A 72089-nucleotide genomic window follows, 5' to 3' on the forward strand; every position below is an offset into this window, starting at 1 on the left:
AAGAGAACTAGTTGAGGGAAAGTATTAAGTGTGTAGGAAATGGGATGGATTGGACCAGGTATTATAAGATAATGGAGGTGAGGCAGATAAGGTGTGGTTGATGGGCTGGGTTGTAGGAAATTATTGTGGGTGGGAACATGTTGCACTTAATTGGATAATGGGAGAGTGGGTGTGGTTATTAGAGTATAAGTTTAGAGATAATGGTGTGGGTGGAAATTAGGGGAAGGGTAGGGGAGCGGAGTGAGCCCACAGGGTGAATGGAGCGGGTAGAGGCAAGAAGAAGGAATAGCCATCAAAAACAATCAGTGAGATAAGGAACTAACTCAGGTAAGGAGACACAGTGGCAAGGCACTGGTTCACTGTATAACTTGTAACAAAAGCCTAAGAATTGTATTGGGGTTATAAACTGAAATTGGGCAGTGTAGATTAAAACTTAATAGGCTTTAGAGATAAGAAATGTTTAAATATTAATGTTTAATAGGGTGGACAGTGGAGAAATCCTGCCACCTTGTGGCCAAATTAAGTAATTACAGGGATAGGCTGGGAAAGTAGGAAGGGGCCTGGGGGGGGGGGTAAAAGAGGGGATTGAAGCTGAGGTAGGCTGCTAGCAAGCGCATACTGAATTAGTTATACAACAGTAAAATAGAGTGAGATAAGTTTCCCAATTAAAAGTACACACACATTGTAGAAGTTCTTTGTGGAGAGACTGAAGGGTTAAACAAAATTCTGCAGGGTCTCTTTAGGTATTTCTTTTAAGGAAAGCCACGGTAGTTTGTACAGCAATGGAGGATGGCTAGGATAGGACAGACCTAGCAGTAGTGAGACGTTGTAGAAGTTCTTTGGGGAGAGGCTGAAGGGTTTAAAAAAACACTGTAGGGTTCCTTTAGGTATTACTTTCAAGGGAAGCCAAGGTAGTTTGTACAGCAATGGAGGATGCCTGGGATAGGACAGATGCAGCAGTAGTAAGCAGCAAACGAAGCTAGCAGCTTGTGGCAGGACAGGAGTAGAAGGGATTTATTAATAATACTAGTTAAAGAGTTTCATAGTTCTGATTGTTCAGAAAATGCAAGTCTATGCATCACTTGTTTTTCTAAGTAAATTAAAGCTGTCTGCCTCTCATCCAGTCACCAGTCATAGGTTCATAGGTGTGTGCTAGACTAAAAGCTAACTAGCCCATAGAAGTGCCCTGGCATTGTGCCACCCGACTTTAGTTCCCAGTTTCCTCTATCAAGTAGACCCACGGCAGTGATCTCTGAGGTGAACTTTCTATTTCCCATCCACTCATCAAGATTTCTCTTGAAGAGGGCCATTGAGGTGCTCTGCTTGACATGTATGGGAAGTCTATTCCAGAGCATGGGCAGTCTATGGGTTATGAACCTGTCCCTCCAGCATGTTCTGTTGATTGTGGTAATGAGGTTGAGGTCTATGGAGCATGTGGTGTGAAGGGATTTGGATTTCTTTAGATGTAGCATTTTTAACAGAGTTCGGTCAGATATGGCTTTGTAAGTCAAGCAGAGATCGCCTCTTAGTAGACGATATGAGACAGAGAATAGCTGGAGTTTTTTGAGTCTGTCTGTATAGGACATGTGTTTAAGGCCTAGGATCCTCTTCATGATGTACTTTTGTGGCCTTTCCAGCTGTTGCATGTGTCTAGTGAGGTACATGCCAAATGGGGCATCATACTCGATGATTAACCTAATGAGAGGAAGTGTAGAGAGAGAAGATGACCTCTTTCTTCCTGGATGCAAAACCCTTGGTAATGAGATGTGCCACATAGAAGGACTTTATGACCACAGTGGCAATGTGGTGGTTGAAGGAGAGGTTGCTGTCAACCTGTGTCCCCAGATCTCTTATAATGCCTTCAGTGTTCAGTGGGCTCCCATTGATGTGGTAATTAGTGGGAACTAAGTTTTTCCTAAAGGGGATGACGACGCATTTTTTGGCATCAAGCTTAAGGCCATGGTTTTGACACCAGTAATTGGTCTCAGTGAGGCATTTCTGTAGGATGTCTACGTCACTTGTGGAGTTAATAATGGCTCCCAGCTTGCAGTTGTCTGCAAACATGGTCAGCTAGAGTCCCTCCGTGTTGGCCTGGATTTCTGAGAAGTAGATGCCAAACAGGAGAGGATCCAGGACCAATCCCTGTCGGACTCCACACATGACTGGTCAGCAGTCTGACTTGGAGTCCACTACTTTCACACTGTGGGTTCTATCTGTGAGCCAGTTTGCAACCCACCTAGTGATATAGGTGTTGGTGCCCAGTTTGGTGAGTTTATCAATAACTCCTGAGCAGGGAATGGTATCAAAGGCCTTGGCCAGATCAAGGTAGACTGTATGCACTGTCTTGCCCTCATCCACAGCTCTGGTGACTGACTCAAAGAAGTCAACCAGGTTGAGCAGGCATGATCTACCTTTCACAAAACTAAATTGCATGGGATCTAGAGTTTGGATATTCGCTATATCCATGTTAATTAGGTCCATGATGATGCGCTCCATAGCCTTACATATCAGACTCATCAGGCTAATGGGACGATAATTCCCAGGGTCTGTAGTCGGTCCCCCTTTATGGAGAGGGATGACTGTATCAGTGTGCCATTCAGTGGGGACAAAGCCTGAGGTGAAGCTGTGATTGAACAGGGCACACAGCTGTGGTGCCAGTTCACTTTGTAGTTCATGTAGAACACATCCAGGGATATTGTTGGGTCCCATGGAAGCTGTATTCTTGGCCTTGAACAATGCAGCTTTAACCTGTGCTGCAGTAATGCTGGGTGCCTGGCATTTCTCCGGTATTGTGAATGGTCCTTTAGGAGGGGAGAAAGGGGTAAAGCTGGCACTGAATCTGTCGGCCAGTATGTTGGCAATATCTGTTGGCTCAGTATAGGAGGTACCATTGTGCAGTTCACTCAGAGCAAACCTGGGTATTGCCGTGAAGATTCTTGATATAACTATAGAAGGCTTTGTGGTTGTTTTTAGTGTCTGCCACAATTCTACCTTCATAGCTGGCTTTAGAGGTTTTGATGAGGGATCTCAGCTTTTTGTTTAGGCTAATAAGGGAGTTTTTCCAGTCTTGGGACTTCACCTTTTTCTGCAACAGTTTCTCCCTTCTGTTGTAGAGTTTGTTAATGGCAGGGGACCACCAGATTGGCTTCCTTTTTTTGGAGGAGAGTGTCTTGGTTCTCTTGGGTATGGCTAGTTCCATGTATTTATGTACGTGTTCGTACAATGCATTGGTGTATGATTTGACAGTCATGCATCTATTTTCCATTGACATGGGTGCCGTGAAGTTAGCCACCTCTGTTTTTAGGAGCCCAAAGTCAGCTTTGGAGAAGTTTTTCATGGTGGTTAACTTTACGAGGGGTGTGGGTGAGATGTGGATTTCCATGGTGATTAGTTTGTGGTCAGATCTAAGCAGGGAGGAATTGACTATTGGTGTAGAGCAATGGTTGTCCATGTTAATAAATACCAAGTCACCTAGTATGAGAGTGTTGTGTTGGACCCTAATAGTTTCCAGGGTGCTTAGTAAAATGGAGTGAGAGTCTTGGGACATGGGACTTGGGACATGGTTGGAGACCTATAGCAGGCTACAACCTGAATCGCCATCTTACCCAATGTTAGTTGTACCTGAAGTATCTCAGATGCATTATGCTGGGCTACTAGTCTGGAGGTGTGCATATCCTTTAGGAATATGGAGACACCACCGCATTTGGAGCTTCGGTCCATGTTCTGGGGCCAAAAGGTTTGAAATGAGTTATAGCTTCGTAGTGCAGGGGTGCTTTCTGTTGCTTTAAACCAGGTCAGTGTTACAGCACAAATGTCGATGTTCTCCATTTTGAGGAGTGCTTCGAGTAAGTGCATCTTGAGATTTAGACTTCTAGCATTGAGCAGCATGATCCTCAGATTGCATTTGTTTATAGCTGTTACAGTGGCAATTTGGTCTTTGGAATATCACCTAAAAAGGCACTATAGGGGTGGCAAGAGGCTTAGCCAGTATCCGGAAACCCAGGGGTGACAGATGCAGCCCATCTGTGGCAAAGCATCGAGGTCTGTCAATCATGTCATCCCAAGCAGACAGATACTGGATTCCCTTAGAATGACACCAGAAACTTCATTGTTGAAATCAGTCATTTTCTGCTTGTACTACGGTATCATTTTGGGCGACCGTAGAGTGCGGCTCAGGGCTGGGGTGAAACCTGCCTGGGCCACATAATCTGAAAGCTCCTCCATGTCTCTTTTCATGTAGTCCAGAGAGGTGCATCTCAGGTCATTCACACCCACATGGACAGTGACAGAGTCATACTTGTACTTGTTGTGGAGTGACCTGAGTGCATGTGTTATGTGTCAGATTCTGGCACCTGACAGACAGCTGTTTGTTACCTTCTTATTATTCAACCTAGTGAGTGGGACATCAGTGTGTCTCACTATCGAGTCACCTATGATTAGTGGATTGTTTTGCAGACTGTATATAATTTTCCTTCATATATTTAACATCCCTTGCAAAATGCTTGATTTTCTGATGAATCAGTGAGGATTACAGTCAGTCAGTAATGCCAGTCATTGAGTTTTATAGTTCTCCTAATGTTTGATTATCTGCTAACTCAGTGACTACAGTTAGTCAATAATATCAGTCATTAGAATTTCATAATTCCACTTGTTCATAAAATGCATATTGATGCAACTCTTGTTGTACTGTTAGCGTTTAAAGTGAATTACAGCAAATTAGGGTTGTCTGCCACTCCCCTATCCTCTATTTTGCTTAACATCTTTCATTTTGCCTCATATTTTGCCTATTCTTGTAAAATGTTTGATTTTATGATCAAACACTGAGGATTTGGCAGTCAATAACATCAGTCATTATGAGTTTCACAGTTCTTATTGTTCAGAAAAGACATATTGTAGCAACAACTTTGTTCTGTTAAACATTTAAAAGAATTACAGATGTTTGACATTAAGCCGAGAGAATGAAGGCTCCATGTTGTTAACAATCTTCTTCCTGCAGTAAATGTACAGGTTTGATTCTTTCTACCTCTGTTTGCCTACTGTGTAACTTTGAGCAAGTGACCTAAGCAGACACTATTCCTGAGAAGCTTCTGAAAAGGGATAGTTTGTCTAATGTGTTTACATGGCAAACAAACAGATGTACAAAAACAATACTTAAAATGTGTTCATTTTATGGTCTTTGTCCTGCTTTTATTTTTGGCTTTGTCCAGAATTCTTGAACAAAGAAGTTAAGAGGTATTTGGAGCTGTTCCTGGTAAAATCTGTGGCCTTCTGGCAAAGGGATATGGATTCAGTCATGAAATACTGATAAACATATGTGTTTAAGATTTCATGTCCTTACGATAATGCTTTCTAACTCAAAACCTATTATACTAGCAGCTTTCTAAGTATACAAGAGCAAAACAAAATCTGTTCTTGATATGGGGACTTTTTCTCCGACTCTTGAGGTAAGAAGTTGGTAGAGAATGGGGGTACAATGGGCTGCACATTTCTGGGACATTAGTTTAATATTTATTCATTTGTTTGATTTCAAGCAAACACTTTGAGATGTATTTAGTAATAGAAGGAGCTATAAGTGATGGTCACTTGTGTATATGCACACACACACACACACACACACACACACACACACACACACACACACACACACACACACACACACACACACACACACACACACATTCTCTCTTAGTTCCTGCATCCTAGAATAGTTGTGGTGTAAAGAAAGGATTTTTCCAGTAAACAGGCGCATCCTCATATGAGCCATGTTCTTTGGGTACGATCCTTTATTTTTCTTGTTTTCCTTGTTTTGTCAACAGCATGCTTATTTTTTTGGTTATGAATAAACAGAACAACATGAAGTCTATGATTTTAATGCTATATTTAATTCTGAATTAGTTTTCAATTCACCTTGATTTTCCCATGCACGTGGATGAGAAATGCACCGTGTTGTGCTACAAGAGTGTTTGTCTAGTGTTTGCCTAGCACTTAATGCAGATGAATAACTCTGAGAGCTGCTAAGTTGCTGCTTACTGTAGTGCAGTATTTGATTCCCTTAGCCTTTGTTCACTGTGTGACTCGGACAAAGATTGTGTTATTGCTTTGTTCGTACAAAGGAAACACGTCCAGTGTGCTGTCTCATACTGTCAGTAAACGCATTACATGTTGCCTTTGGATCCCTGCACCCGTCACATAGCCTGCAATTATTCTTTTTCAGTATCCGCTCTTTGAGTATGAATCACACTACATTTTTGGTAATTTAATGGCTTGCTAGATGGCCTTTCAGTAAATGTGAGATTCAAGGGTAAGATAAATTTTATGGTTGCTTATGCAAAGTCTGATTTGAATGTGAGATTTTTTTCTTTTGCTTAGCAAATGTGTACATGTTTTTGCTGTAAATGTGAAATAAATTAAATTCAATATAAATCTCTGTGACCACTGTAAACATAAAGAATAAGATAGCATACACACTCTGATAGCTTTGAATAGCATTTTAAGGTAATCGGGGAGAGCCAGCCAAGTAATGGCATATTTGTATGGCTGGAATACCCTAGTGCAATGCCTTGAATAGGGCCACTTTTGACCTTGATCTAGGCCTGCATGTAGTATACATGCATCTAGGAATGTTCACCAGTGCATTGGCTCATCTCTACAAGTAAAGTTGAGAGTCCTGATAAAGGCTGCACAGTAAAATGAATACTAATTTATTGCAGTAAATGGGAATAAAATGCATATACAGGACAGTTAGAACAGGGGGTGAGAGCAAGCAGAGGAACAGATACAAGGGCAAAAAAGATAGAACACAGGGATGTGAGTGGGTAAGCAAGGTTATTTTTTGTTGTTGCTTTTTTTTGTGGGACAGATGATAATTTTTCTTTTTTACCAATAAGGGTACTGGAGGAATGTATATCAGGAAAGTGGATATGGGGATGATGGAAGAGGCATATTAACAATCACAGAAGACAGATAAAGGCCATCAGGAGAGGTACTGACACAAACAGCAAGATGCAGAAGTGAGCCACAAACAGACAGACAGAGGGAGGTCAGTTGATGAAAGGGGGGACTGAATTACATACTACATAGGGAAATGAAGCACAAGGAAGAGGAACATTATGAGGAGGAATAGGGTGAGGTGACAGCTACCTACTGCACATACCAGTGCTACACCAGGCCAGTGGTCAGTGTAGTGCAGCTGTGTATGACACTAGCCAGTTTCACACATGGCCAGTGGTCAGTGACCACCATGACTGCCATTATGGCTAAGCCAAGGAACTGGTGAACTGCTAGACTCTCTCAAGCAGTAGTGGGACTCTGACATTCACCAAAGGATGTGCTTCAGGTGGAAAATTCAAATGTCCAGCCATGTGCTTATCAATGTCATTACCATGTCTTTCATCACTTGCTGGTTGATGTATTATGACTCACAAGTAGCATCCCCTAATGGACAGCATACACCTTCCACTGAAGACAGCCTAATGTAGGCCACCAGGGAACCTCTTTGTTACCTTTCCCTGCATAACCTATATCACCCTGAAGAGAGGTTGGCATGAGGATTCCTGTAGACTCCACAGGTGATTTAGAGGCAAATTAACAGTGTGATGGTCATTGCTGCACAACATCCAATGCCATGACAAACAGTGCATAAAATATGGACATAAATGGAGAAAAACAAAAATGGCAAACAATAAAATATATAAATAACTGACAGTGATAAATAGGTAGACAGAAATAAAAAACAATATCATTAAAGTGTTTCATACCATGTGCATAACTGTTCCTGGAGAAGTAAAATGTTAAGTATGCAAAAGCAAATCACACAGTACACCTGTCAGATGAAATGCACTGCACCAAACAACATGGCACAAGGACCAAGATTAGATGTTGCCTAACCAGTCCCCCTGTGTGTGTATGCCATGCAAACAGTGCAGGTATTGCAAAGAGTGACTGCAGGCACCATGATAAGTGGCCAATGAAATCCCTCATGCCATGTATTGTGCCTCAGGGAGCCACAGTCAGGTGACAGATGTGGCCTTCCGGACAGGACAATGCATGGCATCACAGTGGCTATGTCTAGGGGACATAGACAAAGACAACAGGAACTAGTCATAAACATGAGCCACGGGCATCTGATGACTGGTGCACCCGGCCTTTGGATGGACATTGAAAGAATGATACTGGGAAGGCAGATACAACATAGAGAGCGGCACCAAGCATGACTGTGGAACACCCACTGACTGGCCAGTCATCATTTCCATGTGACTGGTGGCACTTCCAACAGTTAGGATGGATGGTACAACAGGTCAGCTTAAAGCTGAATTGCCAAGGTATGTGCAACAGTAGATGTATACTAGCAGTATGCAGTATTTAAAATAAGCAGCAACACAACAAAAGTAGGCAATACATAGACATGCAAAATATATGCAGCTACATCATCACTGGTATATATGTGCCCCAATATCTAGACAGACATTCCATACACCCCTGGCAGATGAAGTAGTTATCCTCAATTTCACAGTTGCTGAAAAGCATAAAAGAAAAGGAAAGATGTCCATGAGTCGTGTGTCCCACATATGACCAATCAGTTATGGGTAAATAATAGCAAGTAACCATCTGTCATGACTACAAGCTGTAAAACTCTAATACACTATCCCTAACCTCCTCTTCCACTGGGGAAGGAGGATGCATTGGTGCTTTCTCAGGTCATTGTGTATGTGTGCCAACCAGTGTGGGTGATGCTTTGACATCACATACTGCCCTGGCATCACAGTGCCATGCCTCCCCTTTCTACTGTGCCCCTCATTTGACTTCCCTAGCAGGTGCTTCAGGTGGTAGATTTGCAGGAAGTAAAGAAAGTTTGTAGGCTTCTTTCCTTAAAATCAGCACCCTCAGAAGCCATAGCCACTTCACAGGTTGAAGTCATGAGGAAAATAGCAGAATCACATCAATGCACATTACAGATATGATGTGGTAGGGCAGTGCAACAGAGCTTAATGTTAGTAACAGTCACCTATGGATGAACATCATGCAAGGATGTTGTCTGAGATTTGAAAGACATGCTGGCTTATACTTATGTACTCTGTACAACCCATATCCATGTCTATAGGTCAAGTATAGTACCCTTAGGGGATGCAGAGCTGCTTAATATATCTGTGGCCCTGCAGTGGATGTTGACTCATTCACTCATGCACATACCTCTCAACTGTCTAAGTTTTTGCAGAATATCCAGATTTTTGGCTCATATTTTTGGTCTGCTCCTCATAAAATTTGTGGTTTTCTGGCAAATCACCAGAAAGATCTGTGGATTGAAGTAATTAAATAATGACATACATGTGAGTTTCAGGCTGCAAATCCTTCAGAAAATGTATGTTAAAACAAACTCTGTTACTCTAGCAACTTTCTAAGTTTATAAGAGCAATATTTAAAATATGTCCCTGTTTTTGGGCCTTTGAACCCCTCTTTTGTCAGGCTTTGTCCAGATTTTTTGCACTAAGAAGTTGAGAGGTATGCTTGTGCACTATGCACTTTTCAGTCTTCTGTGAGTGTTCACAGTCAGGTACACGCTGCATTATACAGCTTTGATCTGGTGTACATTGTATAAAATGTGCAATTCAGGGATATTTACCCCAATTGTTAAGCTGTCATAACTGTTGTTCCATGAGCTCTGTAACTGCATGCTAAAAGCAGCTGTGGCTATTACAGTGCTCATTGCACAATGGACATTTTTCTAAGTGCTAAAATAGGAGTAGTGGATATAGTGGATTTCTGAACAGAGATGAAGGATAAAACTACAGTGGTTTTGGAAAATCTTCTTGGGACACTGGCATGTGAAAGAAACATGATTAACTATATTAGCAGTTTGCTGTTATTGAATGCAGGTTGCTCCTCGTCTACTTGCTTACAGGTGGTCATGGGGGACACAAAAAGGTTTGTGAATGAGCTAGGTAGTTTATTACCACAGTGCTTTAGAGATTACCGAATGGTGCAACTTTGATGGACTCAGAGGATACAGGTCATATACAGGTGTGAGACTGACTGCATAAAACTATAGTTTTGGAAAGGGAGGCTCCATCACCTGAGGACAGCTATGTTAGGTTGGGCCTGAGCTGTGATCAGTGTTAGGCCACCTTGTTCAATCTGTGAGGCTGTACAAGGTGCAGTCTGACCTCTGTTATGCAGCACTAATAAAGTGGACTGTGTTTTGATTCACATTGTCAGTTCATGCTATCATATATGTCATATAGTGAACAAAGACATGTGGGAGTGGAATACAGGTTGACTGATATTGAGTCAATGTGCATATGTGAAGCACATAATGCCCGTGCTTTACTGGGCAAGCCTTTACACAGACTGCTGACAAAGCATATTTCATTACATCCATCTCTATGCTGGCCTACTGGGGCACTATATTACCTGTCATCTGATATTGTGGTATGCTAAGGATGCCCTAATGGTGGCACAGATGCTACTTGGGTGTATGCACAGCACAACAGGTGCTGAGTATATGATAGGTTTGTTCCTTGATTTGTGGGTGTTGGTGCCAGTGCTATACCTTTGCTGGGGCATAAAAATGGATGGAAGCCTCCATGGCTGGCTTCCTTCACACATGAAGCTCCACAACATCTGTCACATACACAGATAGCTGAACACAAACACAGTATTGACAGACATCAAACCCTCTCAGGAAGAACCATCTCCAGCCTAAACAGTACACTCAGCTCCACACAATCCCCTAACTATATACACATCCCCTTCCAGACCCTCAGAAGCCCCCTTTACCCATTGCTGATACCTGTTACTGTGCCCCTCTCCAAATGTGCATTTGATGTATATTGTGCCCTGCCCCCACAGCTGTGTTATATGGTATGTTTGATGCACAATGTGACCATTTCTTGATATATTAGCTTGGTTCTTTCTGGAATGTGATGCACAGTGTGACCATTTATTAGTATATTAGCTCAGATCCTTCTGAGATGTGATGCACAGTGTGACCACTTCTTGGTATATTAGCTTGGCTCCTTCTGAGATGCAATGCACAGTGTGACCATTTCTTGGTATATTAGCTTGGATCTTTCTGAGATGTGATGGATGACAGCAAAACAAGCATGGTCACTGGTTGTGAGGACAGCCTTTAACATATCCTGCTTGGTGTGACAGCTACTATATCTAACATTGCAGACTGGCCTCTTTCTACCTTTTCAAGAAGAAGAGTACAATCTCGCTTGCAATTAAGACTGGTCGCATGTTTTGTTTTGTTATTATGCTAACAGGTTTATCTCTACCACATATACATAAATTGTAGTATTTGTGCAAGGTTCACCAACTCCGTACAGGTGGCCACCTCCTTTCTTTCATTCAGAAATATTGTAACATTAGTTTATACAAAAAGACATGCCCAAGACCAGCACTTATAATGTCAAACAATATTACCAGCTATCCCCACTTAATAAAGAATGTTCAGTTGTGCACAATTCAACAATTTTCATCAGCATTAATTTTGTAGGGATTAATTACACTATTTTCTTATAATATAGGCTGTAGACAAAAACAATACAAACTGTCTATATAATACTTGTGATCATAGTTAATAATAAGGACAAAATTATCCTAAATACTGGGTGATCTGTTTCATTGAAGGACTTACGAGGATTACAAACTGTCTATATAATACTTGTGATCATAGGTAATAATAAGGACAAAATGATCCTAAATACTGGGTGATCTGTTTCCTTGAAGGACTTATGAGGATTACAAACTGTCTATATAATACTTGTGATCATAGGTAATAATAAGGACAAAATTATCCTAAATACTAGGTGATCTGTTTCCTTGAAGGACTTACGAGGATTACTTCACCACAAATTACTCTCTCCATTCCATCACAAACCATGCATACTGTTCACACTTGCTGCTGTCCACTGACCATGTCAGGCAAGTGATGCTTTCATTCTGTATATCCTCATTACTAGTTGTCTAATTTTGATATTACAAGCAGGGCAGCAATTGAGCAATACACTTCTCTTTCTTTCTCAACAATAGCATCTTCTCTTCCTTGATACATTATCAAGCAAACATATTAATTCTAGTTGCATAGGACTGTCTTGACATTTTCATTTCTGAGTTATAGTCTTTCTTTGTTTTTTGTCATTAGAAAAGTCATTCACAGTTTTTCCTAATTTCTCATTAATATATCCAGTTTCTGTGATACCAAACCAAAGAGTAAAAAAATCACACAGACAAACCAGTTAGTAAAAACTACAAAAAAAAAAAAACTAGCCAAGCTAGAGTTTTCACTGTGTGATACCTTAAACCTCCTGTGATAGAGGCCCATGGGATATATGCAAATGCCCTGTTAAAGACATCAAGTGTTTCAGCTATATACCTTGTGAAAGTCCATGACTTTTCAATTTTTTCTTTTTAAGTCTTTGTGGATGCATTCACGCCAATAAATCAAACCCCACTAGCTATAGATATAGATGTCTCAGCCCTTTTATGACCTCATCAGCATAACATAAATGGAGTGTTTGGCTATGATTTAAAAACACAGGGTCTTTATACCCAGCTGATGTCCAAAACAAGTAAGGTGCCTGCAAAATATCTCAACTAACATCCAAACCAGAAAGCAAAAATGTCACACAGATAAACCAATTGGTAAAAACTACAAGAAAAAACTAGCCAAGCTAGAGTTTTCACTGTGTGATACCTTAAACCTCCTATAACAGAGAAGCATGGGAGCTAGATTTTTCTTGTAGTTTTACTAATTGGTTTGTCTGTGTGACCTTTTTACTCTTTGGTTTGGATGTTAGTTGGGATATTTTGCATACACCTTAATTGTTATGGACATCAGCTGGGTGTAAAGACCCTTGTGTTTCTAAAACGTAGCCAAACATTCCATTTATGCTGTGCTGATGAGATCCTAAGAAGGCCGAGACATGCATGTACACAGCTAGTGGGGTTTGGATTTATTGGCCAAAATGCATCCACAAGGACTTAAAAAGAAAATGTGAAAAGTCATGGACGTTTACAAGCCACATAGCTGACTTGATGTCCTTAAGGGTTAATCTGCATATATCCCATGGACCTCTATTACAAGAAGTTTAAAGTATCACACAGTGAAACCTCTAGCTTCTCGAGGTTTTTATTGTAGTTCTATGATATCCAGAAAGTACATTTTTTCTGTTAGACTACATTTCCCTTCACTTATCTCAGCTGCTATCTTTGCTAATTAAGTCCAGAAGGTTTTCCGAATATTATAAGAGCAGAAAACATGCTTTCATTCTCCTCCAATTCCTTTATTGCATTTTCAGCAGTTATCATTCAGCTGTAGAAACATTTCATTTTCTAACCGCAGTATAAAAATATCTGTGTAAATGCTTCCAGATAAACATGTAAAATTTACATCACCCTAACACTTCCTGAGATCAAATCCACCTTATAGCAGATCTCATCCTTTATAAATTCATCCATTATCTGCAACACAAATGAAATAAACTAAATCCACACAAAAAGGACTGAAACCAGGAGCCAGCAGGAATAAATAGATGAATAGGTATACAGTTACTCCAGAATAAAGAGAATTCTTGATGTCAGAGTCCACATGTCTTTATTGCAACAAAGCAAATGCAAGTGCTTTTGTCTCTGTCAGTTCAGAAACTTCATCAAGATACAGAAACAGGAAACACCCCATATATAACCCTGACCCAATTAACACTTTAACAAATCATCACACACTTAATTTCCTTCACCTTCAATCTACAAGACTTTTTTTAAAACTTCCTTAAAACAAAGATATATTATATACAATGAAACCAAGTCTCAATGCAAGTTCAAGATAAATAAGCTATAAAACACGCATATAAATATATATACACACATACATTAAAAACAAAACTTCCCTAAGAATAAATACATACATACTAAAAATGTGTTAAAAAACTTCCATGGTAGAAACATTCATATAAAAGGAAGAAAATTAATACACTTGAAAGGCACTCACCTTTCAAGTGCCTTTAATTTCAAAAAACAAGCCTGGGAAAACATATCATTTAATCCTGGCCAAACAGTTGCATTCATTCTAAGCTACCAGTATGCTTCCAACCTTTCTAACTGCAAAGGCCATGGACTCCCCCTCCCCCGGATCCCTTTTCAGCACATCAATAACAACAAACTTAAAAAGAATGTCCCTCATATTCCATACACTGCCTAGCTAAGGCATTCACTTTATTCTTCAGTCTAATGTCCATGACATGCTCATAGATTCGATTCTTAAGTTTCCTCTCAGTTTTGCCTACATAGAAGCAGGGGCATTGCACACATAAAGCACAATAAACAACCCTCTCTGGCAAGAGCACTTGTCCCTGAAACTGAAGGTCTGTCCATTGATGGTTGCTGATGAACCCTCCATAATAAAACCCACATTGGTTACATATCCCACATTTTTTCATGAGACGATCACTTCTAGGGTTTTCGAGTAGGCTTTTTAAACATCTGCCCTTCCTATAGACCACTACTGGGGCATTACTAATACATTTCCTGACCTTGTCACAAGAGGACAAAATCACCCAATTCTTGTGCAAAATATCAGAAATCAATCTATCTGCACTAAATGTTGTAATAAATGCTGACTTAAAGTTTCTGTCAGCATTAGATTTAGACCTTTCAGTGGGTAATATGAGATGAGTTAGACTTACTTTAGTAAGGCAGGGTCCTATAGTGCCTTGTAGGTGAGACACAGTTCACCTCTGAGCAATCTGTATGATACCGAGTAGAGTGATAGTGATTTAAGCCTGTCCACATAGAACAGGTGTTGGAGGCAATGGATTCTCTTTGTGAGGTATTTCTGTGGCCATTCCAGTTGGTGCAGGTGTTTGGAGAGGTACATACCAAATGGGGCATTATACTGTATTATTGGCCTAATGAGGAAGGAGTGCAGAGAGGTAATAACCTCCTTTTACTGGATGCAATCCCTTTACTTATAAGACAAACCAATCAAAAGGTTTTTCTGACCACTGCCATTACATGATGGTCAAATGTGAAATTGTTGTCAACCTGAGTGCCCAGGTCTCTCACCACTGGTTGTGTGCTTAGGGGGTTGCTGTTGCTGTAATCAGTTGGGGCCGTGTTTTTGCTGAATGGTATGATACATTTTTTTGTGTTTAACTTAAGGCCATGACTTTGACACCAGTTGTTTGTTGTGTGAAACCTTCTTGCAGTATGTTAACATCATTTGGGGAGTCAATGACAGCACTCAGCTTGCTGTCATCTGCAAACTTGGTCAGCCACAGGTGTTTTGCCTTTGCCTGGACCTCTGAGAAGTAGATGCCAAACAGTAGGGTTCCCAGGACAGATCCCTGGGGAACACCACTAGTGACAGGTCTGCTGTTGGAGGTGGTTGCACCTACTTTGACCTTGTGGGGCCTATTGGTGAGCCAGTTGGCCACCCACCTGATGAGATAGGGATTTACACCAAGTTGTGTTTGTTTTCAACAATGCCCAAGTGGGGGATTGTGTCAAAGGCCTTGACCAAGTCAAGGTAATCTGTATGTACTGACTTTCCCTCATCCAGGGCCATGGTGACAGTCTCAAAGAAGTCAACCAGGTTCAACATGCAAGCAAGATCTGCCCTTGACAAATCTGAACTGGGTGAGGTCAAGTGCTTGGAGATTGCCTATGTCCTTGTTTATGAGCTCCATAATAATACATTCCATGGCTTTATAGATCAGACTTGTCAAGCTAATGGGGCAATAGTTTCCAGGATCAGTAGTGGCACCACCTTTGTGCAAGGGGAAGACAATGGTAGTTCTCCAATCTGTTGGGATGATGCCTGTGCTTAGGCTGTGGTTGAATAGGGTGCTCAATTTCAAAGCTAGTTCTTGCTGGAGATGGTGCAGAATGCAGCCTGGGATACTATCAGGTCCCATGGAAGCTGTGTTCCTTCTCTTGGATAGGGCCCTTAACATTTGATCTACAGAGATGGGAGGTGCGTGACAAGTATCAGGGATGTTGAATGGGCCTTTGGGGGATAGGGGGTGAAGTTTGTGCTGAACCTATCTGCTAACAGCTTGCTAAGTCAACAGCATCAGTGTTAGTGGTACTAATTCGAAACAAACCTGGGCTTTGCCATGGAAGTTTCAGACATAACTGAAGAAGGCTTTCTGGTTTTCCTTTGTTTCAGAGGCTAGATTCAATTCATAATTGGCTGTGGAGGTTTTCACTAGTGATCTAATTTGCTTGTTGAGACTGAGGAGGGAGTTTTTCCAATTGGGAATTTCTGCCTTTTTACCCTTGGACAACAGTTTCTTCCTTTTGTTGTAAAGCCTGTTGATAGATGATGTCCACCAGACTGCTTTGTGTTTCTTTGAGGAGCAGGTTTTAGTTCTGTTGGGTATGGCTGAGTCCATGCAGTTGTACAGGTACTTGTATACTGCACTGGTGAACTGTTCAGCATAGTTGTGTGCATCCTCTGAGGGTGGTAGTGGTGTGAAGCTACTAATACCCTCCAATAGGAGTCAGCTTTTGAGAAGTTTTTTAGCTGGGTTATGGCTGTGGAGGAGGTTGGGTAGGATAGAAACTTCAAATGAGACAGAGCTGATCTTACCAAGATATTGTGGGAGTGGTACAGCGGTCATGCATGTTGGTGAGAACCAAGTCCAGAATGTTATTTCCTCTTGTGCGGGATGAGACAATCTGGTCTAGTGTATTACAACTGATGACGTCAAGGAATCATTGGGTGATTGCATTAGTGCAGGAATAGTTCACCTAGTCTATGGTGGGGTAGTTGAAGTCAATAAGGATCAGTGTGTTAGGGGGTACCTTGATGGAGTCAAGTAGGTCCAGGTAGGAGGAGTGGGTGTCCTGAGTCACGGATGGTGGTCTATAGCTGGCTATACTTGGATGGAACTGTCAGTTGCACCTGGAGTAATTCCAGTGTGTCATAGGTTCATAGGTTAGTACTAAGCTAACTGCTCTTGTGAGCCACTTTAAGCCTAGCCAATTATCCCTTGTGAGACTCAAACCCTGCACTTTGTGTTTGCAAGGCAAACACCTTAACCATTAGGCCACCCTCCCAACCCGTACTGAGAAAACAGTCTGGAAGTGTGCCTGTCCTTAATGAAGATAGAGACTCCACTGCGCTTAATCTTCCCAACCTCATTTTGGGGTCAGAATGTGTGGAAAGAGGTATAGCCTGTTAAGGCAGGAGAGCAGCCCTGAAGCAAATTTCCGTGACTGCACAGACATGGGCATCGTCCAGTGAAAGGAGAGCCTCCAGTGAATGCATTTTCAGGTTAAGGCCCCTAGCGTTAAGCAGCATGACCTTCAATTTGCTTTTTGACAGATCTTTTATGTTGCAAGATTTGTCTTTGGAACATACCCTAAAACAAGGCACAATGGGGAGGCAAGAGCCTTGACCAGGATCTTGAATACCAGGGATGACAAGTGGAGGCCATCTGTGGCAAAGCATCAAGGCCTATCAAACATCCCAGGCAGACAGATACTGGATCCCTTTGGAAAGACACCAGAAACTAAGCCAGTCATTGAAGTCAGTTATCTTTTGTTCTTACAATCCATATAAACTTGAATTGCGAAACAACAGAACTGCAAAACTCATTATAAATGTCTCAAGTAAAATCCACCACTATAACATTTCTCAGAAAATGAAATAGTTAAACCTGGAGCACCACCTGACATTTACTCAGGTAGAAATTGTACACAAAATTCTTTACAAACCAAACTAAAGTGCATTTTTAGTCATTTTGGCTGAAATGTGAGCTCCTTCTAGAAATCTGAGATCATAATCTCTAAACCTCTTACAAGTAGCTAAATCTAACAGTCCAGAAGGTGACTCTATATACAGTGTCCATGTTGCAAAGTTAACATCCAACCATGAAACAGGAATGAAATAAAACTATGCTTTGTCCTTGAAAATCTAAAAAATACCTTACCTGTAAATGAGTGTGCCCTTGTACCTGATAATGCCATCCTTTATGATGTTCTCACTCCATAAGCATTCCTGTACTCCTTTCCTGTATTATATATTCATCCCGCTCATCCCATCATCTCTTACTCTTTTCTATCTCCCATTCTCATGTTTCTGCTTTCACTATTAGCTCACCACTATTTTTATACTAATTAAACATTTCTTCCTACACTCTCCTTGATTCTGTTTCTTACATCTATTAATTTGACACCTTATTTTCCTTTCTGTTCCATTTCTGCTATACTTTTCCATTCTTTTATAATTAGTTCATAAAACACTGCTATGCTATTGTTTGGTGGATTATTGAATACAAATTGAACAGGTTGGGAAGGTGGCCTAATGGTTAAGGTGTTTGCTTTACAAACACAAGGTGCAAGGTTTGCGCCTCACAAGGGTTAATTGGCTAGGCTTAAAATAGCTGTCTTTAGTGCGAACCTATGTAATTATAATATGTTATACACCATTAGTTTTGTATTCTTAGATGTAAAGTAGATTGTTGTTAGTAATCTATTGACTCTCTAATGTAATAATGTACTACACCATTAATCTTTTATACTCCATACTGTACTAAATTATATCACAAGGATCTTTTCTCCCCAGGCCTTCAATGAAATTTAGCTTTAACTCAAATAGACTATCCTGATTTATTTTACTTTTGTTTATATTTGTTTACAGGGGTAGGTATTGCTGCAGTGATTAACAAAGCAGTCTGACCATGACCATTCATATTACATGTTGATACTGATAGAGTTCACAAAGGGAGCCATATTAGGAGATGTAACAGCAGTAGCACAACAGCATATTATCAGAGACCTCCACTGGTGCTAGTGCTGGCTATACTGAGCCTCACAGGCATCTGCATCAATGTCAGAGATACAGGCAGTGCCTTATTTACCACCACCTAACTGGCCAGCAAACTGTACATCACCGTAGAGTGGATAGTGATAATATAAGCGACCTTGTCGCTGAATCAAGGGCTATGCATAGTATGTCAATCACCATGGATGCTAAGGCTTGAGTAACTCTTACCATTCTTGTTAACTGGACTTTTCAAAGATCACAGGGGACAATGAAGGTATATCACAGGCTTCTATCTCGTGTATTTAATCAGTTCCTCTACATAATGCTTCAGCATGTAGAAATGTATAGCAGCTTTCCAAGGACAAGAGACGACAGAGTCAGCACCATAAACAGAGTCATAATGCACACTTCCTTAAGGTTCTTGTTTTCATAGATTTCATCTATGCCCAGGTAAAAACCCCACCTGTCCAGAATCACATTGATACATCAGTAGAAAGGGCTACTACTCCCTGAATGTCCAGATGGTATAAACTGCACAGGACATTCTGTAAAATATTTCTGTATGCCTCCAGTACAGTGATTCACACATCTGACACATATCTGAGTTCTCACAGGGTCACTAGGTCAGTAAGTAGAAGCACATAACAGACAGACCCAGTTATAGATACACTAATAATATGCATGTTTGTTGCAGGTCCCATAGGTTCATAGGTGTTTACTAGGCTAACAACCACAAGGCCCTTTTTAAGCCTAGCCATGTATCCCAAATCTCTGACAAGTTCTGATACCCTTGATAAGTGTAAGTAGGGGCTTGGGAGATGAAACATTTACAAGCTAGGGCCTGGGAGATTAACCATTTGCAGGTTGCCTGTGTCCATTAGAGACATAGGTGCCAAGCCAGGGATGAATTTTCTGTTCCTCATTCAATTGTCCAAGTTGCACTTGAATTGGGATAGGGACGAACTCTGCTTTACATGGATGGGGAGCCTGTTCCAGAGATGGGGTAATCTCTGGGACACATACCTGTCTCTCCAGCAGGTCCTATTTATATCACAGACGAGGTTTAAGTCTTTAGAATGGGTAATTCTGGTGCTGTTTGTTTTGCGGATATGCAAGAGGTCCATCCGAGTGGGGTCTGACAATGCCCTGTATATCAGGCATAGAGATCCCCGCAAAAGCCTGTAGGAGACAGAATACAGTGATAGAGCCTTGAGGCAGTCTGTGTAGGACGTTTTACTTAAGGCCTGTATTCTTTTAGTGAGGAACCTCTGTGGACATTCCAGTTGGTGGATATGCCTGGTTAGTGACATACCAAACAAGGCATTTTACTCAGTGATAGGTCTGATGAATGCTGAATACAGTGGAACAATGACTTCCTTAGACTTAGATGCCATACCTTTGTTTATTAGTTGTGCAACATAGAATGATTTGCTCACTACTGCAGACACGTGATGGTCAAAGGCTAGATTACTATCTATGTGTGTCCCTAAGTCCCTGACTACTGGGTCAGCTCTAAAGGGTTTGCTGTCAATGTGATAGTTAACAAGGGAGGATGACTTCCCAAAGGATACTATTATGCATTTCTTGGCATTTAGTTTCAGTCCATGGCTCTGACGCCAGTTGCTTGTCTGTGTCAACTCCTCCTGGAGAACATTTGTGTCAGTGTGGGATTCAATGACAGTTCCTAATGTGCAATCATGTGCAGATTTAGTCAGCCAGAGACCACTGACATTGGCCTTGACTTCAGAGAAGTAAACACCAAGAAGGAGCGGTCCAAGAACTGATCCCTGAGGGACTCCACTTGGCCTCTTTGTAGAGGTGGGCTCCACAATGCTAACTTCCTGGATCCTGTCTTTGAGCCAGTTGGCTATCCACTGGGTGACATATGAGTTGGTACCTAGCTTCCTCAGTTTGTCAACAATGACCAAGTGGGATATTGTGTCAAATGCCTTGGCTAGGTTAAGGTAGGCAGTGTGAACCATTTTGCCCTCATCCATTGCTTTGGTGACCTTCTGAAAGAAGTCCAACAGGTTGAATAGGCATGCTCTGCCTTTGACGAAACCAAACTGGGTTGGGTCCAGTGTCTGGAGGTTTACTATATCACTATTGATAATTTTCATGATAATTCTTCCCATTGCTTTACATATAAGACTATTGAGACTTATGGGTCTGTAGTTTTCAGGGTCTGTAGATGGCCACCTTTGTACAGAGGGATGACTGTTGCTGTTCTGTATTAATGAGGCATGAAGTCTGTTTGGTGGCTATAGTTAAATAGCAATTCCAGAGGCCCTGATAGGTCAGGTTTCATGCTATTTAGAAGGTGACCTGGGATATTGTCTGTGCCCACTGATGCAGTGTACTTGGCCTTAGGGAGAGCATTAAGGACCTGTTCCCCAGTGATAGCAGAGGGAGTTATATTTGATAGTATTTCCTGAGGGAAGGTTGAAGGGGAGAAAAGGGTAAAATGGGAGCTGAATTTATCAGCCAGTAGGTTTGCTATATTTTCTGGCTCAGTATAGGTGGCTCCATTTAAAATGAGCTCTACATACAATTGTGTATTACGTTTGAGGTTGCGGACATAGCTAAAGAATGCTTTGTGGTTGTCATTGGCCTGGGAGGCCAAATTCACCTCAACTTTGGCTTTGGTAGACTTTTTTATCCTCTGAGATGTTTGTTAGTTTCTTGAGAATGCTTTTATCCTGCTGGATGCTGCACCTCCTAATTTTTGCCATGAGTTTCTTCCTTATGTTATACAGCCTATTGATTTTGGGATTCCACCAGGGTTGCTTGTTTTTTTGAGTTAGTTCTGTACTTCTTGAGGGTACATCTGCCTCTGTGAAGCTATTAACATGCTTGTACAGGGTTTCTCTGAACAGTTCAGCATAGGCATTAATGTTCTCAGGGTTTATGGGGGCTTGAAATTTTGCCAGTTTATCACTTAATAGCAAGAGGCTATCCTTAGAGTAGTTCCTGAATATTCCAGATTTAGCTGGAGGCCCAGGTTTTATTTTTACTTCAAAGGAGACCGTTTTGTGCTCTGACCTTACCAGGGAAGACATTACAGAAGGGGTGTGTGTAGCACTATCCCATATTAGTAGGGGCCAGATCCAGTATGGCTGCACTTCTGATTGGTGTATTGACTATTTGGTTCAGGGAGTTTGTGTTTACAAAATCCAGGAATCTCTGTGCCTGTACATTTGGTGTCATATAGGATTTCCAGTTAATACTGAGGTAATTAAAGTCACCCATAAATATGGTATTGGATTGGATGGTTAGTGTTTCTAATAAGTTTAAATACATGGTATGAGATTCCAGGGTCATAGAGGTGGACCTATAGTTGGCAAGTAAGTGATATTGAATTTTGCCTATGGTGATTTGAACATGGAGCAGCTCAAGTGCTTTGTCCTGTTTGACCAGCTTTGAGGTATATGTAGTTTTTATGTAAACAGAGACACCTCCACTGTGTAGTAGCTGGTCTAAATGTGTGGAAGGCATTATAACCTTGTACTGTTGCTGTGTTCTCCGTGGCTTTAAACCATGTCTCAGTGACAGCAAAGACATTAGCATTCTCCAGGGAGAAGAGAGCTTCTAGGGAGTAGAGCTTTTTGTTTAGACTCCTAGCACTGAGCAGTGATATTTTAGATTTTCTTGGTTTTGATTTGCTATGTTGAAAGTACTTTCAATTTTGTATTGCCTAAAAAAAGGTGCTATGGGGAAGACAATGTTTTAGCTAATATTCGAAAGCCTAGAGGGGAGAGGTGCAGACCATCCCTGGCAAAGCAGCTTGATCTGTTGATCATCTCCTTACATGCTGACAAATATTGTGCCCCCCCCTTAGAATGACACCAGAAACTAAGCTAATTATTAAAATGAATCATCTTTTGTTCGTACTGTGGCATCATCCTTGGAGAAGGTAAAATTCTGCTCAATGCTAGGCTCGTACCAGCCTGAGATGCATATTCTGGGAGCACCATGACGTCTGTCTTCATACAGACTAGGGAGGTACGTCTCAGGTCATTTACTCCCACATGGACTATGACTGAGTCATACTGGTACTCTTGGTCCAATAACTTAATGTGGTGGACCCTTGCCCTGAAAAGCAACTGACCATGACATATTGTTACTTATGTGCTTGATATTAGACATACCTGGAGTCATGGCTGCTGAACTTGATATATAATCCACAAATTATGGAGGAAATGTCCTACAGCATTAGTGATTCTGAGACACTAACCACAGAACGGGCTTTAGACTGCTCAGAGATCACCTCTGTTGTCTGGATACCACCAGTGTAGCACCAGATTACAGTCCAGACATAGCCAGCAAAATGTTAGCTGTGTGTTCCATGATACATAACCTAGTTTTACAGAAATAATTTGCGAAACAAAACACCAATGCTGTAATTCCCAATGTACAACACAGAGTGACATTTATGGCATAGTGTGGGGATGCTGAGGATGCCAGAATGTTTTCAGCAGATTGACACCATAGGCAGCAAAAGGTGCAATATACTGCAGCAATGGAAAAGTGGTGATATCTAGACCCTAACTATGGACTATGACAAACATAATAAGACAGTGTTGCACAAAGTAAAATGATGCATGCAGTATTACAAGCAGGCAATGCTGGTCAGTGCATGGTCTGTTCACACTGTGCATCAGGTGTCTCCATTACCAAATAGGGTAGTGGATGGCTTGAGTCGTAGTCATCACTTTTTGCACAGGTGTCAGGAGTCTACTCAGATACAGTTGAGTGCATCACTGCTGCAGTGGGGTAAGATTTCAAAGAATGTGAAGTTGGTTGTCTTACTCTCTTGGTGGTTGTTAGTTGTCAGAGTAATTTCCTTCAATGACAGGTATGGGTGCCTCTAGAAGCCCTTCACCTTGGTATACTGTGTTAGTGACAGTGTGGTAGATCTGGGGTCAAACAACAAGATCTCACTGAAGATCGAACCTGAGATGCTATAGGGGTGGATCCTGGTAGTCAGTACCAGCCGTGTCAAACAGTGCTAGGCCTTGAGTCATCTTATAACACTGATGGTTTTGTGCATTGGAAAAAAACCTTTAAAGTGCTAAACCTTGCCCACATCTACCATGTGTTCAGACCCCCAGGCTTCCATAGACCATACTGCCATAAAAGGCAGGCTTGATGACACCTGCTATCCTTTTCAGGGTTAGAGCAAGGGAAGCAGTATATACCACTAATAACCTTCAACAGAACAATTGTCTCATTGATCTGTATTCTAGATCACCAAGGAGCTAGCATATCTGTCCATTCATACATCTTCAACCCCCTTTTCCCATTTTTTTTTGTACATGAGGTTAGGGTGTCACTTTAACAGTGACAATCTTCTCGAGCCAAGGTTTACACCACTGGGTGGCTACCCCTGCATATGACCTCATGTATTTTGTGCAACACACTTACCAGCTCCAAAGTAGAATGTATAACACCTGTCTGTGTATGGATAACAGGCCTGCACATGTGCTGACTGATTTCAAGAGTTGCATGCATATTAGAGCCAATGTGGGAGGGACATCAGTCTCAAGCATCCCTGTATATCTGATCTATGCTAGTTATGCTCATGCAACAGGCAGTGCATATGTCTGAGACCACTGCTGGCACTGAAATCCACAATGGAGTTGAAAAAATGCTGAGAAAGAGGAAGAGGTTGTGAAAGATTTTGTCAGACATTGAGCATAACAATTAGGAGTATTTCAGGCACAGGGAGACAAAATAGATAAACATTGTTTTCAACTTTTAATGTATTCTATTCTGTGCATTTGATATGTTTCTTCTTTCTAATAGTTCATCCTTTATGTCAGCACAAAACTGGAGCTCACTAGATGTAGCGACCAATTTAAAAATTTTTAGAAGGAATGTTATTTTGAAAGTAACATTTCCTAGCGATACAGTAATGAAGAGTTCCAAGACCCCCCAGTAGCCATATTCCAAAGTATGCGTGAAACCAAATTATGTGAATTAGGACTCTAAGGCACATACTTCCACTATTTTATAATCTGACACCAGATTAGACTGAGTCTTTGAATAAACTAAGAAGAAAACTTTTCTGATAATTAAACAATCAAGTGGTGGGGTTATTGTGCTTACAAATACTATACAAAGGGTATGCTTGATTTGCTTTATGATTCCATGATGCTTAAAGTAGTCACACGGTTAGAGGTTGAGAAGCTTATAGCTAATGTTAGGAATGTGTTGTATGAACTCCATATGAATTGACAAACTAAAATCACACTTTTAGATTATTTTAATGTTATGCAGCCTGTTGTACTAGTCATATATGGATGATGCAAGGTACAAAATAGCTTGTCAAATCCACCAGTAAGAATCGTTTTCAATCCTGTTTTTGTCACAGAAACCATCCCTATATTTTTATTTATTATTTATTTATTTCACATTTGTTAACCGGGTTAGTCCAAATGAGTTTGCAAGCAAACCCATTTTCAGTGGAGACCAGAGGGGAAAAGCCCCAGCAAACATAAGTAAAAATAAAGTGTCAATATACAAATATTAAATAATAAAATATTAATATTTATAAATAGAAATATTTAATAAAATATATTAACAATACAAAATAATTGTAAAAAAGAAAAGGTTATTAACTATTTGCATTACATTGATAGTAAGCAACCCATTTTCAGTGGAGACCCAAGTGGAAAGGGAAATATTTCTTGGAAAAGAAAACTGAGGTACTTTTTCCATAATGCTGAGGGTGCTCAAGTACAACAAATAAGTTTGCAGACTAATATTGATACCTGATTTTTGCAACACTTGAAATACAGTCTTAGAACCTAATGATTACAGAGGAGAGGCTGTTAGGTCATTTTAATTGATTTTAGTAATTATTTGAATAAATTAATTAAATAATGCTATGCACATTGAGGTGATCCTTGAGCATGTTTTTTCTTTAAATGATCAGTTTTAACATCACCAGACTGGGGGTAGGTATGGACAGTGCTTGTAATAGTTATGCTAACTTAGTGCTACCTCAATAGATGGGCACTCGTATTATGTATAACAGCACTTTAGGCATACATTTTTCTATGCATACTTTGTGGAGTGTGTGTGTGTGTGTGTGTGTGTGTGTGTGTGTGTGTGTGTGTGTGTGTGTGTGTGGGAGTAAAACAAAAACCCTTAATATAATATGTTGATTTCTTAAGTTGTAGCAGAGGTTTAAAGGTTCAAGGCTTAGTATTCTATTGAATATTTAAGCTATCTGGATTTTATTGCATGTAATTCTGAAAGTAAACTTTAGACTTATATATACAAGAAACTACTTAAATGCAATACTTATCTACACTAAATTAATTTGCATACTAGACGTATTTATAAAAAATGTTGTGATATGTGTAGAATGTGTTTGACTGCTGAAGAAATGGTATTTAATAGGCAGATGTCAACTATATCTACAGACTTTAATTGTGGTTATCTGGAATCTGAAGTGATATCTGCTACTAATTCAGTAACTGAGTAGGAGATGGATGCTAAGAAACCTTATTCACTTAGGGAGGTGGAAGAAAGGTAATTGCTACCAGTTCTGTGTTGTGTAATTGCCTGTTACATATGGCAGGAATATGGAACTACATATGATTGAATATAGTAACATCAACAATTTCAGTTTGTTTGATAATGTTTCAAAGTTTTCTTTAATGAATAAGAATTTGAAAGAACAGTTTAGTTAACCTGTTTATTAGCATACAACATATATTATAGCAAGATAAAATATGTCTTGATGTTCACCAAATATTCTATCTGTAAGTATATTTTTACCATAGAAATATTTGATATGCATTGACTGGCAATACATGATTCGGCTTTACTGTGCAAGCATGATAAACTCCACTCATTTGGCCCTGTGGCATACAAGGATAAAACCTTTACTACACCCCAGTAACCTGTATTTGATCAGTAGAATGGTGGATGATGGACTAGACAGACAGAGAAATGAGTGAGCAACAAATACTGGGGGGGGGGGGGGCTGCCAAACCCATTGGAGTAGCATCATTAACAGCCTTGTGAGATCTGGACTACATATGGTATGTTACTTGCTCTGTAGGTTGTACATGTGCAGAATAATGCATGCTTTATGCAAAGCTTAGAAATTGTAGAGCTTGTGAGATGGCCATGTGGTCAAAGGGGTTAGGGCACATTCCCATGCAGCAATGCAGTGTTCCACCAGCATCCCCTGTCTCCTAACCAGTTTCAGATGTTGTTCAGTTTGAGATGGGGGTTTAGTTTGGGTCAGCTAGATCCAATGAATGAAGAGAGAAGCTGGTAGAAGCTGATTAAATTGAAGACTGGGAGGAGGGGGTCAAGTTGCTGAACATTTCAGTGAATACTTGTGTGATATAAATAAAAATAATATGAGGAATGCATTGTCTAAACATTATGCTAGTACTAATATGAAACTTTTACATTCTTTATGTCACACCAGATTCATTTTGCTTATGGTGGAGGTGATATTCTTATTAAATTGACTATGTTAAATGACAGTCTTATTGGATGATATCACAGCTCCTGGATTGAATAAATCTCATAGCTTCAATCCATTTCTGAAGCAGAACCCTCTAAGATGTTAATTTATTATAAACTATACTTAATTCACCCATATATATATATATATATATATATATATATATATATGTACACACACATGCATATATATATATATATATATATATATATATATATATATATATATATATATATATATATATATATATATATATATATATATATATATATATATATATATATATATATATATATATATATATATATATATACACACACACACACACACACACACACACACACACACACACACACACACACACACACACACACACACACACACACACACACACATATATATATATATATACACACACATATATATAAATATATATATATATATATATATATATATATATATATATATATATATATATATATATATATGTATATATATACATACATACACATATGGACAGCGTAGTGGTGTAGAGGTTAGTGCTGTCAGTCACCTCACAGCAAGAAGAGGTTCTCTGGTTCGAGTCTCAGCTGGGGTGCCTTCATGTGGGTTTCTTCTGGGTGCTGCAGTTTCCTCCCACATTCCAAAGACATGTGGTAGGTGGAGTGTGTGTGTGAGTGTGTGGTGCACCCTCTGAGGAGGGTTTGACCTTGGGCTAGCAACCTGATTCTGTAATCCTGTACCTGCTATGGAAATGAGTGCTAAAGGGTGCACATTGCCCAATGTGCTGAACAGCACAGGAGCAAATCAAGGATATATATATATATATATATATATATATATATATATATATATATATATATATATATATATATATATATATATATATATATATACATACATACATACATATCTGTATGTGTATGCTGAATTTGTATAAACCATGACTTGCATACAAACACTTGTGTTGCACTGTGTCTTTTCACCTTCCTTGCACTGTTGTTTATTTCCTTTTTGGTATGTGAATGAATTTGTCTAAACCTGATGATCTCTATTCATATTACTAATGGCCTGAAGACAGGAGTCAGACTAATGGTCGGCCTACAATTGTTTGTAGGATGAATCAGGCAAAATGCTTTGCTTGCTATACAGCAAATGCATTAAACCTTGTTGTTAATGGTATTTGTTTATTCTGTTCAGCAAACCTGAATAAAGTCATCTTTCTTTCTGATTCCTCTTACATGCCCTATCTGTTCCTCCTGCCCTCTACTGTTTCTTTCTGAAGATATTCAGCCAGATTAAATAAAGCCTACAAGGTCAGTTTACACCATGTAAACATCGCACCATGGCGTGCACACAGTAGCACACTGTTTTAGATTCAGCAAGTGTCTCTATGCAGTTAATAGAGCTGTACAAACAAGGTAAACACTGTGGCATGCTAATTACAGAATAAGCAGCCAAATTATATGTTAATCAGCTAATCTAAGATGGAGGAGCTATTCAACAAGCTATAAAGCAACTATGTAGACTCAGTGGTGGTTTTCCCTGTGAATTCCAAAACCTATTGTAATACAGCCATGGAAAGGAGTCTACACAGAAACAAGGTTAGGGGCTGCTGTTGCTTTAGTCCATGTGTATGTGCAACAGGCTGAGTCTATGCTGCTGCTGCTAATAGACCATGGCCAAGAAGGAAAAGCATTTTCAGACCCCATTTAACTTATCACAACTTACATGACATGGAAATTGTAGAGTGCTACAGAGTGGATAGAGACACATTACAGGTACTCTGCAACCTCTGTCATCCTCATCTCAGAGCCAGGACAAACTGAAGGGAAAAAACCATACCAGAGGAGACAAAGGTATGTGTAGCACTTTGAATTATAGCTACAGGAACTTTCAGAGGGGACACGCTGGGGGTATCACCGGCATCAGCATCCAGTATCCTCCATCAGTTCCTGAATGCTATGCTCCAACATGCCAGTGACCACATATATTTTCCCTGTACTCTTGAGGACAGGGCCACAAATATGAAGGAGTTATACCCTGTAGCACACTACCCTGAAGTACTGGGTGTCATAGATTGCATACATATTGAAATTAAGGCACCACCTGTGGAACAGGGAAGGCTCTGCATAAATAGTAAGGGCTTCCGCTCTATTTACTGCCAAGTCATATGTAAATAATGCTGAGGGATTAGGAATCATCTTAAACTTGTGTGCTGCCAACTAGGCAGTTATCATGACTCACATATCTGGCACAACTCCCAACTGTATCAGATATTCAGTAAGTGAGATATCCTACAGGGTTATTTACTGGGGGATGCAGGTTATGCATTAGAACCGTAGCTGATTACACCAATCAGAAATGCCCACACACCCACTGAAGAATGCCATAATGAGGCACATGCTCAAATCATAAATATCATAGAGTATGTGTTTGGGATGCTGAAGTCGCGGTTCCAGTGCCAAGATACATATGGAGTGAGCCTTGCAGTACAATCCATGTACTTGTACTGAAATATTCACTCTGTGTGCCATGCTACACAACATCATCCTGAAAAAAACAGCTTCAGCAGGATCAACAAGGGGGAGTGGCAAAATCCCAACACCAATGGCAAGGTCATCACAGCCACATGCAGGTGAGGAGTCAGAGGGGGAGCCAGCAGATGCTGTGGGTGTAGGCAGGAGTAGGCATGCTTGATATGCACTTGTATTGGCTAAGAGGCAATGCATAGCACACTTACTCACCACCTAAGGGGCTAAAACCTTCATCCTATGCACATACACATAGTAACATTAATGCCAGACAACACTCACAACCTTTACCTACCCATGTAATGGCTGTGTACTGCTAGCATGAGACAGAGTCAGCTCTGAACTAAAAATGTTGCAACTGCTGGACTTACAAGGTAAGCGTTGAAAGTGGAGTGTCATATTTAATAATACAAATGAATGGCATATCCTTGCATGCTGTTACTTGGCAATGTAAGCAAGTAAAAGGTGGGTGATTTGTACAGAAATGACTTACATGTGACAGCAGAGACGTATATGTGTCCATTATCAAGTAGTAGTTCTCAGGCATTAAAGATTCACACAGTCATACCTCTCTAAAGTACTGATGGGTCACCAAATGTCCTCACTTTAACACCATATTTTTGTACTGCAAAATCATTAAAGAGAGAAGTTAAAAAGTATTGAGACACATTTCAGTTTCAGACTTCACAACCCTCAGAAGATCATTAACAATATCGAGGCAAAAAATGTTTGATTCTATCAACTGTTTAACTTTCTAAGACCAATATAAGTCAAAGATACAATTACCAAATCAACATCACAAATGCAGATATACTAAGCACTAAGTCAGCTATGCACCCTGAGAATCATACACAAATGTAAATATTGGAAGAGCGTTGCACCACAGGTATTAGTATTTCATCTGAGTATTCAGAACTTGCTAAACAACCAAAATGGCAGAAAGACAGCTTCAAAACAGCAGCTTCAATAACAGGCTTTTACCATGTTGAATCCACAATATATGAAATATAGAGCTTTGCTGTTGTAAAAGTCAAGTGGCGTTGTAATTCCACAGCTTTAAAACATGTGGATGTCATAAAAACAGAAAAACGAACATAAAAGTGAAGAACCCTTCTGATGTAAACAATGGACAAGCACTTTCAGCTTTTTCAAGCCTTCTTCAGATCCAAGTAGGTAAGCTGGGTTCAGTGTTTAAAAGTTGGTATCATCCAATGAAACACCTCAGTGAATGATGAACATTAACCAATCAAGTTAGTCCATTGGTACACACCTCCATAGCTTGAAGTTAAAACTCTTTATTTAAAACTCTTTGTTTAAAACAACATGACAGTTTGACGTATCTAAGACAGACTCAGACATATTTTCAGAAGGAATATTAGTAAAATCTTTCCAGTAGGTTCTGGTTAAAAGAACAAGCGCTGCATAAAAGCCAAGATTTGAGAGAAAAAGGTGAAAAAAAATAAATAAAGATGGTCATTTAGGGCGCTTCTTTTTATTTCATTTCAACAGTTTCTTTGGGACATCAGAGCCTAAGTCAGTATACCTAAGGTTTCTGTCAATGAAAACAGGTCATAAGTGAGCATAGCTCATTGCTCGTCTATTTTTAAGAAAAGGTTTTAAGGGAACACAGACATTAAGGCCAGGGGGGGGGGTATCTGCCCTCAGCCATATTATCCATTTGGCTTTCTCTCTCTCAGTCAGATTGGTCAGGTCTCCTTCTCTGGAAGTAAAATGTATCTTTGAAATGACCATGAAAACAAAGATATGTCCCTCATGCTCACGTAAATGAAGAATAAGGGAATTTGTTTCCTTTCTGTTAGGTATATCAGATTGATGTTTGATAATTCTTTCCTTTAGCTTCATATTAGTTTTTCCAACATAAAATGCTGTGCAGGTAGTGCAGGTAGCTATGTAAACAATATTGCTGGTTAGGCAATTAGCTAATCCATGAAAAACAAATGTCTGCTTAGTAACCGGATGCTTAAATGAGTTGCTACAATTGATTACATTGCAGACCTTGCAGAAGCCACATTTCTTTGTTCCTGATGAATTATTATGTATGTAGTTGTTACATATCCCATCATTTGAGCATAAAATCCTTTTGAGATTCTTTTTATTTTTGAAAAGGAAACTTGGGTTATCTCCAACAATCTCTTTTAACTTTTTATCTGAAGTTAGAATCGGCCAGAACTTTCAGATCACCTGGCATACGTTATCATGGTCCATAGTGTAAGTCAAATTGACCCTTAAGTTAGATGTTCTTTTAGGTATAGCTAGGGATGGTGCACTTTCACCTTCTCTGACCTTAGAGGAATAAAAAGGTTTGCCTTTTCCTTTATGTATGTCATTAACTCTGGTCTTGCTTAGTTCTAAACTTCTCTTTCCATATCCTCGTTGGCTGAAATTATTAATTAACCTCTCTTCTTCCTGGAGAAAGGTTGCCTCTTCTCTACATAGCTTTGAAATCCTTGCAATTTGATTTTCAATAATGTTAGAGAAAATATGCCTAGGATGCATACTGGAAAAATGGAGCATGTGGTTTCGCCACATATCTTTCCTGTAGAGGCAAGTGTCTATTCCCTTCCCCAGATCAAGAGACAATCTCACATCCAGAAAGTCAATCATCTCTCTAGATGTTTTTACATCAAATTTCAGGAAAGTAGTGGTCTGTGACAGGAAGTGAACAAAGCTTCTTAAATCTTCTTCTTTGCCCTTCCATACAATGAAGGTGTCATCCACAAACCAATTGTACAGAATTATCTGGTCATTCCAAATGTTATTAGCATCCTTGGACCAAGCTCTCTCCCAGTTGGCTAAAACCAGGTTTACATAACTATTGGCACAGGATGTGCCCATGGCAACCCCCCCATCTCCGCCAATAGTAGCTGTTGTCATAGGTAAACACATTGTACTCCAACACGATTTCCAAAAGATCACATATCAAACGTGATTCTACCTTCTCTTCAGTTAGAAATTCTCTTACTGCTTCAATGCCATAATTATTTGGTATGGAAGTGAATAAACTATTCAAGTCTAGGGGTACCAATAGCAGACTCGCAAGATCATCACGATGTTCTAGAGCTATATACAGATGTTGTAGAAACTCAGCTGTATCTTTGATCACAGTGGAGGCCTTAGGTAGCATCTTTTTTAGTTCTTGTTCAATAAACATAGAAATAGGTTCCATTAACCATCCTCTACCAGCCACAATTGGTCTTAAAGGTGGGCATTTAAGATCTTTATGAATTTTTGGTAATCCACTGATAGTTGGTACGGTGGGGTGCTCAGTGATGAATAGATCATGCAAATACTCATGAATCTCTCTTTGCAATAGCATTTCATAAAGAACCTGCTGGATTTTCCGTTTCATAATATTTAGTTCATTCTTACTAATCAAGGAATAGGTCTTTTGATCACTTAATAATTCTTTCATCCATTGGACATACATCATTGCATCCATTACCACTGTGGCTCCTCCTTTGTCAGCAGGTTTAACCACAATATCATTCCTCTCTTTAAGCTCTTTAAGTGCGTGATTTTCTTCTTTGGTTAGATTGAAAAACTGTTTCCCTTTTTGAGACTTTCTTGTTCTCATTAACTCTTCTTCACAGGTATGAATAAAAGAATCCATGGCTGGGTGGTTGAGGGGAACAAATGAGATCGGTTTCTTGAGCATAATATTACTTTTAATGGGACATTTATCATTTCCATCCCCAAAAATATACTTCAAAGTAAGATTCCTTCCAAACATTCTAAGGTCCAGTGCAAATTCATCATGTGTAGATTTGGTTGCAGGAATAAAGCTAGGACCTTTCTCTAATAGATCTGTCTGAGAGTGAGTGAGCCGAATGTTTGAAATATTAACCACTAAAGAGTTTATTGTGTTAGTTTCCTTTTCTTTGTCTCTCTGCTTACAGATCTCCCTGTTCGAGAGACTTTGTTCATCATTAAAAAAGGGAGCTGCTCTGTGATGGTAACATGTTGTGCTCCTCTCTTAGGTATTGTTCCTAGTGGATGACCATTGATACCAGTACTATTAGAAGGACTGGTATTACTGACATTAATAATTGCATCTGAGTCATGTTCTTGTTCGATAACACAAGCATTTTCATTGGTGACAATACTCCCATTCGGGACTGTTCTGACTATAGGCTCTTGTTTGTCCATGTGATGGACTTGTGCACTAACCAAAAGATCTCGAGATCTATGGTTATTATTAATGGTGTGCAGAGTTGTACCTCTCTGCTCAGGATTTCTATCTTCTTTCCGTGGATGCTCATTGAAGTTTCTGACTTTAGGCCATTCAAATAAATGGCCTTTTCGTATATCATTAAAGTCTCTCATTAATTTCTGACTTTTAATGCCTTTAGCTTAACTTCATATGCTATTAGCTTATCCTGTAAATTCTCCAATTTCATGAAGTTATTATCAGACAAATTCATACTTTCAAGTTCTTTTTGTTTCTCTTCTATCAAGGTGCTCATTTCTTCTTCTTGAGGCTTGAAAAAATCAACCAGCAGTTTCATAAAACTGAAATTTGTCTGTATATTAATTGCTTGCCATTTGGCCAAAAGCTCAGGGTAGGTGTTTCCATAACTGGGCATACATCTAACCCTGAGACCTCTAGGAATAACCTGATGATGTAGGCAGGCTCCAATATGGAAACGTTGCCATTGTAATCTCTTTAGCTTAAAGGCCGCATTTTCAACTGTTTTAAAAATAGACTCAAAGTTTAGGTCAACCTTTTCAGTTTCCACAGCTGAAAACTCAGTTGTTGTAAGATTCAACTGAATCAGTGGATTAATAGTGCCAGACATAAAGCTTGTCGCTAACTTCTTTCTTTCCATGTCAATTAAATCTAGAGACATTGCTTGGAAAAGGCAGTAAAAAGTAGTGACTCAATACAAACTGCTGTTACAAACAGTGTGCAGAATACACAGCAAACAAAAGTCAAATCCAGAAAAAGAAGTGAATTCTGCTAAAGAACGCTCAGCAGAACAAAAAACAATGTAAATATTGGAAGAGCGTTACACCACAGGTATTAGTATTTCATCTGAGTATTCAAAACTTGCTAAACAACCAAAATGACAGAAAGACAGCTTCAAAACAACAGCTTCAATAACAGGCTTTTACCATGTTGAATCCACAATATATGAAATATAGAGCTTTGCTGTTGTAAAAATCAAGTGGCGTTGTAATTCCACAGCTCTAAAACATGTGGATGTCATAGAAACAGAAAAAACGAACATAAAAGTGAAGAACCCTTCTGATGTAAACAATGGACAAGCGCTTTCAGCTTTTTCAAGCCTTCTTCAGATCCAAGTAGGTAAGCTGGGTTCAGTATTTAAAAGTTGGTATCATCCAATGAAACACCTCAGTGAATGATGAATGTTAACCAATCAAGTTACTCCATTGGTACACACCTCCATAGCTTGAAGTTAAAACTCTTTATTTAAAACTCTTTGTTTAAAACAACATGACAGTTTGACGTTTCTAAGACAGACTCAGACATATTTTCAGAAGGAATATTAGTAAAATCTTTTCAGTAGGTTCTGGTTAAAAGAACAAGCGCTGCATGAAAGCCAAGATTTGAGAGAAAAAGGTGAAAAAAAATATATAAAGATGGTCATTTAGGGCGCTTATTTTTATTTCATTTCAACAGTTTCTTTGGGACATCAGAGCCTAAGTCAGTATACCTAAGGTTTCTGTCAATGAAACAGGTCATAAGTGAGCATAGCTCATTGCTCGTCTATTTTTAAGAAAAGGTTTTAAGGGAACATAGCCATTAAGGCCAGGGGGGGTATCTGCCCTCAGCCGCATTATCCATTTGGCTTCCTCTCTCTCAGTCAGATTGGTCAGGTCTCCTTCTCTGGAAGTAAAATGTATCTTTGAAATGGCCATGAAAACAAAGCTATGTCCCTCATGCTCACTTAAATGAAGAAAAAAGTTTGTTTTCTTTCTGTTAACGTATATCAGATTGATGTTTGATAATTCTTTCCTTTAGCTTCATATTAGTTTTTCCAACATAAAATGCTGTGCAGGAAGTGCAGGTAGCTATGTAAACAATATTGCTGGTTAGGCAATTAGCTAATCCATGAAAAACAAATGTCTGTTTAGTAACTGGATGCTTAAATGTGTTGCTACACTTAATTACATTGCAGACCTTGCAGAAGCCACATTTCTTTGTTCCTGATGAATTATTATGTATATAGTTGTTACATATCCCATCATTTGAGCATAAAATCTTTTTGAGATTCTTTTTATTTTTGAAAAGGAAACTTGGGTTATCTTCAATAATCTCTTTTAACTTTTTATCCGAAGTTAGAATCGGCCAGAACTTTCAGATCACCTGGCATATGTTATCATGGTCCATAGTGTAAGTCAAATTGACCCTTAAGTTAGATGTTCTTTTAGGTATAGCTAGGGATGGTGTACTTTCACCTTCTCTGACCTTAGAGGAATAAAAAGGTTTGCCTTTTCCTTTATGTATGTCATTAATTCTGGTCTTGTTTAGTTCTAAATTTCTCTTTCCATATCCTCATTGGCTGAAATTATTAATAAGCCTCTCTTCTTCCTGGAGAAAGGTTGCCTCTTCTGTACATAGCTTTGAAATCCTTGCAATTTGATTTTCAACAATGTTAGAGAAAATATGCCTGAGATGCATACTGGAAAAATGGAGCATGTGGTTTTGCAACATATCTTTCCTATATAGGCAAGTGTCTATTCCCTTCCCCGGATCAAGAGATAATCTCACATCCAGAAAGGAACAAAGAAATGTGACTTCTGCAAGGTCTGCAATGTAATCAATTATAGTAATACATTTAAGCATCCGGTTACTAAACAGACATTTGTTTTTCATGGATTAGCTAATTGCCTAACCAGCAATATTGTTTACATAGCTACCTGCACTTCCTGCACAGCATTTTATGTTGGAAAAACTAATATGAAGCTAAAGGAAAGAATTATCAAACATCAATCTGATATACATAACAGAAAGGAAACAAATTCCCTTATTCTTCATTTACGTGAGCATGAGGGACATAGCTTTGTTTTCATGGTCATTTCAAAGATACATTTTACTTCCAGAGAAGGAGACCTGACCAATCTGACTGAGAGAGAGGAAGCCAAATGGATAATGCGGCTGAGGGGAGATACCCCCCCCTCTGGCCTTAATGGCTGTGTTCCCTTAAAACCTTTTTTTAAAAATAGACGAGCAATGAGGTATGCTCACTTATGACCTGTTTTCATTGACAGAAAACTTAGGTATACTGACTTAGGCTCTGATGTCCCAAAGATACTGTTGAAATGAAATAAAAAGAAGCGCCCTAAATGACCATCTTTATTTATTTTTTTTTCACCTTTTTCTCTCAAATCTTGGCTTTTATGCAAAGCTTGTTCTTTTAACCAGAACCTACTGAAAAGATTTTACTAATATTCCTTCTGAAAATATGTCTGAGTCTGTCTTAGAAATGTCAAACTGTCATGTTGTTTTAAACAAAGAGTTTTAAATAAAGAGTTTTAACGAGCAATGAGCTATGCTCACTTATGACCTATTTCATTGACAGAAACCTTAGGTATACTGACTTAGGCTCTGATGTCCCAAAGAAACTGTTGAAATGAAATAAAAAGGAGCGCCCTAAATGACCATCTTTATATATATATTTTTTCACCTTTTTCTCTCAAATCTTGGCTTTTATGCAGCGCTTGTTCTTTTAACCAGAACCTACTGAAAAGATTTTACTAATTTTACTTCTGAAAATATGTCTGAGTCTGTCTTAGAAACGTCAAACTGTCATGTTGTTTTAAACAAAGAGTTTTAAATAAAGAGTTTTAACTTCAAGCTATGGAGGTGTGTACCAATGGACTAACTTGATTGGTTAACATTCATCATTCACTGAGGTGTTTCATTGGATGATACCAACTTTTAAACACTGAACTCAGCTTACCTACTTGGATCTGAAGAAGGCTTGAAAAAGCTGAAAGCGCTTGTCCATTGTTTACATCAGAAGGGTTCTTCACTTTTATGTTCGTTTTTTTCTGTTTTTATGACATCCACATGTTTTAAAGCTGTGGAATTACAACGCCACTTGACTTTTACAACAGGAAAGCTCTATATTTCATATATTGTGAATTTAACATGGTAAAAGCCTGTTATTGAAGCTGTTGTTTTGAAGCTGTCTTTCTGCCATTTTGGTTGTTTAGCAAGTTTTGAATACTCAGATAAAATACTAATACCTGTGGTGCAACACTCTTCCAATATTTACATTGTTTTTTGTTCTGCTGAGAGTTCTTTAGTGGAATTCACTTCTTTTTCTGGAATCATACACAAATGTTATGTATCCCTGAATCCAAAAGATAAAACAGGGATACGGCTCAGTTATCAGATGCACTGGGTGTTGTGTGTATGTGGAGGGGGGGGGGGGCTAGGCTGACACAAAAGGTCAGTGAGTGTGTGTGAGTAAGAAAGAGAAGCACACAGACATTTACATAAAGTAACAAATGGCCAGTGAGACAAAATAAGCTTTAAGCTTCATGGCTGAACCATGTAACTGTTGTGTGTGTCTGTATTGGTCCTCCAGGTGACATTGGTGTGTGAGTGTCTGCATAAACACAGCCGAGCTCTGTGCTGTCTCTACATCTTGGTATGTCAGATAGGTTTGAGCCATGCATGGTAGAGGTAACAGCTCATCATTGTCATACCTGACCATGAAAACTGGCTCTGCCAGGATATGCACTGGCACGTCCACACCCATGGTCATTTGTACTGCTGCTACCTGAATGAGACTAATGTCTGCTGGATGAGCTCCCATCATGAGGACAGCCAGGATCACAACCCCATAGCCCGACATGTCTGGGGGTGGACACCTCAACCACTGATGGAGCAGTGGAAGTAGTGCCACTATGAGAGTGTGATTGGGCATGACCATGTTGGCTAACACCCCCCCATCTCGGCAGACATTCTATCACAGACACTGCCCTTTCCAACATGTCATTCATCCAATCTGTTGAATCAGCAACATGGTGGAAGCAGTCACGCATGTCAGCCTGTGCCATATTTACAACCCTAAGTATTTCTCGGGAGGAAATATAGGAACATGCCTGTGCCTCCATGATGGCCCTAAGCATACGCCAAGTGGAATGGGAAGACATACCCGTATCATAGGTTCATAGATTCATAGGTTCATACTAGGCTATCTGCCCTAGGGCATTTACAAGCCTAGCCAGTGTGTGTTTGGCTTTCGCCACCCATTTTAAATGAATTTTGCTATGCCCTTTTTCGAGGTTAGTATACTGTGCCTCTGTCTAACAGTGACACAGAAGTGATACCCGGAGTAAATCTACGATCTCCCATCCACTCATGAAGATTCCTCTTGAAGAGAGTCAATGAGGGACTCTGCCTAACCTGGACTGGGATTTTATTCCAGAGTGAAGGGAGCCTCTGGGTTATGAATCTGTCCCTCCAGCATGTCCTATTTATTTCAGTGCTGAGGTTTAAGTCTCTCGAGCACGTAGCTCGATGGGATTTGGATTTTCTGAGGTGCAGCATGTCCATTAATTCCGGGTTGGACATGGCTTTATACGTCAGGCACAGATCGCCTCTGAGCAGGTGGTATGCCACTGAGTAGAGCTGGAGTTTCTTTAACCGGGCAGCATATGGCATCTGTTTGAGCCCTTTGATCCTCTTGGTGAGGTACTTTTGGGGTCTTTCCAGCTGCTGCAGGTGTCTGGTAAGATACATCCCAAAAGGGGCATTGTACTCAATTATGGGCCTAATGAGGGATGAGTAAAGAGGAACGATGACCTCCCCTGATCTAGATGTGAATCCCTTCATGATTAGGTGGGCTATATAAAATGTTTTTCTAACCACTTTGGCCACGTAGTTGTCGAATGAGAGATTGCTATCAACGTGGGTCCCCAGATCCCTAATTACTTCTTCCGTACTTAATGGATTACTATCTATGTGGTAATTTGTGGGCACTTTGTTTTTGCCAAAGGGGATGACTATACACTTTTTGGCGTTTAGCTTGAGGCCATGGCTCTGGCACCAGTTGTCTGTTTCTATGAGGCCCTTTTGTAGGATGCTTGTGTCGGCTGGAGAGTTGATTATGGCGCCCAGTTTGCAGTCATCTGCGAACTTGGTCAGCCACAGTCCTTCCGTGTTGGCCTGTACCTCCGAGAAATATATACCAAACAAGAGAGGTCCCAGGACTGAGCCTTGTGGGACGCCACTTGTAACTGGTTTGGAGTCTGACATGGCTCCAGCAATTCTAACCATGTGGGTTCTGTCCTTGAGCCAGTTTGCAACCCATCTAGTGACATAGGGGTTTATATTTAAGCTGGTGAGCTTATCTATAATGCCCGAGTGGGGTATTGTATCAAAGGCTTTTGCGAGGTCCAGGTAGGCTGTGTGGACCAAATTCCCCTCGTCAATGGCCTTGGTGACTGTTTCAAAGAAATCAATCAGGTTTAAGAGGCAGGATCTGCCCTTAACAAAGCTGAACTGGGTAGGATCCAGTGTCTGTAGGTCCCCAATATATTTATTTATGAGGTCCATGATGATCCTTTCCATAGCTTTGCAGACCAAGCTAGTCAGGCTTATGGGGCGATAGTTTCCAGGATCCGTTGAGGCACTACATTTGTGGAGAGGGATCACTGTTGCTGTACACCACTCTTTGGGTACATATCCTGTAGTAAGGCTGAGATTGAACAGTAGTTTTATGTTTGGGTTTAGTTCTTCTTGGAGTTCATGTAGGACGCAGCCCGGGACACCGTCTGGTCCCATTGATGCTGTGTTTTTTGCTTTGGAGAGGGCGGCTCTTACCTGAGCATCTGAGATGTCAAGGGTTGCAGCACTCTGCTGGGATAGATATTTGCCCTTTTGGTGGGGAAGGGGGGGAGAAGTTTGTGCTGAACCTGTCAGCTAGGATGTTGGCAATGTCTGTGGGTTCGGTGTATTTTGTTGTCATTTTGGACTAATTCTGAGCATATCTGGGAATTCCCACCCAGGTTCCTAACATAACTAAAGAAAGCCTTGTGATTATCCTTAGTGTCCTGTGCAATTTTTCTGTCGAAGCTGGCCTTAGACGATTTTATGAGTGCCCGTAGTTTTTTGCTAATACTGATCAGAGATGCCTTCCCTTTTTGGGATTTTGCTCTATCATGTAGTAGCTTCCTCCTTATATTGTATAGTTTGTTTATGGCTGGGGTCCACCAGACAGGACACCTGCCTTTGGAGGATTGGGTCTTGGTTTTGTTTGGGATGGCATGATCCATGCATTCCTGAAGGTGTTCATAGAATGCGTTTATAAAGGATTCTGTGGTCTGGGTCATATTTTCCACAGGCCCGGGGGCTTTGAAGGATTCCACCTCAGTTTTGAGGAGTGTGAAATTTGCTTTAGAGAAGTTTTTCACTGTGGTTTTCTGGGCAGGGGCTGGGGTTGGGATGTGAATATCTAGTGAGATTAGTTTATGGTCTGATCTTACCAGTGAGGGATACACTTCTGGTCTGGAGCATAGAGTCCCCATGTTGGTGATGATCAGGTCCAGTATGTTTTCCCCTCTTGTGGGAGTGGTAACAAGTTGTTCCATAGCATTTGAGTTTATAAATTCTAGGAACCTTTGGGCTAGGGTGTTGGAGCTAGAGTAATGCTCCAAGTCTATGTTTGGGTAGTTGAAGTCGCCCAATATAATGGTGTTTGGAGAGACCTTCATATTTTCCAGTGTCCAGTGTTCTCAGGAAGGCTGAGTGGGGTTCCTGGGTTTGGGAGGGTGGTCTGTAGCAGGCTATAAACTGGAAGGCAGTTTTTCCCACTGTTAGTTGCACATGGATAGTCTCTGATGCTTCGTGCTGTGCCACCAACCTGGAGGTGTGAGTATCTTTGACGAATATTGATACTCCCCCTCCTTTTGTGGTTTGGTCCAAGTTTTGGGGCCAAAAAACATGGTATGAGGTATAACCTGGTAGTGCTGGAGTGTTCTCAGGATCCTTGACCTAGGTTTCTGTTACTGCACAGATATCAATGTTATCCATGCTAAGGAGAGTTTTGAGTGCATGCATCTTGAGGTTTAGACTTCTGGCATTGAGTAGCAATACTCTTAGTTTCTTATCCCTTGTGATAACCATGGAGGTGGGTTTGTCTTTTGAGCCTTGACTAAAAAAGGCACTATGGGGGTGGCAAGAGCATTTGCCAATATCTGAAAGCCCAGTGGTGACAGGTGCAAGCCGTCCCTAGCGAAGCATCGTGGCTTGTATAGCATGTCATCGCAGTCTGACAGGCATTGGATCCCCTTTGAATGACACCAATACTTAAGCCAATTGTTGAAATTGATCATCTTGTCTTCATATTGTGGCATCATTCTTGGTGAGGGTAAGATGCTACTCAAGGTCAGGGTCATACCGGCCTGGGCTACATGCTCAGAGAGCTCCTCTATGTCTCTTTTCATGTAGTCCAGGGAAGTACGTCTCAGGTCATTCACACCAGCATGGACAATGACTGAGTCATATTTGTACTTGCCTTGGAGTGACCTGAGTGCTTGTGTTATGTGGCGGATCCTAGCGCCCAACAGGCAGCTCACCGTGACCTTCTCCTTGTTCAGCCTGGTGAGCGGGACGTCAGTGTGCCTGACGATAGAGTCACCTATTACAAGTGTATCAGGTGTGTTGTTTAGCCTTAAGGGCTGTGACTGTTCAGCACACTGGCTTTGTGAGCTATGTGTTGCACGTGTTTTGTTTTGGGGTAGTGGTTGCTTGGGTGTCTGCTTTGGAGGTCTCTGTTGCTTAGGCAGATTTTTATTTAGAGCCTCCGAGTATGTTTTTGTGTGTTTATGTGTTTGGTTTGCTGTCATGGTAAGTCTATGTGAGACTGGAATTGTAGTGAGTGTGGTTTCCTTCTCCTCCTGACTGGTTACGCCAGTACTGAGTTGAGAGAGCTTAGCCTCCAATTTAGCTATATGGTTGCATCTCTCACATGTGTTGGAATTTGTTGGGAGGAGGAGAGGGTTGTCTGTGTACATGAGGCAGTTGTAACATTGCCTCAGGATTCCCAGATTCACCAGCTGGACCAGAGAGGAGATTGACAACTGACCTTTGGACATGCTAGAATAGTATTGGGAATTCCTTTATAATTGAAAAAAGGGCCAATGGGGAACAAGGTACTCAAGAGGAGTTTGTGAGGGTGTAGTGCTTTTATTTTTTTAGTGCTGACTTATATAATTGCTTTAGTGAGCAAGTGCCAGGCTTTAGAGTAGGAATAGGGCGTTTATTATGAGAACTAGATCAGTTCTAGGGGAAAAAGTGAAGAGCAGTCTTTGTGGAGCCGAGAATGGTTTAAACCCAATTAAGCGGCGTTGCCCGATGCTGCGCTATGCGCAAAATTGCACAAAGCTGTGCTAAAGCGGGTTTTATACATGGGGGACTTGAAAGAGCTAGAAATTGGCCCAGGTGGAAGAAGGGCAGCAGGCCTCCACCAAGCACTCCTAACAGCCCTCCTGAGTGGCACCTCACCCACACTTTGGCTACAGTCAGAGTCAACAGGCACTGAAGCCATAGTAACCACACTTGACTGATCAAGTGATTCACCCTCCACTCGGCCAGTATCTGAGGGCTTACTGGAATGAGCTGGCGTAGGACTACTGACTGTGTCCAATGGAATTACAGGGAATGGCTGAACCTTAGTGACAGATTCAACCTCTGCAACCCAGATTGCCCTCTGTTTGTTCATCATCATCAGAGTCTGACCATGCTCTGACGTCAGGTGGTAAGAGTCCTTCACTTCCACTGTCAGGATCACCTGTGATAATAAGCAACAAACACTGGAAAGAAATTAATATCTACACTACTATAGTCAAATGTATGCTAACAAACTAGCAGTGGTACCACTACTGCAGACAGTACAGCAATACACATAACAGACCTGACACCCACATCACACTTATGGATAAAAGTTATATATTTCTTTGAACTACTCATCAGCACTGACAAAGAAGCTATATGGCTTACCATGTGCAGTTGATGCTATGCTTCCCATGGATGATGGTCCTGGAAGAAGTTAAGCAAAAATTAAGGACAACATCATCACAATTAACAGTAACACAGGCAGTAGCAATCTACAACCCCCACCCCCATAAACCAATTTATTGTTAAACAGAGCTAATGTATTGCTGTAAATATTTTACTACACAAGAGTATTTAACAATTGAGATACATAAGCCTACCTGGAAGCTCCTCCTGGGACATTCTTGCTGTCCCTGAAACAGTAGCACCAATGTCAAGGACATGCTGTTCTGCACTTTCCTGGGAGCTGTCTGGATCCCAGACAGTGCAGATGAGATCATGTCAGTGTCCCTATGGTGCACCTGATCATATGTCCTGCTGTGGTCATCTATTGCATTCACATCATGAACTATCTATTGCCAAATTTGCATTTTGCCTGACATATCTCCACATCCCCTCTCAAGCAGAAAGGCACCATGCTGCCTAAAGGATTCCACAATGAGCTGATTTTCAGGGTCACTGAATGGGGGTGGGGGGTTCAGGGATTGAGATGTTTTGGTGCTATAGTCCTAGGTGACCTAAAACACAACAGAAGGATAATACACATAAGTATCAGATAACTAAAAAAAATTATGTTTACAGATAAAACAGAAAATGTAGCATTTCACTATTACCCACTGGAAAAACATGAAACCATCAAGATTTCTAGAATATGAACAACAGGGATTATGTGGTTGTAACATATTACATTCACATACACATACAAAGCAAGGCTAGATGGAAAACAAGGAGAGTAACAATAGCAACATAGCCTTGTTTTTGCCAAAACAGAAATGCAGCTTTGCTCCCCCATCCCCAAAAGAACAGGAAAATAACACATTTAGCTAAAAATAAAATCAATGAAATGCTAAAAGTGCTATCAAATAAACTGTCCCCGAAACATGTCTACAAATTAACATAGAACATTCCATTTTAAACTATTGCCAATCATGTATTCATGTGAAATGCCCTGGCAAACATAATATATATATATATATATATATATATATATATATATATATATATATATATATATATATATATATATATAAAATATTAAACAGATTTTTCTTAATGACATTTCAGCATATGCATTATATAGCTGAAAATGCATAGCTTCTCAAGGTCACTTGTCTTCTTTGCAGATATATCCCAAAGTAATAGCCGCTTCTATGTTCTCCACATAAAGAAGTCTCCTCACCTTCAGGTTACGTTGACTTTCTATGGTGTATATTCAGAACTGTGAGCACGGTGAAAAAGCAAATGATGTGTGAACTCATTAAAATTGCTGAATCCCAAATACCTGGCTATGTGTAGCAGATATAAATATAGTGCAGGCACTCCCTCAGTGTTTGTTGCTAATGGATTGCAAGTGTGAATGATTACTCATAAGGAAAGGAAAACACAACAGCAGTGCAGAATGCCCTACCTCCAGTGGGTATGTCAGGTTAGACTTACAAAGTGTAGAAATAATTTTATCAAGGTTAGAAATGTAAGTAAGCAGCACACAATTCACAGGTTCTGTTCATTAAGATCCAACATCCCCTTCATTTGTTGACAACTGTATATTATTGTAATTTAATATCCTCACACATTTAAGGACAATGATATAGAATGCCTTACAGACTGCATGTCTCAGATTATTGGTCAGATAACACAAGAATGAGCAACAAACATGGAGAGGTAAGACAGGCCTACATTTTTGCAAGCAACAGTCATAAATGGTTGTGTGATCACTCAGTGGACTACATCTGAAACTAATACATGTACAAGTAACTGTCATATTGTTTGTTAGCACTGTGGATAATGTTGCAGTTGGTTATATGAAGAATGATTTCAGTTCCCTGTTGCAAAGTTGTTTCTCTGGCAAAGAGGGATTAGTCACCCTTACTGTGTTCTGAAGGTTTATTGGAGTGAGAGTTGAAATCCAGACCGATGTAAAAATATTTCATGTGTACTGACAAACAATTTGTAGTGTTTATTTCATAGATTGCTTTTCTTCATTTTAACTATTTTTCCCTTTTATTTATTTATTTATTTATTTTTGCCAGTATTTGTGTGGTGCACAGCTTAGTGCAAAATGGGAAAAGGAGAAAATGAATGTCAAGTTTGTCTCTGCTTATTGTGTTTGTGCAATGCTTAGCAGCGTGCAAACTAGGTCTAGTGGCCCACAGATGAAGCAGACAGAACATCTGCAGACAGGGTTTTTCTAAAAGTGTAAATGTCAAAAAGGATACATTGTTGCAATTTTTGCTTTCCATCATCCAACACCGCTAAACGACATTGCGTGGCAGTTAGCAAGGTTCCGCAACACCTGTAGCCATCAAACACCTGCAAACAGGATGCAAACAGTCAATAACTGAAAATGGATACATTCAATTAAATATGTTGGGCAGTGCACAAACATGCTAAGTGGCATTGTGTGGCAGTTTTCACAGAGAACTTAAAAATGAGCAGTAAATTATGGAACTGTCATGTAGCTAATCCTGTGGCAACAAGTGTAAGTGTAGGGCTGGAATAGAGATGGTCTTGGATTTTAATACAGGGTGTGCAACCTATTTTTGCTGTTGTGACAGTGCAGTTTATAGCAATAAATTGAAAAATATACAAGTGTTATTTCATTATTCTTGTGGCAACAGGTGTAAGTGTAGGGCTGCCATACACATGGTCCTGAGTTCCTATATAGGATATTCCAGACATTTTTACCATTGTTCCATTTCCCACTATATTCACTCTCACTTATAACACTTTAGATAGTGGAGCTGATATGTATTATATGTATGAGGGTTAAGACATTCTTATTGTGTTTTCAGATATATGACTGAGGCTATACTATCTACTAGATTTCTATAAGTATAATTCTGCTATCTGGACTTGGATGTCATTCACAATTAAATAAGACACATACACAGCTGGATCTACATACAAGAATGTTGCCAAGTCACACACATACATGTGTAAGACCTCAAACTGTCACCTGTATTTATGAATGATTTTTGACTATGTGTGAGCAGCACTTCTTTTGTGGCAAAGATGAAAAATCACAACTGTGGAAGAAATGTTTTGTCCTTTATGCCTAGGTTTGAAACCCAGACTTTAAAAATCAATTTTACCAGTTTATAAAGCCATAAACAAACATGTCAGGTCATAAAATATATGCCCCCACTGCATGTCTGCAAACTTAACTCACCTAAGAGTTACCTTCTAATTTTCAATATATATTTCCAAGCTACAATAACAAACACCCCTCAAACTACCCTCAAACTAATGCCAAGTGTCAGATTAACCTTCCAGTTTAAAATATCTATTTTGTCCCTGCTTGGCACTGCCTCTCTCTGCTTAACAAATGTGGTTGGCATCATTGCTTGGGTTTGTGCAGTGCCAGTAAACATGATAACAGGAATTAGCAGGAAATCATTAGTTGCCATTGCTCTAGTTCAAGTGTTATACATGTCTGGAGTTAGAGGTGAAGCTGCCCAATTTAGGGCACAGAGGTGGAGTGTTCAGGAGTCCAGGATATTTATTGGACTCATGGTAAAGTGCCATAGCCAAAGACTTCTGCAGGGGGACTATTCTGGCTCCAGTACAAGCTGTGCAGCTTGGAGTAGTTTGGCTCAGGCATCTCATGCAATACAGAACAGTGTAGGCATCATTTTAAGGATACCCTCAACAAGTGGTTGAGTGAATTTCAAACAGCTGACACCCCACAGATGTGTCAATATGATAATAGGAGAGTATTTGTTATACATAGAAAATTAAATATAGGCAAGAATGGTATGCATAATGCTCTTCTGTTCTTTTCTTTTCTTTCCACAACTAATACCAAAATAGAGTTTAATCATCTGGCTCATGCTGATCAAATAAAGAGACTGAGGGAAGCAAGTGGTATGTATGTAGCACAAGAGAAGTATTATTGTAGCTTTAAAAGATAAGGATAGATTTTTTTATACAGTTGTAGCAAATTGAGCATGCATATTGTAACTGTAAAAGCAAGTATGCTTGCATTAGTCTGTAGCACAAACCAACTTTAGGAGTCAAGTATAAGACTGAAGTTAGAGATTGTGGGTTCAAATACCACAAGTAACAACTATACATTAATGCATTTCTTTAATAATATTACATAAAATTAAACTCTATACAAGTGGCATAAATGCCCTGCTGTTAATCTGTAATATATATAATTGGACCAAGCATATGTGCAATATATGCATATTTCAAGGATTATTTTCAGCAATCTGTAGTTATAGTGTGTAGTTGTTAGGACGTATACTTAAATGTAATTCTTTAGATAAAATAAATGACCACAAGGAGGCAAGATACCCGCAAACACTGTATGCCAATCACGACCAAAGCACCAAACACCAGGAGGTCCAAAGAATACATGACACTGTGGATCAGGCAAGCAGCTGTTTAATAACCATAAATGCACTAACAATTCCCAAGCATTTTCATCCTCAAGGACTACTTCAGATGATACAAACATACTGCTTGACCTTCCTTTATATATCCTAAAAATCCCCTCCAATAATTCAGTTTATTAATCAATTAAACAATTAAACAATTGGTTCATCTACCAAAACAGCCTGTGAAATAGCCTTTGAAATAAAACCCCAAGGTCAATAAATAGTAAATAAAATCACGCAACACAAACAAAATAATAAAACCCTTTCTGGATCAAAAAGTCTATAAACACAACAATAAAACAATGCATGTATTAAATGCTATATAGCATTAAAAAATTTCTTTGAGTAATAAAACAATATAATTATACAATATATACCACAAGAATGCTGTAAACAATGCTACCATCTTGTGGCATGAACATACCATAACGCCTATAATTTAGCACCTCTCATCCTAAGAATTGGGATGATGGAAACATGCTCATTTAGACCTGGGGGTTTGTTGGCCTCTAAAACCAACTGCCAAAATAATTCCCTAACCTCAATCCTATTTTCCAAAGGACCTCCCCTGGGGTCTTGTTCCACTTTCTCTAAAACAAAGAAACCCCAGCTAGCGTTAGTACAACTGAGAGAATGTTTGTACAAGGTGTTTTCTAGGGAGAGTTCTTTAAACAGATGAAGGGAGTGGCGATAGGGGCATGTTGTGCCCCCACCTATGCCAATATCATCCTGCCAGTTTGGAAGGAGAAATTTGTATTTTCCTCAGAATACACCAGATTTTGGAAATACTATAGGCTTTATTTGGATGATATTTGCATCTTCTGGATGGGAACCGAAGTTAAGTTGATGGAATTCATCAACTATCTTAACCAAACCACGGATTTTCTTAGGTTTACTAATTTTATTTCACACCAAGAGATGCACTATTTGGATGTTACTATACAGAATATGGGGGGGGGGATAGGAAATTTAAGTCCACCTTATATCATAAGGAAACTTTCTCCAATTCCTATCTTTATTTTACCAGTTCCCACCCTTTTGGGGAAAAAAGAGATAATCTTAAGGGACAATTTATACGTTCATAGATTCATAGGTTGGTACAAGGCTATCAGCCCCAGGGCCTATACAAGCCTAGCCATAACAATTCCCTGGCTATTTCTTCACACAATATTTACTTCCCTGGACCCCTGTCTAGCAGGGTGACTGACGTGATCCCTGGGGTAAATTTCCTATCTCCCATCCAGTCGTCAAGGTTCATTTTGAAGAAGGCCAAGGAGGTGCTCTGCTTGACATGTATGGTCAGTCTGTTCCAGAGTATGGGGAATCTCTGGGTCAGGAACCTATCCCTCCAACATGTTTTGTTCATTGTGACGACAAGGTTTAGGTCCCTGGTGCATGTGACTCTGATGGAGTGAGATTTCTTTAAGTGTAGCATGTCCAACAGCTCTGGGTTTGACAGGGCCTTGTATGTTAAGCAGAGATCACCTCTGAGTAGACGATAAGCGACAGAGTATAGCTGGAGTTTTTTTAGTCAGTCAGCATAGAGCATCTGCTTTAGGCCTGTGATTCTTTCAGTGAGGTGTTTTTGCGGCCTTTCCAGTTGTTGCAGATGTCTTGTGAGGTACATACCAAATGAGGCATTGTACTCTATGATGGGTTTAATGAGGGATGAGTACAGTGGGACAATGATCTCCTTTTTTCTGTATGAAAAGCCCTTAGTGATGAGGTGTGCCACATAGACGGATTTCCTGACTGTTGTGGTGATGTGGTTATCAAAGGTGAGACCACTGTCCACCTGTGTTCCCAAGTCTCTTATCACAATTTCAGTGTTTAGTGTACTGCTACCTATGTGGTAATTCATGGGTACATGTTTTTTCCCAAAGGGCATAACTATATACTTCTTGGCACTGAGCCTGAGCCCATGGCTCTGACACCAAGGATCTGTTTCTGCAAGGCCCTTTTGTAGATTATCCACATCATTTGGGGATTCAATAATGACTCCCAGTTTGCAATCATCTGTGAACTTTGTTAGCCAGAGTCCCTTAGTGTTGGCCTGTACATAAGAGAAGTAGATGCCAAACAAGAGTGGTCACAGGACTGAATCCTGAGGTACTCCACTTGTCACTTGTCTTGAGCTGGATTTGGAGTCGGCTAATTTTACAGTGTGGGTTCTGTCAGTAAGCCAGTTGGCAACCCATCAAGTGATGTAGGGATTTATGCCCAGCTTAGTATGTTTATCTATGATTCTAGCATGGGGGATGGTGTCAAAGGCCTTGGCAAGGTCCAGATAGGCTGTGTGGCCTGCCTTACCCTCGTCCACAGCTCTGGAGACTGAATTGAAGAAGTCAATCAGGTTCAGAAGACAAGATCAGCACTTCACAAACCCAAACTGGGTGGGGTCCAGTGTTTGAAGGTTGCCAATGTCTTTATTTATAAGTTCCATGATAATACATTCCATGGCCTTGCAGATCAGGATCATCAGACCAATGGGATGGTAGTTCCCAGGATCGAAGGTGGATCCCCCCTTGTGGAGTGGGAAAACTGTAGCTATGCGTAGTCCAAGGATGACCTCCATTGATGATCATTATGAGGTAGAAAGTCAGAAACTTAAAGAGATGCTTCTTGCAAGAAAGTATCCACCTTTGAAGTGATGAAGGAGGTCTATGATGGTAGATCTGGAAAATATGGTCCCATTCTAGGAATAGCCTCTAATGTCACGGGGGACATTAACCTAACAAGGGATGCTACAGAGGGAACTAAGAATCAAAGGAGGAATTTTGTTACAAATTTTAGTATCGACACCCCGGCTATTAGGGATGTTATTTCCAAAAACTGGTAAAAATTTGGGTGTTATTCTGATCTGGAATTTATATTTAGGACTCCACTTCAGTTTGCCTATAGGAAGGGTAGGAATTTAAAAGATTTACTATATAACAGGAAGGTAGTGTCTAACCGAAGGAGAAATGGTACATTTAAATGTAGGATTTGTTCTTAGTGTCCACATATAGAGAACAAGGAAACTGTAATTATTGCAGGTAGGAACAGGGTTATAGAGTCAAAGACCTTCTCAAATTGCAATAGCATTGGAGTTAATTACCTTGCCACCTGCAGATAATGCAGGGCATTTTATGTAGGCAAAACTATCCAGAAGTTAAAAAGAAGGATATGTGAACATCTTAATGAGATTAAGAACCAGGATACTAAAAATGCCCTGTACAAACATTCTCTCAGTTGTACTAATGCTAGTTTTTTTATTTTAGAAAAAGTGGAACAAGACCCCAGGGGAGGTCCTTGGGAAAACAGGATTGAGGTTAGGGAATTATTTTGGCAGTTGGTTTTAAAGGCAAACAAATCTCAGGGGCTAAATGAGCATGTTTCTATCGTCCCAATTCTTAGGATGAGAGCTGCTAAATTATAGGCATTATGGTATGTTCATGCCATGAGATGGTATCATTGTTTACAGCATTCTTGTGGTATATATCGTATAATTATATTTTTTATTACTCAAGCAATTTTTTAATGCTATATAGCATTTAACACATGCATTGTTTTATTGCTGTTTTTATAGAATTTTTGATTTTGAAAGGGTTTTATTATTTTGTTTGTGTTGTGTGATTTTATTTACTGTTTATTGGCCTTGGGATTTTATTTCAAAGGCTATTTCACAGGCTATTTTGGTAGACAAACCAATTGTTTAATTGATTAATAAACTGAATTATTGTAGGGGATGTTTAGGGTATATATAAAGGAAGGTCAAGCAGCATGTTTGTATCATCTGAAGAAGTCCTTGGGGATGAAAATGCTTGGGAATTGTTAGTGTGTTTATGGTTATTAAACAGCTGCCTGTCTGATCCACAGTGTTGTGTATTCTTTGGACCTCCTGGTGTTTGGTGCCTTGGTCAAGTTTGGTATACTTAAGATAAAATAGTTGTATAATTGTGTTAATGCATTGCATGTCACATATGACGGTACTAATTTTATCTCTTTTTTCTTTCACTCCAACACTTATCTCTTTTTTTTTCTACTGTGTCATCAAAATGTTTCCCAGTCAACCATCTGTAACAAATCACTAAATGCTTCATAACATAGCTCCAGTGAATCAGCCTAACCCTACTCCACTAGTTCCAGCACCAAGGCCTAGCATTTCTGTGACACAACCGAGCAGCACTGTCTCTGCTGCCCATGCACTACCTGTGCCCTCAAGTAGTATTGCAGCAGCAGCTGGTGCTCCAGTATCTACCAGTAGCAAAGGCAGAGGTGGGTATTTCATCATCCATCAGGTGATGCTGGGGTTGGTGTGTAGGTTTGTGCACTGCACCATTGATGTACACCTATGCTGGATGGAGAGGCTGTCTTCTTCATGGTCCATAGGAGGTGAAGATGTCAAGCACTCCAGCCACCAGCGGAGTAAGGAAAAAGTGATGACCATCCAGTGGATAAGGACTCACATCTCACTGTCTCCATGTTTTATGGGCATGAGTCTTGGTTGTCCCATCCCTCACCCCAGTCATGGTGTCCCCCAACCTATTGTGTCCCTCAATGTCCCCGTGTCTTTTCTTGTTTGTCTTGTTTGTTTGCATTTGCTTCCTCACTTACTTAACTTACCTGACTCAGAAATACAAATGCCCCTTACCCAGCATTCCTCTTTTAATAAATTAAAAAAGTGCACCAGTCCTACAAACAAAAAATATCATCCCATACATAGCTCTTCATTTCATACATATGTCTTCTTGACAAACTTGATTTGGTCCAATTGGCTATACAACATGAATACATTGTTATCACCCCTCTTTCTGAAGGTGGAATTCCAAATTCAGCTAGTATTCTGAACCTATTTTTCAGTTTACACTGTTGAAGAAATGGACAGCTATGTTTCTTTCCTTCCTCCTGCTTGAACATTCCTGTATTGTTTTCCATCTGTTCTTTCCCCTTATTGCTCCCATTTTACCACGTTCCTATCTACTCCATTTTAATACCTATAATCCAGTCAAAAAATAGAATCACACACAATACACATAAGTACCAGAAAAAACAATGGATCCCTTCACTTTTTGGCCTCTATCTTTGTGTGGAGTTTGGCATTGCGCATTGATGACAAGAGATAGTGAAGTTACCTCCATGCAATGCCGCTTATCTACGCTGCACCATGTCAACACACAATACACATGCTGAATGTACTATAAAGAATAATGTCATTGCATTAGCACTGTTTATTTAAAAGTAATACATACACTTGGATTCAAACCCAGTATCATCTGGGCTAAAAAAGAAATGTATTAATGCATTTACACCTGCTGCCACAGAGTTAGCTAAGAACAGGTGTGTTTCATACTAACATACTAACTCTCAGAATTTTAGCATTGAGGCTTGCATTTGTGCACTGCTTATCTGCATGCAAACAGGGAAAGAAATGGAAATGTGTATCTCGCATGCTCAAATACTTTGCCAAGCATTGCGCAAATCTGCTGCTCACCACTGTGCTATCCAAAGTCACCATTAACATGTATTAGTGCTGTTTATTGCCTATTTAGTCTTAATACCATGAAACTACATGTAGAAACATAACAAACTGAAGGCTTTATCTAACAAATTGTCGTATTTACAATGCAGCCATGTGTTGCCTCCACCCATGCACTGCAACCATGGTCTCTCAGTACTTTTTCACAAATATATCAACTACACTACATAAATTACAAACAAATGTGTGATATGCAATGCACATCAATCTGATAACATGCAGAACTAGAAATATCTTCACAGTTGAACATGCCTACACATTCATCAACTGACCCTGGGAACTATTGACCCATAAGCCTAACCAGCCTTATCTGCAAGGCTGTGGAAAGAATCATCATGGACCTTATCCACAAAGATATAGGCAAACTTCAGACTGTTGACTCGACCCACTTTGGTTTTGACAAAAGTAGATCTTGCTTATTAAACCTAGTGGACATCTTTGAGAATGGCACCAAAGCCCTGAATGAGGGAAAAACAGTACATACCACCTATCTTGATTTAGACAAGGCCTGTGACATAATCCCCCATTCAGGTACCATAGAGAAAATCTACCATTTGCAGATTAACCCATACATTACTAGATAGATGGCCAACTGCATCACCAACAGAATGCACACTGTCAAAGTTGGGGAGCCCACCTCCACCAGTAGATTAATTACTAGTGGAGTACCACAAGGATCTGTGCTGGGCCCTCTACTGTTTGGAAACTATTTCTCTGAAGTCCAGGTGAAGGTAGATGGTCTGTGGATTACCAAGTTTACAGATAACTGTAAACTGTGTGCAATCATATAGAGTCCACCAACAATGTTATCATATTACAGAAAGAGCTGACACAGGCAAATGATTGTGCCAAACTCACAGGCTGAATCCTAATGGAAAAAATTCCTAATTGTTCCCTTTGGCAAAAAAAATTCCCTGCTACTCTACCCTTATCAAACCACTAATGGAGTACAATGCTCCCTTTTGTATGTACCTCACCAGACACCTGCAGCAACTGGATAGACCACAGAGGTTTCTGACCAAAATAATCCAGAGCCTCAAAAACATGACATACATAGAAAGACTGAAAGCCTTGTCATGGTACTCAGTATCACACAGGTTACTGAGAAGAGACCTGTGCCTGGCTTACAGAGCAGTGTCAGATCCTGCCCTAATGGAAATGTTACACATCCGCAAATCAAATGGGACAAAAATAACTTGCTCCAGCGATCTCAACCTAGCTTGTCACATAAAGAGAACATGCTGGAGAGAGAGAGATATCTCCCAACGATTGCTGCTCCCCTGTAATGGGCTCCCACTCCATGTGAAGCAGAGTTCATTAATGACCCTATTCAAGTATGACCTTGACAACTGGATGGGTGACTATAAATTCATCACAGGGGTACCGCCTATGTCCCACATGGACAGGGGCAGTCAGTGCTGATCACAAAGTCACTCTGCTGACAACAACCATCTAACTATGGTCAATAATGGTGTTCAGGTTTTTACACAGGCTTGTAAAGGTCTCCTATCAACCTATGCAGGCCTTCCAATATCTTCTCTCCAACATCCACTGTTGATGTCATCGACTATAAGTTGCCCTATAGCCATGTAAAAGTCAGACTTGTGCCATGGTACTTGTATAAAATACTGAGTCCTGTAGTCTGTGTACTTAGGTAGAGGTTCTGTTCTCACTGCAGTCAACTGGTGTGTGTGTGTGTGTGTGTGTGTGTGTGTGTGTGTGTGTGTGTGTGTGTGTCTAGCCAGAAGACCATAAGTGTGTATCCTACACTTACCACTCCAATCCCATGAATTGAAAGTATTTTGACATTTGCACATGCCTACACATCCATTTCATGCAGGCCTCCCAACAACTTCTCTCCAACGTCCTCTGCTGCTGTCATCCACTATAAGTTGTCCTCCAGCCTTGTAAAAGTCAGACTTGTGCCATAGTGCTTGAGTAAAGTACTGAGTTCTGTAGTCTGTATATTTAGATAGATATGGGTTCTGTTCTTACTGCAGACAACTGGGAATGTGTGTGTGTGTGTATGTGTTTGTGCACTTGCCTGACATTAGATACAGCCTCTTACACCAGCGTGTGGTACAGTGCTATTACCATATTCTCCTCATCAGACACTGCTGATGTCATAGCCTATATCTGATTTGTGGATGTGCACTATTCTTACCAATGCAAGTCCAGAGACTGACCTAAGTCACCTCATCCTATATGCTAGAGATTACAGTGACATGGCTTTCAGTCTATCCACATACATCATGGTATGGTTTATAGGCCCTGTGTTTTCTAGGTGAGAGACTCCTGTGGTCTCTCTAGCTGCTGCATGTGTTTGGTAAGGTACATGCAAAAGAGAGCATTATACTCTATTAGTGTTCTGATGTGGTTCGAGTACAGTGCTTTTATATAATCCTCAGATCTGAATATGCTGGCATGAGTTATGATGTGTACACTGTGGACACCTGGTGGTTGAAGTTCAGATTGCTATCTATGAGTGTTCCCAGGTCTTGCTCCACTGGGTTTTAGCATAGTGGGAGTGTTGTCAATGCTGTAATTAGCAGGGAATTCCACTTTTCAGAAGGACAAAATAAAGACACATTTTTGCATTTATTTGTAAAGTGTGTGGCTTTATCAACAATCATTTGTCTGTGTTAGCCCCTCCTGTAGTATGTTATCGTCATTAGTGGACTGAATGATTGCACTCAATATGCAAGAATCAGCTAACTTGGTAAGCCAGAGGCCATACGGTTTAGCCTGAACTATCAAGAAATAGATTCCAAACAGTAAAGGGCCAAGCACAGATCTCTAGGGTACACCAATGGTGACAGCTTTACTGCTACAGGTTAAGTCACCAACTTTCACAGTATGTGTTCTGTTGGTGAGTCAATCGGTTACTCATCTAGTGCTGTAAGGGTTAACCCCCAGCTGGTAAAGTTTGTCAATGATACCTGCATGTGAAATTGTGTCCAAACCCTAAGTGAAATCAAGATGCACAGTATGCATTGTCTTACATTCATCCAGGCCTATCACACAGAATCTTTTGGCTGTGACAATATCACAGAGAACATAGAGCATGACTTAGCACGTGCACCTTCCTGACATGGTTGAATACACACTTCAACACACACTCCACATAGGCATCATGGGCCTTTTCTAAATGGACACTAGTAATATCCTGGCTGTGTGCAACAGACCTGTGTGAGCTGTTAATGCTATATCATGTCTGTTACATCTATCCATGATGACAACACTATCATCCTTTTGAACTTGACAAGGGTAAGGCATTTGACACAAATTTGCACTAAGGTATTCACTTAACAGTTAGATGTGGCCATAAACACCTCTATCACTGAGTGAGTAGACCACTGTATCACATACATGCCATCTAAATTTGTTGGAATGTGTGAAGTGAACTAAATCTCAGGTCCAGTGATCAGGTATGTACATTAGGGCTCTCTGCTAGGCACTTTCCTTTCCATTAGGTAAGTCACAGACATCACGAATGACATACACATTCTATCTCCAAACAGCTGTCTGAAGGACTACAGATTGCAGACAATCATTGACTCCAAATGTGATATTAGTATAATACATCAACACACCAAAAACTGCTGCCACAGCCATGACAACACCTACAATGAAGCAAAAACATGGGGGGGGGGTTATATCATGAAAACAAACACACAACCCAAGGATAATGAAGACATTGCCCCTTATAATCAGACTAATAGGTATGTGACCTGTGTCCTGGAGTAGATGGTATGTGGAATGTACAGCATGTGGCCACAGTGCTGACTACTCACTTGTATGTAACACAACTACTGAGTATATGAAGGACATCTACATCACAGGCCATAATACCGCCATACTTCCCAGCCTTCATCACACCAATAACCGAGTACAAAGCACCCTTCTTCATGTACCTCTCTACACATCGTCCAGTGATGTGCAACTGAAGTGTACTGCCTTTGCCATAGTGAGCTGTCACACATCTTAAAGGCCGTACCTAGGTACTCTTTTGTTGCATAAACATTACTGTCTGATGGTGCGGAACCCCCATCAATTTGTTACACCAGATGCATGTATGATAGCTGTTCCGGTGATGCACACAGTACATAAATAGCTGTTTGACAACATTGATGGCATGGGTAACATTCGTGACAGTGTGAATTGTGATATATATATATATATATATATATATATATATATATATATATATATATATATATATATATGTGCATTCAGCTAGCCTGTATTGATCATAATGTCGCATACAGGTATAGCAGTGTTCCTCCTAACACCTCCAGCAGATGTTACAGTGTCAGAACAGTGTGCATGATTACCTTTATTGAGTGCTGATATGACATACTAGTTGCACAACTGTGTTTATGCAGAACCATCTCTGAGCACTCAGAATCACTTATGTTTTTCAGAGACATGAGATTACTGGTGGTATTGTTCTGATATTGTCCATGATTCTGCGTGCTTCTTTTACTGTTGTCTATGAGCCTTTACCTGTGCCTCACTTGTTGCAGACCTCTGATGGGATTACTCTAATATTCAGACAAATCAGTTGGCACAGTTTCACAATATGCACCCTACCCCAATTGTATATAACATACCTGATAGATGCCCTGTGCATTGTTCATGTAAGGCTGCTTATCTCACAAAGTCATCTTCCCCATTGTTATGTCACCTTGTGTGCCAGATAATACACATTTTCTCTGCCAGTCTATACTGTACCATACTGATATGTGATTGGTATTCCTGTTACAAATGTCTTCCATTGACATACCCTCATCTGCTGTACATTAGGTTACCTGTCCTCTTTCCCTATGTTCATGTCTGCAATTCATCTTTGCATCCCTATTCAATACACACACTTCCCCTGAGTATTTATTTTACATGGCAGTCCAAGTACCCTTACAGATCATTTACACAACTTCTGTACAGAATCCCTGGAATGGGATTACACAATACACTGCACTGTATAAACTGTCCTGTAATCTATTTGGACCATATACATCACTATATCTTAACCCTGGTAGTCACTGTGGCATTCTGCACAATCCCACTAACCTACTGTGTTCTGAGGTAAACAAGTTTGTTATAAGTGTTGCTTTACATGGTTTCCTGGTCAGCAACACTGTTGCCAGCCACAAAACAGCACTTGTTTATGGCTAAAAGCGGTGCATGGCATGAATATGTGATTAGCGCTGCTGCTCACTGCGCATCACTGCTCAAATATGTAAACTCTGTGTAGGCTTTGCTAGAAGCCTAAATGGAGATTACTGAATGCCAGGGACTAACTAATAAAAAGGTAGTATAAAACCTTGCAATGCCATTCACATTAATTTGCATGGCATCTATCAGTTTGTAATGTGAATATACTAAAACAATTGCAACCTGCGTGAGAGAACCTGTGTTCATCATCTCATATAGCAGAGTCTGGTTTATCTATGTATGGTGAAGGCTATATTTCATTAAGATATTTTCATTAAGTTATATTTAGTCAAATAATATTTGTACTGATATGAACTACATGATGGTCTAGTGTATAATATATAAAATAGCTTGTATTGTAATTTTAAGAAACATATTTTCTGAATTTGGAGAAGCCATGGGTTCTGAAACAGTTGTCTAATTTTACAGTGCAAGGTATTGCATGCATCATATAAAGCAGACACCTATGTATTTGTTTTATCTATTTTTTTTTAGTTCTAATCATAGTTTACTTTCATTTCAATAGGATGCAGAAATTGCTTAGTTGTTATTTCGTGTCTATAGGTTTTCATTAATGAACGGTCTCCTGGGTGTTTTTCTACTGTACTTAAAGGTCATTTTTAACTTTGTTTTTGAATGATTCTATGTAACTTTGCTGTTTTATTTAAGCAGCATACTAAGGGATGAGTTATTTATTTTATTTTATTTATTTATCTTCTGTTGCCTGGGTTAGTCCCACTGGGCTAGTGGTCTATTTTCATGGGAGACCTGAAGTGGTATTTAAGTGCATTGATATATACTGTGGGATCTTGTACACTCACTTCAACTATCACCGATTCAAGCAGCTAGGATCTAAGTTTAATGTCATAGTCAAAGGATGAGACACTCCATGAGTCAGTAATTTATTTACTTGATGTAGGAATAGAACCCACAGCCTCCACACCAAAGATGAGTGTGTTACCTGTTGCACCATTGACACTGCTATTCAAATAAATCACTTTTACAGTTTAGCTATGCTCTAGTCATTTTATTCATATTTTACACATCCAGAATCATGTTAATTTTATTGATAACATTGTAATACTGGTATGCTATGACTGTAATTTTCTCATATATATTTATTTACTTTTTTCTAATTTTGCTAAATTTCTTCTCTGGGATTTAAGAAGGCACAGTGTTTTTATATGACTTGAGTATGTATTTTTCATACATGGTGTGCAATTTTGTTTTTTTTTCCCTTATATATATATACGAATGGGTCTGAGACAGAAAAATTATCTGAGTGGCACATCTGTGTAGAAACAGGCAGTTCAGCCATTGCAAAAGATCCCCCAAAGTTTAATATCAGTCTGGTTATTAGTCTCCATTTCCATTAAAAACTCCTTTATGACCTGCCGCACCTTCTATTTCCACTCCCCACAGATGACATGGTTCTTCTCCACACCAACCTCTTACCTCCCATTATACATTATAATATCCTAACAGACTTCCTCTCATTGACATGAAAACAGCTTCTTCTCAATATCTCAAAAACAAGGACTTTGTTGTTGGCACCACTCATCTGTGCTCCCAAAAATCACAAATCATAACAACCAAGTTACCAAAAACACGTCACATTCCACATATCTTACTCTGGCATGACCCGCCCCTTAGCTTTCACATCCACAATGAAAAAGGAAAAAATAAAATAAACAGCCTTCTGTTCTAGGTCAGAAAAATCGATCATTTTCTCTCCTATGAGACAAAAGCAGCCATAGGTAAAGAGGTAATGATTGCCCAACTAAAATATGCCTTATCCCTCATTGCTGAGATGTGCAAATCTAACTACAAAATTTTATGACTTACGGACATCAAAATGTATACATTTATAACACTGTCCCCTCACACTGAGCACCACTGCTTTAAGTATCGAAAAAGCCAGTGATCAGTCAAGCAAATAACTGGCCATTATTTTGTTCCCTACTATTTAAATCTTTGAATCCAACACCATCTCACACTTAGCAAGGAATCAGACTCTTAAAACAGACTAAGAAGTCAGTCCAATAATGACCCAGTACTTCAAAGATCCATGATAAATCTAAGCAGCACTAACCATTGCTTCACTACTCTTACTCCAAAACCCTAGAAATTGCTTCCTCCCCGTCTCACAAACATAAGTAAACAGTTCATCTTCCATTCCTTGTTAAAAGCACATATCATCAACCAATCAAAATGTAAGTGCCTCACTCCTGACACATAACTTAACTTGTCCATTAGGTTCTGCACTCTATCTGGACCACTTTACTGTCCTCATTTTTTTTTTACCTTTTCTGTGTAGATATCAGGCTACCTACCTCTTATCAAACTCTGCTTAACCCACTTCCTTCTCTCCGATTTCCACCCCAGCTTTCTCCCTACTGTACAAAGTAAATATGTTTATAGCTATATTATGTTACTAGTCTGCACTCTATAGCAAACAGATGAGCTTTATCTAATCTATCTTAGCCATCTTCTCACATGCCTCTCTCTACCATTATCTCTTTTTTCAATCTAATATTGTTATAGTTATATATATATATATATATATATATATATATATATATACACATATATAAAACAGTTCAATGAAAGTACTGTTTGCCATGCACAGCTTGTTATTGCTTCTGTATATTTACCAATTTTATATAATTTCTGCATTTCATAGCTGTGCGTTTCATGTGCTTAATCTTTTCACACCCCAGATGAGTCTGTAAATGGTCATTGTTGATCAGTGCTTCACCAGAGTTAACAAATACAAAAAATAGATAGGTAGATAGATAGATAGATAGATAGATAGATAGACAGATCCAAAGGTAGTTAGCAATAAAGAAAAAAAAAACATTTTGCTCCTGTTTAGGATATTTGCCACATCACTTTATTGATGTATATGCTTAACACATCATAATATCACTGACAGAACTTCATGTTCCCTAATACTGAATAATTTTTAAGAATGATCAAATCTATAGACTAAGAAAGTATTATCTTACCTAAAAGGCACAGCAGCCTCAGAATTAATACATTTAGATTACTATATTTATAATTACTTACATATCAAATGTTCAGGGATCTTTTCCAATTCTGATTTTAGTAAATGTGATATTTTTATACTCATTTGTTTAATTCAAATGTTATAATTAATAGACAGGAATCTATCTCCATCTAGATAGACAACCAGACATATTTAGCTGTATCTAACAGATGTACTGTATACATGCATACACACACACACACACACACACACACACACACACACACACACACACACACACACACACACACACACACACAAGTGTGTGTGTGGCTCCACTCTGTATGAGCAAACACTCATAAAAGTGATTTCAGGCATGTTTTTCAGCCATTTGACTGAGTTCCATGCAAGACCACTAAACAACAGAGTTTGCAAATTTGCCCTTACACCACTAATGTGCAATCTCAGAGCTAGTATACATAATATACAGGGGGTGTGGGGATGTCCACTGCAAAAAAATGTAGTTATTTACTGTTTTTTCCCCTACTGTTTTGGTTTTCAGTCTTGTGACAATTTGTTTGATGATGAGGCAATCGTATAATCATACATACACATAGAAATGAGCATATACATGTCTATATAGTGCTTCACTTCTTCACATTCATTCGGTTTTTACTGCGAGAAGTTATGGGCTGTCGCAGCAGTAGACAAACTTCCCTGTCCCCAGCCATAAATTCCAACTCAGCTTTGAGAATCCAAAAGCATTGCAATACAGTTGAAAGCAAAATCCCTCCATTATAATGTGAATCTGCCTTGGATTTTTAAAGGTTCATGGATAGGTACTAGGCTAGCTGCTGTTGTGGGCCATTTTAATCCTAGAAAATTTCCCCTCAAAGATGAGAACCAAGCCTTGTACCTTATATCAGTGAGGTAAACACCTTAATGATTATGCCAGCAACCACATCTTGAAAAGCTTCAAAATATCCATGGAGCAACCTTATATGATGCTGCAGGAAAAGAGTGGATTAGTCCTTTCTTATGTTCTCTTCATTTAGGGGGACTAATCCACTCTTTTCCTAGATATTATCATGGCATCTGATTTGGAGATATTGCCATACTATCTATTTTGTCATTTGCAGTGAGTCAGGTTAAGGCATATTTGAGAGTATGGCAGGATAAGTACAAACAGAAAACACAATCTGTGAAGGACAGATATGCTATTAGTACTCTATTTCTGTGCCCCAGGACCTGATAGCTTCCCATTATATCCTGTACATAAAATCATTTGACAGACTGTTGACTAGAAGCAGACTAGTTCTCCAATTCTCACTTTAAATGAATTTGGCTTAGTGCAAGAATGTGAATTTAACTTTTACTATGTTTACATAGTCAAAAGCAACTGTGTGTGTGTGTGTGTGTGTGTGTGTGTGTGTGTGTGTGTGTGTGTGTGTGTGTGTGTGTGTGTGTGTGTGTGTGTTTGTGTGTTTCTGTGTGTGCATGTGTATGAGTATGCAATTATGTACATGAATGGCTATAACTCCAATCTCTTTTAATTGTTTCATCTGCACGAATTCCCACAGTACAAGCTGTGAACTTTCCAAAGTTCAAAAAATAACTGCAGGCTGGGTTGATAATCTTTCATGACCATGAATCCAACAGCACAAAGCTAAATATGTGGTTCACCATTCTATATCCTGCACAGAATCTTCATTTTTCAACTGAAATGGAGGATTATCATTCAGACTTCAACAATGAGGTTACAGTCTTTTTCCAGTATCTGTCTTTTCTCTTTATTTTTGTTTCTGAATAGTGTTTATTATTTTAAGGAAACTGTTTAATTGTTGAATTAATATACAAATAATGGTTATAAAACCTCATTGAAAAACAGTTCTGTAAATGTCTTGCCTGCATCCCTTACGAGCCTACCATGTGCATAAGACACATATATAGAATGTGTAATAATAAGCTACAGCCTTATATTTTGCACAACATTTGTGCATCTTGCCATGGGTATTATAAAGGTCTATTACACTTGTATGACATAATATTACTTGTGGGACTCCATATCATCATAGATCCTGTACTCCACCATGCTTAATGTACGCAGTAATTATTTTTTAATGGAGGTTATTGGATATATTATTATTAATAGTTGTTGTCTCAGTGTTGCCTCCTCTTACACTCAGTCACTATCTTCCTTCGTAGAGCAGAGACTGTGGTTACTACATCTGACCTTGATATTGCAAGAGCTCTGCCACAAGGCCCTATACCTACAAACTTATTGAGAATTTTGCCATTGTTTAATAGCCTGCAGTCACTACATCAGACCTCTGTATTGCAAGAGCTCTGCCACAAGGCCCTACACCTACAAGCTCATTGAGAATGTTGTAATTGTTTAATAGCCTGTGATTACTACATCTGACCTCAATATTGCAGGAGCTCTGCCATGAAGCCCTACACCTCCAAGCTTACTGAGAATTTTGTCATTGTTTAATAGCTTGGAGTCATTACATCTGATCTCGATACTGCAAGAGCTCTGCCACAAGGCCCTACACCTACAAGCTTATTGAGAATTTTGTCATGGTTTAATAGCTTGCAGTCAATACATCTGGCCTCGATATTGCAGGAGGTCTGCCACAAGGCCCTATACTTACAAGCTTATTGAGAATTTTATCATTGTTTAACAGCCTGCGGTCACTAAATCTGACCTTGGTATTGCAGGAACTCTTCTATAATGACCTACATCTACAAGCTTATTGAGAATTTTGTTATTGTTTAATAGCCAGCGGTCAGTACATCTGGCCTCAATATTGCAGGAGCTCTGCCACAAGGTCTTGCACCTACAAGCTTATTGAGAATTTTGTCATTGTTTAATGTAATCATATTTATCATGAATAACCTTGCTGCATTTTAACTTTAATCAGTTATATACATGTCTGCTCTGTGATTGAAAGCCAGTATGTAATAGTCCATGCACTCTTTGGATCTCTTACTAAGTTGGCTACTGTCCCTTTTTGCTTGTCCAATAAATTATACTGCATATGCCAGTTATTTAGACTCAGAAAATGACAACCTGTTTTTTTCACATCTCTCTGTTAATTGCTTTGTTCTGGTTATAAACTGATTGCTCTCACTCATAAATTGACCTGAGGGTGGGAAGGCTGTTCTGCTCAGCATCTCTTTGATAGCCTACCCTATCCCCAATTCCAACTCATCCCCTCATGCTCTAATATTATACTTCTTACATACGTATTTCACTTGTGACTCTTACTCTAAAACCCTCCCCAGCTAACCTCACTACTTCTATACATACACTCTGTTTCTTGCTTCTTACTTCCTTATCACTATTTTATTTTTTAATACCATTCCCAACTATCTTTCTCTCTCCCATACTGCTTTGTACTATATCCATTTATAATCATAATCCCGCTAAAGAGCAATTATCTGCATGCCTCTCAAATGTACAGATTTTTGGAGAATGTCCAAATTTTGCCTTCATATTTTTGGTCAGTTTTTCATAAAATTCTGGTTTTCTGACAAATTACTGGAAAATCATTAAATATTACATTTAGAAAATAATGACAGACATTTGAGTTTCAGACTTCATATCCTTCAGAAAATGAATGATAACGCAAAACCTCTTATTCTTTTAACTTTCTAAGTTTATAAGAGCAATATTTAAAAATTGTCTCTATGTTTGGGCCTTTGTCTCACTTTTATTTATGGCTTTGTCCAGATTTCTTGCTCTAAGAGGTTGAGAGGTATGCCTATCTATTCTACACTGTATCGTTTTCTTTTCCCTAATAAATCCTCATTTCTTCTTATTTTGACAGCATCTTTATAAACTAGCCTTTAACTCTCCTCTATTCCTTACATTCCAGAAAGATACCAGGGCAACCTACCGCTCTTCTTTTACAGAAAACACCTCTCTCCTTACCTTTTCCAGCTCTCAGAATCCACCATCACTGAATCTCCTACTGTCCTGCAACTTCTTGTTTTATTCTTCATTGTTTCTTCCCCACTACCTGACATCTATAAAATACAGACTCCTGTACTTAATTATGTTACTCCTCAGCTTATCCTCTATTCTTCTCCTCCTACTGTGCCATCTTTTATCCTAACCTGACTCAATAATATATTGTGATATCTGTCCAACTCTCTCCTAATCACCTATTCATACTTCCTCTTTACACTCTTGCACCAAACCTGTTTAATGTTTCCCCTCACCTTTATTCCAAATACAGGATGATTAGTTACATTTCAACTCAAACCAAAACAAAATTAACTCATTCAATTCAATGGATCTCAGGAAGTTTGCACTGTAACTTCCAATGGATGGAGCCTAAGCCTTTTGACAGAATCAAATTATGTCCTCACATTTCAAACAAATGTTCATATTTCTGGAACCATAGGTATTATGAAATAAATATAAATGGCAAACCTTTCAGCACAAACTGTTTTTATAGTGGTAGTATTCTTTATGTTCTAGGTCTTAAACCAAATTGTATAGGTTATAGTAAACACAGTGATTATTACATTTGAAATATTTTGTAAACAACGTACAATATCTCAGCAACCACTCAAGTTACACACATACTGTCAGCAGCATTTTATTCATCTAACTGAGAGCTTTCATATGAGACTAAGGAGTTCTGTCTGTGTTACCTGGTTTTTAAGATATTTAGGAAAATGTGTTAAAATTATATCTATATAAATTGATATCATAAAAACAATCGTTAATATATATTTATTGCACTAGACAGAAATCAAATATTAATGCAGCTGAGTTTGCCATTGTGTAAGCTTTAAGATCAAATATTTTAAAACGTTATAAATATCATGGTTTTAGAACCATTGCCGCAAATATGAACAAGCAACAGTTGATGCTTAGAGGCATCTGTAGGAGGTAACTGCAGATGCACCTGGAGGTGTCACTCAGATGTAATGAGTTAAGTGAAAGAATCTTCTCTAAAAAACAAGTATGCATAATTCCCCAATATACTAAAATCCTTCTAGGAGGAGATATACACCTTAATCCTGGCCCTACCTATCATGATGAATACAATGATAATTCTCTCTCACACAGTTATGTAACCAAACAGCAGCCACTTCCCAACTCTGGTGATCTAATTTTTGCTGAAATAAATGTTAGAAGTATAAGAAATAAAACTGCTGAACTACAAGCCTGGATTTCCCAAAATAAGCCTGATGTTCTCCCTGTAACTTAAACTTGGCATAAACCCAGCAAAAATGACTCCAAAGGTATACCCCCCTGTTATAATATCATCTGTAATGACTGTATAAAGAAGAAAATTGGCACTATTACTTTAATATTTCCCAACACCTACCACATTTCCCCTTACAGCACATCTACACTAAAATTCAGTTCAGCAGAGTTTCTTATTGTTTTCCTCAAAATAACTAGTTATAAATAAATATGTATTACTGTCTTTTATATGCCTCCTGGTGACAATATAGATATACTGGAGGACATCATGCATTAGATATCCATAACATTTCAACAAGAAATAATATTACCACGTGATGTGAATGTCAATTGGTTGGACTTTAACTCCCCTACATTTAGCATGGACTTATATGTTTTCACACACATAATTAATAGTCCCAGACATTATAGCAAGGCATCAAATTCCCTATTACACTGGATTCTAGTATCAGAACCTAGCAAATATTCTACCACAGGTACAATGTCAGACTCTCTGTGATCATATACCAATCTTTACAACTAGACATTTCACACTTCCAGTTAAACAGTATATTTATAAAACACAACTTAACCTTTCCAAGTTTAACCCAGAAATGTTCATTACTACACTATCATCTATTAACTGGAATTTCCTAAAAATATTCCCTTTAGATGATGCTGTAATTTAATTTAAAACAACTTTCCTAAATAACCTTGCACCTCCTAGAAGGAGGAGACTGAAAACAAATAATGCAATTTGACTATCTAAAAAGAATAGAATGCTAATGCAGGATAGAGAAAAAGCATGGAAAGAATTGCAAAAATATAAAACCTCTCAATATCTTGAAAACTTCAGAATGTTTTGCAGTCAGACAAAAGCAAATTAATGAAGATAAAAACTATATTATAATAACTTGCAGAATAATACTAAATTGAACCCTAAAAAAATTGGACACCCATTAGAGAAATCTTACACCCTGGCCAAAAATTCAACCCAAACCCCTCTCCAGATAACTCACCACTTGAAATTGCAATACAGTTCACCTCTTATTTTATAGATAGTATAGCATCTCTAAGGTTTCTTCAATATCTAATCCCTTCCCTGCCAATAGCCATATATCACCATATCCACTTTCACCTTCAAACCTGTGCCCACATCCTATATAAAGCTACTCTTCAGCAAACGTAAATCATACTCTTCTTCAGCTGATGACCTTCCAAGCGAGTACCTAAAAACAGCAGCAAATAGCTTTGTCTGCATTGTCTCAAACTTTATAAATAGGTATATTCAGGAATCCCACATTCCCTCTCTGGAAAAAGTCACACATTATCCTTCTGCACAATGGAAGAAATTCAACAGACATTAATAACTTTAGACCTACAGCAGTCTTATCTCCCCTTGTCAAAATACTTGAAAATTGGATTCAAAAACAATTGCTAGGCTATCTCCTGCAGGAAGTATTGCTCATCTTATGTGTATTAAGATGATGAGGCTTGGCTGTCCGTTTAAGTAGTTTATTGCATACAACCACATCAAGATGGATGGCAGGAATATTAAATTTAAATGAACTATCTAACTAACTGACTGACTACATACATGCATGCTCTCACTGTAGCTGCTCACTCAAAATGGCCCTCTTGCTTGCACGTGCTCAGTACTTATATGCACATACCCACTGACCGGAATGCTTCTTAAAGGTATATTATGTACTCTGATCTACATCCTTCCTCTTTACTGAGCTGTCTGATATAAACAATGACATTTGAATAGGCATGCAATTATACAGACAATAATAAAGAAAACAACAGTCATGTCCAGGTTGTCATGCATCTGGAACTAGGTTTTGAGATGCGAGCTGATCTTGTAACATGATTCTTAGGACTGGGTTTAGCAAGAGGGACAGTCACTAGGCAATGTTCAGCTGGGGACTCTCAGGATTTTATCAGGAACAGGGATTGCTGATGGAATGTCCTCTGGAACAGGAACATTGGACAAGTCACTCTGAGAACTTGAGTCTTTGTCACAGGCAAGATGCGTAACACTGGTTTGGACTCTAGTAAAAAATGCTTCCAATTTCATCTGAATTCCATTCCTTGTGATATGACATTGTACAATCTCAGCTGTTGACACAAACTTTTCGCAAATCCAATGCGATGAAAACCTTTTCATGTCTTCATTATCTCCCCTTTTTTCAATGAACTGAGCAGTTTGCTAGTCCTATCATAATAAGACTTCTGGGACAAACACTTCCTCAACAGTTGGGCTTTTACTGCTTTGTTGTTTTTAACACATGGAACCAATACATTACTGCTTTTTGTAATGTGTTTCTGGTTTGTCTCAACATAAGTCTCTGGCAGGTGAACCAAGATGATTATTATGAGGAATGTTTCTGAGATTTAACAAGTTTAGAAAAACATTGTATTGTCACATCTGGATTTCTCTAACAGCTGTTTTGCACTTTGAACTGCATGTTCAGCCAAGCTGTTTGACTGAGGGTATTCAGTACTACTCGTAATATGAACAAAGTCCCACATGTCTGCAAATTTCTTAAAATGATGACTAGTAAACTGTGCACCATTGTCAGAAATAACTCTGTGTGGACTATCATGGACAGAAAAATGAAATGTCTCTTCAACTTAGTTATGACAGTACTGCAAGTTAGGCTGGGAAGAAGGTCAATCTCGAACCAATTTTAATAAAAGAGTCTACTAACACTAAATAATGTTGACCATACCACTCAAAGATATCTGTGGCTACTGTCGACCTAGGTAGCTCAGGAATCTGGCTTAACTGAAGTGGTTCTTTTTGCTGATGCGGCTTTGTACTATTACAGACTGAAAAAGATGAAAGTACTTTCTCAATATCTCTTGACATAGAAGGCCAAAATACTAGCCCTCTCGCCCTTCTTTTGGTAGAATCAGTTACTGGGTGGCCATGATGCAAAATCTTAATGTACTCTTGTTGCGAGGATTTTGGAACAATCACTTTAGGACCTTTCATGACGATACCATTGTCTAACAAAATCTCATCTTTGTATGGAAAATACTGCTGCACTTCTACTGGTAAACAAGACTGTTTGGAAGGCCATCCTCTACTAATAAAGTAGTTGAATTTCTGGAGAATTGGATCTGAAGCTGTGTGAGTTCTGAGCTCATCAAGACATGTGGAAGAAAAAAATTCCCACTTCCATGACTTCAAAATCAGGTTGCTCATTGTTATGCTGTTCTGTGTTTTTTTTTTTCTTGGCAATCTACATAAGGTATCAGCAAGATAAAGATGTTTGCTTTTTGTTCATCTGCAATTTGAGCATCATGTGTTGCAATCTGGCAGTAGCTGTATGCACAGGCTTTCTCAAAATAGTGTCTAAAGGTTGGTGATCAGTTTCGATCTGGATAGGTTGACCATAAATATAATCATGGAACTTCGAACATCCAAACACAATTGCCAAAAACTCTTTCACAATCTGAGCATATTGCATCTCATTTGGGATAAGAGTTCTTGATGCATAGGTCTTTGATCTACCCTCTTGAAGAATGACTGCACATAGACCAAACTTAAAAGCATCACAGAAAGAGTCACTGGTTTGTGGACATCATAGTAGCTGAGAGTTGGTGGGTTAGCAATTTTCTGTTTCAGGACATCAAATACTCTTTGGTGCTGTTCTGACCATGACCAAATTACATCTTTGCATGTCAGCTCTCTGAGCAGTGGTAAAAGTTGGCTAAAATCTGGAATGAACTTGCCTAGAGAGTTGACCATCCCAAAAAACGTTGTATGGCTTAGACATTGTCTGGAGCTGGCATCTTGAGAATTGCTGTTTGCTCTGAAGGATCTGTTCATAAGCCTGAACTGGTAAACAAGTGACCAACATAAGTAACTTCTCATAACCTGAATTTACACTTCTGAGGATTCAGCTTAAGATTCACTTCACATGCTATTTCCAGAACTTTCTTGAGGTTTCTGTCATGTTCGATTTCACCATTGCCTCCTACTAGAATATCATCTACTAAATAGCACATGGATAGCCCGAAAAAATTTGCTCCATCGCACACTGAAAGACTTTACTAGCAGAATTTATTCCAAATGTCATTCTCAGAAATCTGTATCTTCCAAATGGTGTACCGAATGTGATTAACAATGAAGATTTATGGTCAAACAAAATTTGCCAAAATTAACTCTTTGCATCTAAAACAGAAAAAACAGTGATGTCTGGCATGAAGACAGCAAACTCTTCGACTGTGCACATTGGATGATGAGGCCTTTTTAATGTGTTGTTCAGATCTCTTGGATCAATACATATTCTGATATCATCTGAGCTTTTCTTATAAGCTACTACCATGGAAGATACCCATTCAGTAAGTTCTTCTACTGTGCAAATTACTCCTAGCAGCACCATTTTGTCTATCTCAGCTTTGACCCTGTTCTGCATAGCCACTGGAACGTTCCATACTGGTCTGCTAACTGGGCTGATCTCTGGCTCTAACTTCATAGAGTACACAACTGGTAGTTTGCCTAGTTTGTCTGAAAAAAATATCAGCATAGTCAAAAAAATGGTTTGAGTGAAATTTGAGCTGTTGTCATGCAGGCTTACATTGTGGACTTCTTTATTAAATGGAAGCAGTCCAATTTTAAACTGTCTCTGAAGCCTAATAATGAATGCACATGTCTCTTGACTATGTAAAACTGCAAGTCATAGCTGTTTCCAGTAAAGTAACATGAAAGCACTACTGAGCCTTCAGTTTGAATCTCTTCACCACCATAAGCAATGAACTTCACACACTTTGTCAAATCAAGTTGTTCTGTAGCTTTCACTCTAGCAAACATTTCTGCTGGCATAGCATTACACTTCGAGCCAGTATCTACTTTGAGCTGTATGGGACTCCCATTAATCCAAACAGTGCAAAAGATTTCATTCTTTGCCCACAAATC

This window comes from Protopterus annectens, chromosome 2.part0, assembly GCF_019279795.1.
Source record: "Protopterus annectens isolate FY-2018-M chromosome 2.part0, PAN1.0, whole genome shotgun sequence".
NCBI lineage: Eukaryota > Metazoa > Chordata > Ceratodontiformes > Protopteridae > Protopterus > Protopterus annectens.